The sequence below is a fragment of the Marmota flaviventris genome, chromosome 8 (genome assembly GCF_047511675.1).
Source record: "Marmota flaviventris isolate mMarFla1 chromosome 8, mMarFla1.hap1, whole genome shotgun sequence".
NCBI lineage: Eukaryota > Metazoa > Chordata > Mammalia > Rodentia > Sciuridae > Marmota > Marmota flaviventris.
Genome location: NC_092505.1, coordinates 65294946 through 65367034, shown reverse-complemented (window position 1 = coordinate 65367034; position 72089 = coordinate 65294946). Strand labels below are relative to the sequence as shown.

Genomic DNA, 72089 nt, shown 5'->3' with positions numbered 1-72089 from the left:
TTAGAGGACCCAAAAAATTCCACTAAAAAACTTCCTGAATTAGTAGATGAATTCAGAAAAGTAACAGGACATAAAATCAATACCAATTAATGAAATGCATTTCTATACATCAGTGATGAATCCTCTGAAAGAGAAATTAGGAAAACTTCCCCATTTACAATAGCCTCAAAAAAATAAAATAAAATACTTGGGATTCAATTTAACAAAAGAGGTGAAAGATCTCTACAATGAAAACTACAGAACACTAAAGAAAGACATTGAAGAAGATCTTTGAAGATGAAAGATCTCCCATGCTCCTTTATAGACAGAATTAATGTTGTCAAAATGACCATACTACTCAAAGCTCTATACAGATTCAATGTGATTCCAATTAAAATCTCAACTTACTTCCTTATAGATATAGAAAAAGCAATCATTGAATTCATTTGGAAAAATAAGAGACCCAGAATAGCCAAAGCTGAGTAAATATGATTGTGTATATATGCCACATTTTTTTTATCCATTCATCCACTGAAAGGCATCTAGGTTGGTTCCACAGTTTAGCTATTGTGATTGAGCTTCTATAAACATTGATGTGGCTTTGTCCCTATAGTATGCTGTTTTTAAATCCTTTGGGTATAGTCTGAGGATAGGGACAGCTGGGTCAAATGGTGGTTCCATTCCAGATTTCCAAGGAATCTCCCTACTGCTTTCCATATTGGCTGCACCAATTTTCAGTCCCACCAACAATGTATGAGTGCACCTTTTTCCCCACATCCTTGGCAACACTTATTGTTGTTTATATGCATAATAGCTGCCTTTCTGACTGGAGTAAAATGATATCTTAGAGTATTTTTGATTTGCATTTCTCTAATTGCTAGAGATGATTAGCATTTTTTCATATATTTGTTGATTGATTGTATATCCTCTTCTGAGAAGTGTCTGTTCAGGTCCTTAGTCCATTTGTTGATTGGGTTATTTGTTTTTTCGGTGCTTAGCTTTCTGAGTTCTTTATATACCCTAGAGATTAGTGCTCTATCAGATGTGTGAGGGGTAAAGATTTGCTACCAAGATGTAGACTGTCTATTCACCTCACAGATTGTTTCTTTTGCTGAGAAAAAAAAATTAAGTTTGATTCTATCCCATTTATTGATTCTTGTTTTTAATTCTTGTGCTATAGGAGTCTAATTAAGGCAGTTGGGGCCTAATCCCACATGATGAAATTAGGGCCTACTTTTTCTTCTATTAGATGTAGAGTCTCTGGTTTAATTCCTAGGTCCTTGATCTATTTTGAGTTAAATTTTATGCATGGTGAGAGATATGGGTTTAATTTCACTTTGTTGCATATGGATTTCCAGTTTTCCTAGCACCATTTGTTGAAGAGGCTATCTTTTCTCCAATGCATGTTCTTGGCACCTTTGTCTAATAGAAGGTAATTGTAATTTTGTGGGTTAACTCTGTGTCCTCTATTCTGCATCATTGCTCTACCAGTCTGTTTTGGTGCCAATACCATGCTGTTTTTGTTACTATTGCTCTGTAGTATATTTTAAGTTCTGGTATAGTGATGCCTCCTGCTTCACTCTTCCTGCTAAGAATTACTTTAGCTATTCTGGGACTCTTATTTTTCCAGATGAATTTCATTATTGCTTTTTCTATTTCTATGAGGAATGCCTTTGGGATTTTAATTGGAATTGCATTAAATCTGTGTAGTGCTTTTGGTAGTATGTTCATTTTTATAATATTAATTCTGTCTATCTAAGAGCAAGTTATATCTTTCCATCTTCTAAGGTCTTTTTGATTTCTCGTTAGGGTTCTGTAGTTTTCATTGTATAGATCTTTCACCTCTTTTGTTAAGTTGACTCCCAAGTATCACTTTCTTTTTTTTTTGAGGTTATTGTGAATGGGGTAGTTTTCCTCATTTCCTTCTTAAAGGCTTTGTCACTGATATACAAAAATGCCTTTGAGCTCATTTAAGTTCTTCTTTTCCTATGTGTATCCCTTTGATTTCTTTCCTCTGTCTAATTGCTCTGGCCAGAGTCTAAAGAACTATGTTGAATAGAAGTGGTGAAAGAGGGCATCCCTGTCTTGTTCCAGTTTTTAGAGGCAATGCCTTCAATTTTTCTCCATTTAGAATGATGTTGGCCTGAAGCTTAGCATACATAGCCTTTATGATGTTGAGATATGTTCCTGTTATCCCTAGTTTTTCTAATGTTTTGAATATAAAGGGGTGCTGTATTTTGTCAAATGCTTTTTCTGCATCTATTGAGATGATTATATGATTCTTATCTTTAAGTCTATTAATGTGATGAATTACACTTATTGATTTCCTTATGTTGAACTCAACTTGCATCCCTGGGATGAATCCCACTTGATCATGGTGCACAATCTTTTTGATATGTTTTTGTATTCAGTTTGCCAGAATTTTATTGAGAATTTTTTGCATTTATGTTTTCTTTCTTTGATGTGTCTTTGCCTTGTTTTGGAATCAGAATGATGTTGGCCTCGTAGAATGAGTTTGGAAGTGCTGCATTTTTTTTCTATTTCTTGAAATAAATTGAAGAGTATTGGTATAAGTTCTTCTTTGAAGGTCTTGGAGAACTTGGCTGTGTATTCGTCCGGTCCTGAGTTTTTCTTGGTTGGTAGACTTTTGATGTCGTCCACTATTTCGTCACTTATAATTGATCTGTTTAAATTGAGTACATCATCCTGATTCAATTTGGGCAAATTATAAGATTCTAGAAATTTGTCAATGCATTCAATATTTTCTATTTTATCAGAGTATAAGTTTTCAAAATAATTTATAATTATCTTCTGTATTTCTGTAGTGTCTATTGTGATATTTCCTTTTTCATCCCATATGTTAGTGATTTGAGTTTTCTCTTTCTCTTCATTAGCATGACTGAGGGTCTGTCAATTTTATTTATTTTTTCAAAGTACCAACTTTTTGTTCTGTCAATTTTTTCAGTTGTTTCTTTTGTTTCGATTTCATTGATTTCACCTCTAATTTTAATTATTTCTTTCCTTCTACTGCTTTTTGCTGTTGATTTTTTCTTCTTTTTCTAGGGCTTTGAGATATAGTGTGAGGTCATTTATTTGTTGACTTTGTCTTCTTTTAAGGAATAAACTCCATGTAATAAATTTTCCTCTTAGTACTGCTTTCATAGTGTCCCAGATATTTTGATATGTTGTGTCTAAGTTCTCATTTACCTCTAAGAATTTTTTAATCTCCTCCTTGATGTCTTCTGTAACCCATTGTTCATTCAATAGCATATTCTTTGGTCTCCAGATGATGAAGAAATTTTTATGTTTTATTTTGTCATTGATTTCCAATTTCATTCCATCATGATCTGATAAAATGCATGGTAGTATCTCTATTTTTTTGTATTTGCTAAGAGTTGCTTTGTGTCATAGTACATGGTCTATTTTAGAGAAGGATCCATGTGCTGCTGAGAAGAAAGTGTATCCACTTGATACAGGTTGAAATATTCTATATATGTCAGTTAAGTCTAAGTTATTGTGTTATTGAGTTCTATAGTTTCTTTATTCAACTTTTGTTTGGAAGATCTATCCAGTGGTGAGAGAAGTGTGTTAAAGTCACCCAAGATTATTGTGTTGTGGTCAATTTGACTCTTGAACTTGAGAAGAGTTTGTTTGATGAACATAGCTGCACCATTGTTTGGGGCATAAATATTTACGCCCCTTGTTGGTATATGGTTCCCTTGAGCAGGATGTAATGTCCATCTTTATTCCGTTTGATTAACCTTGGCTTGAAGTCTACTTTATTTAATATGAGTATGGAAACCCCTGCTTGATTCCTCAGTCCATGAGTGGTATGATTTTTCCCAATATTTCACCTTTAGTCTATGTATGTCTTTTTCTATCAGATGAGTCTCCTGGAGGCAGCACATTGTTGGGTCTTTTTTTTTTTTAATCTAATCTGCTAGACTATGTCTTTTGATTGGTGAATTTAAGCCATTAACATTCAGGGTTACTATTGAGATATGGTTTGTATTTCCAGCTATATTTGTTTATTTTAGTTATTTTACTTGAATTGGTTTTTCTCTTTGATTAGTTTTTCCTAATCCCTCTGTTGATTTTTATTGCTATTTTTCATTTCCTTTTCATGAAATATTTTGCCAAGAATGTTTTTTAGTGTCAGTTTTCTAGCTATAAATTCTTTTAACTTTTGTTTATCATTGAAGGTTTTTATTTCATCTTCAAATCTAAGGATACAAGATTCTTGGTTGGCACCCAGTATCTTTCAGAGCTTGATATATGTTGTTCCAGGATCTTCTAGTTTTCACGGTCTGTGTTGAAAAATCTACTGTTATCCTAATTGGTTTTCCCTTATATGTAATCTGATTCCTTTCTCTTGTGGCTTTTAAAATTCTCTCCTTATTCTGTATGTTGGGCATTTTCATTATAATGTGCCTTGGTGTGGGTCTGTTATGATTTTGTACATTTGGCATCCTGTAGGCTTCTTGAATTTGTATTTCCAATTCATTCTTCATGTTTGGAAGTTTTCTGATATTATTTTATTGAATAGATTGTTCATTCCTTTGGTTTGAACCTCTATGCCTTTCTCTATCCCAATAACTCTTAAATTTGATCTTTTTATGCTATTCCATATTTCTTGAATGTTCTGCTCATGGTTTCTTATCATTTTTGCTGTGTGGTCTATGTTCTTTTCAAGATGATTTATTTGATCTTCATTGTCTGATATCCAGTCTTCTAAGTGGTCTACTCTGTTGGTGATGCTTTCATTTGAGTTTTTAATTTGGTTTATTATTTCTTTCATTTCAAGGATTTCTGTTTGTTTGTTGTTGGTTTTTTTATATATATAACCTCTATCTCTCTGTTGAGGTGATCTTTTGCTTTTTGGATTTGTTTATGTAGCTCATTGTCGAAGTGATCTTTCCCTGCCTGTATTTGTCCTTTTATGTTTTCTTTGAGATCCCATAACATTTTAACCATGTATATCCTGAAATATTTCTCTGTAACTCTTTTCTGCTGTAGCTGCCAATTCTTCTAATGATGTGTTGTCTTGATTTGTTTGTGGTACTTTCTTCTCTTGTCTTTTCATGTTGCTCATGTGTCTTCCTTTCCAGCTCTGTGGATCTGGTGTGTTATTGTTTTTATCCTATAGATTTGTAGTGCTCTTGTAGGGTTCCCAGATCTCTCCTTTGTGGGTAAGGACAATGTTAACAGATCCCAATAACAACAATACATCACCTATGAACAAATTGTTGTTATTAAGACATTTACTATTTAGTCTCAATGTCCAGAAATATTGGATTCAATTATTATTTAAAATATAATCAGTAGTTTCATAAAAAGGTTTACAGTTTCTGGTGGTAGACAATGAACTGGGTGTTAGGATAGGACAATATGTTGAGGGGAGAAGATGTGAGGATATATAGTTAATATATCTTAGGAAATGTGAAGGAGAAATTTAGTGAAGAGAGTTAGTAGCAGGAGAATAGATAGGAGGTAATTTGAGATAGGCAATTATGTGGGAAGATAGTCGAATACATAAAACAAACACATATGTTTTTAGAAAAATACCAAATGTTAAAATATAATTTGGAGGGTGAAGGAAGAAGAAAGAGAAAAAAAGGGAAAAATGAAAATAAAAAAGAAGAGAAAAAAGAAAAGAGAAAGAAAAAAGGAGCGTATGCAATTCCTCTATATTATATTATTCAGGTGATTCAGTCCTCAAAGTCCTATTTTATGCAAAGTTCTTGGTTTTACATATGTTGGAATGTGAGTGCCAGAGGATAGAAGGGTAGAAGAGAAAGAAGAAGAGAAAAAAAAATACTGTTAGAGATTTCTTTCTTCCTCTTCGCATCCAGTAAGTGGGTTGTCTCATCCAGTAGGTGTCTCTGCCCTCAGGATGGTATAGGTAACCAGGATGTGAAGACTGGACCTGGTGTGGAGCATATGGAAGCGGGGAGTGCCACCCACCAGTCCCAGCAGGGAAATAGTGCCTCACGGGTCTTTTTTTGTGACCACTCAATTGACTTGTGGCCCTGGTATCATCTCCCCCTTTTGCCTGAAGATTTCCCAAATCCTGATCTCTCTATTATGCTCCAGATTTAGTCCCCTCCCCTCTCTTATTTATCAGGTCCCAACTGCGGAACCTCTCATCCTCAGGCTCACACCAGGTGGGTGGTGCCCTGTTCACACTGCACTCCTGTCCAACTGAGAGCTATTCTTGTGTTGGTGGCCACTGTGCCAAGTTAACGCTGTTGGGGAGGGAGGAGGAATTGGAAATCAGGTACCTGCTCAAAAAGAGATCCAATCTGGTAGCCACACCCAACACAAAATGGCGAGGAAATTTTTCCAAGATGGAGTTGGTCTGCTTCCAGTGCCAGGGTGTCTGGTTGTTGGGAAAACCATAAACGACAGCCGCACCCCAGAGAAAAACCCCAACATGGCACCTAATGACCTTCTCTTCCTACTTTCCCTTCTTTTCACTGGCACGAAAAGTTCCCGACAGCGCCAGTTCTCCCGCCAGTGCCAATATTCAAATCCCGGGGGCGGGAAACCTTAGTCCCAATAAGAATTAACTTCTTGGGCTCCGGAACTGACATATGGAAGAACTTGCCAATAAACGGGTGACCCATCACTTACCTAAGCCCTGCCACCTCTCCTTAGATCTATATAAGCCCACAGCCTTTTGTTAATAAAGCGGAACCTCTCCAGTGATTTGTGTCGTGTGGTGTCTTCCATTCGTAGTGCGGTGCGGTGTCTTACACTGGTGATGTAGGGGGAGTTGGGTTATGGCCTTGTGCTGTGGGTAGGTAGCAGCCGAGTAACCTGCATGAGAGTGGCGTATAGTCTGGAGTTCTGCAGAGGTGCTGATAGGTGTTTCTGCTAAGCCACTTGTGAGCTGTTCTTGAGCTAGAACTGCGGGCTTTGGGTCCGGAGTCTGGAGACTTACGCAAGCCCAGAGGCTTTGATTTCTGTGCGGGTGGTCACAGCGCTGGTAATTTCTGCGAAAATCCACTGGCCCCTGGAGATCCGATCTGGGAACTTCCTCCACCTAATATGGCGGGAATGTTGAGCCAAGATGACAGGGGTCTGTTTTCAGCACCGGGTGTCTGGTGAGGTTGGGGGAGCTGGGCCATGGCGTTGTGCTGTGGGTAGGTAGCAGCTGAGGGACCTGCGAAGGGAGCAGAGCGAAGTCTTGGCTGTCTGCAGATGTGTTGGTAGGTGATTCTGCTAAGGCACTCGCCAAGTCTTGGGTGAACTGGAACTTTGGGCTTTGGATCCTACTCGAACACTGAGGCCCTGAGCCCTGTGCGGGGTCACAGTGCTGGTGATTTCTGCAGAGAGTAGCTGTTTAGGGGTACCTCTAACACTCTCAGAGATGCAGTGTTCCAACTAGGTGAGATCTGGATCACAAAGCAACACAGAATGCTACCTCCCTCTGGTCTGCCATCTTGAAAACCTCCCATAATTTTTTTAAAACATTCTACAAGCTAGATACAGAAGGAATGTACCTCAACATAATAAAGATCATGTATGAAAAGCCCACAGATAACATTATAGCTAATGGTGAAAAACTAAAACCTTTTCCACTGAGATCAAGAAGACAAGATATGTTCACACTCACAACTTCTATTCAACATAGTATTGAAAGTTCTAGCCAAAGAAATTAAGCATGAAAAATAAATAAAAAGAATCCAAATCAGAAAGGAAGAAGTAAAATTGTCCCTGTTTTCAGATTACATGATTTTATAAAGAGAAAACACTAGAGATTCAACATACAGACAAAAGCTGTTAGAACTAATAAATGAAGCTAGTAAAATTACAGGATACAAAATCAATAGGCTTCTTCCACCTTCTAAGCAGAAATTCTGAGTCATATTTGCACCCAAACAAAACTCACAGAGAACATCTCTTTAAATAAAACAAGGGATCTATGGTGGCAAATTTGCAGATTGAAGAAAAGCATCCGCGGCTACAATGGATGGGAAGGAATAAAAAGGCACCATTATCTCATGGGTTGGATGGTGTTCTCCCCAGTATTCATGGTTAAAATCTTAACCACTAATATCTTAAAATGTAACCTTATTTGGACATAGAATTATTATAGAAATAATCAAGTTAAGAAAGATGAGATCATGAAAGTGGGCTTTATTCCAATATGGCTGGCAATAAAAATGGGAAATTTAGAAACAAACATGCGTACAGGGAGAATATTATGTGAACATAAAGGTGACCTTCTTCAAGACACAGAGAGAAACATGGAATGGATCCTTTTCTCCTAGCTCTCAGAAGGAAGAGACCCTGCCAACACCTTGATTTGGGGCTCCTAGTGAAGGATATGGTTACCTCCCTGTCCTCCACACATGCCTTAAATTATCCTGCCACCAAAACTCCTCCCATCTCCTGGCCCCTATCCCTGACCATCAAAAGGGCCTGCCAAAAGTAACTAAGTCCTCCCAGGGCCTGGCTCTACAAAGGTTATATATAAAGCCTAGAACCTAGTGGCCAGCAGCCATTTTATCCCTGAAAATGAGCCACATCAGGTGTTTGTCTGATTGACCCCACCACTGAATAAGGAGGAGATTATTGATGTGAGATCTGCTCTCCGTCTCCATCATTTGTGAGCCATGTGCTTATACCTAGCCTCTAGAAATATGAGACAATAAACTTCTGTTGTCTAAGCCATTCAGTTCTGTAGTAGTTTATTACATCAGTTCTAGCAAATATACCATCTCACATAGGAGATCCACTAAACTGCTCTGTAGTTAGAGTAATCACAGCACACTAATGGAAACTGGTCCACAGTCCCTGTCTTTACTCCTTTGGGGAAGCCTGGTTATTGGACTGCTTTCACTCACACTCACAGGAAGTCCTGTGGCTAGTATAGGGTTCAGCTGACATTTATACAAGACATGCTAGTAAAATCCATAGCATCCACGAAGCACTGGTAGATGTTTACATTTTAATTTATCTAATCCTCAAATACACCATTTGAGTACTATTGAGCACCTATAAATTATCATCTGCCCCATATTAAATAGCTAGGAAAAGGAAGAGATAAGAATCAAATCCAATCTAACTCTAGGATGTACTCTTAATTACTAAACTCCTCAATCTTTCTCACCAGCTGCTTAAGGAAACCAATACCATGAAAAGAAGGACTCACATACAGAGAGAGAGAGAGAGAGAGAGAGAGAGAGAGAGCGCAACTGATCCCTGAGAGTGCTAGTATAGGAAATAGATAAAAATTATTATTCTATTTAGGACTTCTATTTCTGGATATTAACTGTGTATTTTGGAAGACAGTCTACTAGAAACCCCCAAAATGAGAGATAGAATACCAAAATGTTGGCTTTAAAGCTTAATTGAGCTCACATGAAATTAAGGAGAATTTATGGAATCCAAACTGAAAGGAAACAAGAATATGGACAGTAAAAATGGAGGTAATTCAAAGAACATCCTGAAAGTGGTAGATGGAATCTATAAACGTGAATTTTAATAGCCTTAAAGGAAAAAGAAGAGCCTCGGACCCATACAGGGTAAGGAATTGAATCTAAGATACATGTCTCTCTCTCTCTCTCTCTCTCTCTCTCTCTCTCTCTCTCTCTCTCTCTCACACACACACACACACACACACACACACACACACATGCCAGAATAAACTTTAAATAAATCCAAGTATCAGGAAAGGAAGATGAAGTTATTTGTCATAAATTAAAATCTGGGGGAGGAGAAAAGCTCTGGAAAAGGTCTCTACCATGAATACATCACTATAACACTGGTTTAAGAGTTGAATTTTTACTATCTATGTTATCTAAGAAACTCTAAGTTAAGTGATCCCAAATTGGTAGCACTTGGTAGGAAGAGTCTTTTAAAAGAACCTTCCCTCGCTCCATTTACCATGTGATTCTCACAGATATAGAGAGCCAAACATAAGATCACAATATTTATTTAAAATCCAAAATTTATTTAAAAAACTAAAAAAGACAAATATCCATAGTGGGAGGTGATAGAAAGTGAAATAAACCTGTCAAAAGATTTAAGTATTATAACTTGCAAATGAATTTGGACAATACATATTTAATAAGTTTATAAAATAACCAAGTTTAATATGTTTGAAGAAATTCAAAATGCTATTCAAACATGAAAAAATATTTTAAAGGAACTAAATAAAACTTATAGAATCAAATTTAATATTTATTTATTTAAAACTTATTTAAAAATAATGAACAACTCAAACAGTAGATTAGACAAAGGTGAAGAGACATTGGTGGTCTCTAGGGAGATCTGAATTAAAAAAAAAAAAAGCCTGCTACACAGAAACACAAGGTATAGAAATTATTTAAAAGATATTTAATCATGGAACAGTGAATGTGAAAACTTTAGCAGATTTCAAAAAGAGAGAGAAAAACAGGTAAAAATGGTGAAATTTAATATTACAAGGGATTATAACTACATATTTTCCAGTACTAACTAAAAAAAAAAAAACTAAAAATAAATCTTCAGATGCAGTTGCACAAAAAAATTTAAACAAAAAAATAAAGAGGATCTAGCTTAATGGCAGAGTACTTGCTAAACATGCTCAAAGCCCTGGGATCCATCCGCAGCACTAAGAGAAAGAAAAAATAAAGAGAAAAAGGAAGATAAAGAGAGAAATCCATCTAAAAAGTATATATGTATTTTTTATAAATAAAAAATTGAAAACCTGTTTTGTAGACAAACAAAAACTTGACCTTATTAATTCAGACCTTTGCTACATGAACTTCTGACCAATATGCTTGAAAACGAGAGAGAAAATGGAAAATGAACTCAAAAGGAAAGTCTAACATTGAGGGAGAAATATTGTATCAAAAAAATGGCAAATGATTGGGTAAAGCTTTTTAAATGATTGGGTAAAGCTGATATTTGGTTAGGTAATGTCAAGTTGGTCTACAGAACGGTTTTAATTGATGATAAATTTTCAATATTACATAACAATAACTCCAAAAATGAAGGAATAATTGGAGTTAAAATGTTGTCAGGTCATTTAACTGTGTAAGTAAGAATAGTATCAATTAAACTTTGATTTTATGTATGAATGTTAAGTTTTGAGTGATAACATCAAAGGAACAGAAGATGAATGAGTAATTTCGAGCACAAGAAAAATTGAATTTTATAGGCTCTGTACATCCAAAAGGAAGCAAGAAATGAACAAAGAAAATATATTAAAAAATTCTGAATAAATATATAGAATATTAATACTTAAATATTTTAGCATATAAACATAACAATATCAAAATTGTCATATTTGATTTTTAAAACTCAGTTATGTGATGCTTAACAAAAAACTCATCTAAATCTTTGGAACATGTAAAGATAGAGCTTAAAAGGGTAAAAAAGAGATTAAAAGACAAACAGTAATCAAGAGAAAGCTCATCCTATAAACAATGCCACTCCAGAGATAATGAGCATACTTCAGAGTCAATGAGCACACCCAAAATCCAGACAGTGATTCTTACACCATTTCCCACCAAAAGGAACTAGGGCTCTGAGAGAAATGAATTAGGCTAGATCAGAGGCAATGAAGGTACAGGAGAAGCCTATGACATTTTTACTGTTCAAAAAAAGCAACCAAAAAATTCCAGGGAGCCAGGAGTAGTGGTGCATGTCTGTAATCCCAGGGGCTCAGGAGGTGAGACAGCAAGTTCAAAGTCAGCCTCAGCAATGTCAAGGTGCTAAGCAACTCAGTGAGACTCTGTCTCTAAATAAAATACAAAATAGGACTGGGGATGTGGCTCAGTGGTTGAGTGCCCCTGAGGTCAATCCCCAGTACCAAAAACAAAACAAACTAACAAATTTGAGGGGAAAATGGGCAAAGGACTTGAAGAGACATTTCTCAAAGAAGACATACAAAGAGTCAATAAACAAAAGGTTTTTACATCACTAATCACTAGGGAAATGCAAATCAAAAGAACAAATTACCACTTCACACCTAAGTGTTTTTAAAGATGGAGAAATTGAAAAACTTATACACTGTTAGAGGGAAGGAAAAATGGTGCAATCACAATGGAAAGAGATGGATTGGTTTCCCCCAAAAATTTAAAATACAATAATAATGTAATCCAGTCATTCCACCTCTGGGTTCATACTCAAAATATTTGAAAGCAGAGATAGGAACAGATATTGGTATATGTATGTTTATAGCAGCATCCATACCTGAGCCAAAAAAAGGAAGTCTGACACATGCTATCACACTGATAAAACTAAAAGATAATTATGAAATAAAAGTGAAATATAAGGATAAATACTGCACAATTCCACTTATATGAGGTAACAATAGTAGCCAAATCTATAGAGTTAAAAAGTAGAATGTTGGTCACCAAGGGCAGGGAAGAGAAAGCAATACGAATTGTTTATTGGTACAGAATTTCTGTTCAGGAAGTTGAAAAATATTTTAGATGGATAATGGTCATGATTATACAACAATGAGAAAATACTTAATTTCATTACATCCTGCAGTTAAAATAATCAATTTTATGTTATGTACATTTATGACAATAAATTTAATTACCAGACATTCAAAGAAACCAAAAAGTAGAATCCACACTAAGGCAAAAACTGGCAAGGGTTTAAGAATCAGCAGACAAGGGCATTAAACTATCTTTATGAATTTAGTCCATATGTTCCAAAAGCTAAATCAAGATATAGAAGACTTAAAGTAAGATCCAAATCTAATTTCTAAAAATAAAAACTACAGCAATGAAAATCAGTTTATATATTGCAGAAGAAAAGGTTACTGAACTTGATAACAGTAGAAACAAAGAGGAGGTCAGCACATTAAAAACCCAAAAAAGAAAATTATTTTGACCATCTTGATAGACAAAGAAAAAGCTTTGATGAATTTTAACATCCATCCCTGTTTTTTAAAAAACTTTCAGAAAAGTAAGAATAGAAGGAAACCTTATCAATCCAATAAAGGGCATGTACAAAAAATGTGGCTCAAGCGGTAGCGCGCTCGCCTGGCATACATGCGGCCCTGGTTCGATCCTCAGCACCACATACAAACAAAGATGTTGTGTCCGCCGAGAACTAAAATAAATAAATAAATAAATATTTTAAAAAAAAAATTTCAGATAAATTACTATTTAATGGTAAAAGTCTTAATGCTTTCCCTCTACAACCATAATTAAGACAAATAAGTACACTTTTGCTACTTCTAAACAACCTAATTCTAGAGGTTTTATCCCGTGCATTAGGTAAATAAAACAAGTAAGTCATTTGGATAGAAAAGTGAGTCTTCACTCTCAGATGTCAGGGTCTTTTATGTAGAAAATCTGATAGTGGCTACAAAAAAGCTGTTAGAACCAATAATTGTATTTAACAAAGTTGCAGGATATAAGGTCAATACAAAATTTAATATTATTTTTATGTCATATCAGGGAAAAGTTAGAAACTGATGTTTTTAAGACATGCCATTTAGAATAGCATCGGGGCTAGGGATGTGGCTCAATCGGTAACGCACTCACCTGGCGTGCACAGGGAGCTGGGTTCCATCCTCGGTACCACATAAAAATAAAATAAAGATGTAGAATAGCATCAAAAGGTATAAAATGCAATATTTAGGGATAAAGCTGACAAAAGATGTGCAAGGACTGTACACAGAAAAGTACAAAACATTACAGGGGAAAAGTGAAAGGCCTAGATAAATGGGAGGTCTGCTATACTCATGGACTGGATGACTCGATGTTGCTGAGGAATCCATTTCCTCAAATTGATGTATGCTTTAACACAATTCAGTTAAAGCCCAATCAGACTTTTTTGCAGAAATTGACAAATTTATTTCAAAATTCATATCGAAACTCGAACTATTTAGTATAACCGAAACTACTTTGAAAAATATTGAACTTGGAGGGCTAATATTACTACTTTCAAGTCTTATAAAGCTATATAACAATGTGATGCAGACATCAAAATAGACAAATCTTTCAATAAAACAAAGCAGAGCATCTACAAATAGGCCTATATGGGTAGTGATGAATGATTTTCCACAAAAATTGAAAGGTAATTTAGTGATGCTGGGATATACGCATGCAAAAAAAAAATGAACTTTAATCCATATCTCACAAAACATACAAAAATACTTTAAAGTAAATCATAAATACAAGTGTATAACCTAAAACTATAAAACTTCTGGAATAAAGTTGAGGATAAACTACAAATTAATGCATAGTTACAGAAAGCAGATCTTTGTTACCTAGGGAGCAGGGAATGGGGGCAACAAGAATAGTTTGGGCTTATAGTTATAAATGAGACATAAGAAAACTTTTTGGAGTGATGAAAAAGTATATTGACTATACTGATGTGTTCTCAAGTGAAAAGTTATGTGTAAACTTAATAATGCATATACTATCAACCTTAATAAAGCTGTTTATAGATGTCCATAAATAAAACATAACTACTAATAGAGGTATGTTATAATGAGTTACTAATGGATAACTTTGAAAGCATTAGAGAGGGTAGGGTGGAGGGAAAAGAATTTACAATTCAGTAAAACATATAAAAGAAAAAAATAAAGTACAATGAAGGGGCAGGAGAAAGCATAGTGAGACATATAAAATAAGACTGTGAAAATATGACCAAATTTGTAAGTAGTCACAAGAAATATGTGTGGTTTAAACTCCCATATAAAGTTCTCAAAGTATTTAATAAAAGTTGGTTGCATCTTTTTTATTAAAAAAGTGGTAGTTTCTTTATAAAAGTACAACTACAATAAAATTCACTGAAGAGTTGAAAATAGCATACTATAGTCATGTAAATGTGCTGTTCAGATTTCCCATCAATAAAAATCTTAGCAGTCCATTTCAAGCAGTGAGTGCAGTTAACTGACAGTCCCCAGTTGCTGACACCTTCAGGAGCCATTTCAGCTTCTGAGCCAGGCTATGTTCTTCCTGGACAGCCCCCAGCTGATGCCTATGAGGAGTAGATCAACTCCTCATATGAAACACTGCTGCCGGTTGGTTTGGTCAAGACTTGGACAATACTTATATTGTGGTCTGAGGTTCTTCTTTCTCAAATGTGCTCCTCCCCTCTTTCCTTTCACAGGCTTCATTCAGATCTGCACATGGTGGTCTGAAGGCTTGCCATCCCTATCCTCCTTGCCCTTCAATCTTTCAGAGGTAAAACCTCCTCTCCCAATTAATTCTTATTACTCCTAATTCCATCTCAGCCTCTGCTTCCTTAATTAATCCTTATCTTTCTTGTTCAGCAGATTTAGAGTGGATTTGATAAATCTCTATTTTTAAAAAATTCTCCACAATTCTATCATTCAACCATGCTTCACCTCCACAGTGAGCAATTTTCATAAGTTGGTTCCTGTACAATAAAATTGAACTTTAATAAACTATCCTGGAATCTTTACTATGGTGCATTTTCTATTCCTGTTTTGACATTGTCAACTTTCGTTTTATTTTTCAATATTTAAACAGTCTTCTACCTAAATATGAGCCTAATCCCAAATACAGATGGATAAAAATTAATAAATGTCAAGATCAGGGTAATGTTATCTATTGTGCATAATGCTTATTATGGTTTGGATATAAGATGTTCTCCAAAAGCTCACGTGTGAGACAATGCAAGAAGGTTCAGAGGAAAAATGATTGGGTTGTAAGAGCCTTAACCTAGTCAGTGTTTAATCCCCTGGTAGGGATTAATTTAGTGGTAACTGAAGTGGTAGTGTGCATCTGAGGAGGGGGGAATTGGGGCGTGGCCTTGGGGTATATATTTGTATCTGGCAAGCGGGAGTCTCTCTCTGCTTCCTGATCACCATGATGTGTGCTGCTCCCTTCTGCCACACACTCCGCCATGATGTTCAGCCTCATCTCAAGCTCGCAGAAATGGAATCAGCACTCTATGGACTAAGACCTCTGAAACCGTGAGTCCTCTAATAAACATTCCCTCCTCTATAGTTGTTTTGGTCAGATCCTTTAGTCACAACAGTGAAAAAGCTGACTAAAACACTGCTCGACAATATTTCTAAGCAAAAACAATGGACTAGAGTTTTCTTTGGTGAAGTCAAAATGGTTTGATGAAAGTATCATGTGTCCAGTGTCCTTAAATAGATTACAAATCCCTTTAATGATAAAGCCTAAAATAACTAAATGTCTGAAGGGAGGAAAACATATTAACAACCAAATAATTGTCTTAAATGACTCAGATGAAACAACTGATTTTGTTTTAATTTCTATCATATCATGATGAAAAATCTTTTAATGTTTGTCCTGCTATGGAGCAAACAGGCTTATTCTTCATAATTTTTATAGCTAAAATATTGTTCATGATATTAAAAATAATCAATATACATATTCCAAACATTTTGCTCCACGGAAAAATAGGAGGATTGTGTAATTTTTTTTGTTGTTATTTTTGTAGTGTTGGGGATTGAACCCAGAGCCTTTTGCATGTGAGGAAAACACTCTACCAACCTGAGCTATATCCCCAGCCCAAGGGTCATGCATTCTATGACCATTCTCTTAGCATACTGATTCCCCAAGTCCTCCATAGCATATTTAGCTGATTATATCATCTATAGACATTTGTTATTTGATAAATATATCAGAATAAAATGCACAGCATAAAAATACATAATGCCAATTTATAATGTCTACAAAATTTAGGCATTAGGTATCAACACTTATCTAGAGATACAATATGTTCAAAAGAATACAAAGTTTTCACGTGTGTTTTCTCCTTTGCAAACATGAAAAAATACAAATTTATTATTAAAAGGTATGATTATTATTATAATTTTATGTCATATTAGACCACTGGTTAATGAAAAGAAAAAAATGGAACTGAGGAATTGAGAATTTCTCTTATCACAATAAGAGTATTAGGAATGGCACAAACACTGTTGAAAGGAAAGTAAGTTCATACAATTTGACATAAAAACGAACACCAATTGATCCACCAATTGCATTCAAGAAAATTATTTCACAGACACACTTAAACAAATGCAAAGAGATATATCCAGATAAAACATTTGACATTATATTGTTTATACCACAAACAAAACTTAAAACAATCTAAATGTTCACTGCTAGGGCAGGGACTAATTAAATTATCATATAGTGGAATTTATGTAGTCATTACAAAAGAATGAGGTAGCTTTGCTTCTGCTGATAAGAAAAGATCTCTAAGTTTGCATTATTAGCTTTTTATAAGAATATAACAGCATTACAGTATGTTCCCATTTGTATCTTGACAAGAAATGTGTAAATATATATATATATATATATATGTATATACATATAGTACAAAAACATATGTAAAATGGCATATAAATGCATACAACCACCACAGGCATATACACATGTCATATGTACATAGAAATTTCTAGAAGAATACATAAAAAACTATTGATGATTCTTCCTTCTGGAAAATTATTTCTTGAGGAAACATTTCACTATTCATTGTATTGCACCATTCAAATGTTATCATGAGCATGCACTTTCTTTGTGATAATAATGTCAGTTCTTCAAAAAATAGCAGCTGAGTCTAAAATTCCAATTGCAGAAAGATAGACATGCAAATTCATTAGAAAACCTCTGTCCTCCAAGAACCTTAGAAAGACTAATTTTAAAATAGGTCTTCTATTCAAGAACTGTAAGAAAAGCCAAACAGTAGTTGGACTGTATCTTGATTTGTTTTTCCTGGTGTTAGAGTCCAATAATTTATAAAGTATGGAGGCCCGTGCCATCAACTTCACTTTGTGACACCTGAGGTATCTCCACCTTGTTTATAGTATCATAAAGTGGATTATTCTTCTCTGTGTAGCTGGCATAGGGCTGCATTTCATCCTAAGAAAGAAGTCAAAGTCAAAATCAGTTCAGAAAGGCCAAAAATCATTATAGAAATTACCTGCATTTTTTCTAACAGATGCCCACAGCTTTAGTGCATATCAATAGTGCTTATATTTGTGTCTCTGAGCTTACATGAACATTGGAGCAAGGTCTTGCTCTAATACCCTATCAAAAAGTATTTGTTGATTACTTACATCTGTGTGTGAGGTGATAGCTGTGTGGAAGAAGAAATAGACACTGGAGTGACATAAGAAGTGTTTTTCTTTTTTTATTAAAGTATTATACATGGTAGTTGGAGTTATAATAAGTACTTCTCAAAGGAGAGAGTTAAAGACTTAGTAAGCTACTGCATACAAGAAATTAAGGAGCAAGATAGGTTTTACAGGAAATGATAATTGTCTTGAAAAAGGGAAGTCAAGAATTACAGATGGTTCCATGGGAAAGGAAACAACAACTCAGTTTCTTCAAAGTCCACAGGAGGCAAATATTATATGATTAGGATATAGTTTATGAGATGAAAATGTGGATTTGGGTGATGCATAAATAGTGCTTGATAGATAATTAACAAAAATAAGTACACCTAAATATAAGCATTGTAAAATCAGAGTTGTTTTAGTTTTGATGGAAACTCAACAGATGTAAATTACAAATGATGTTGCTAAATTTTCAGAGTATGCACCTTAAAAGCTTGTAAATATTCTTTTCTGTCTTATCTTACCTCCTCAACAACTGTAGTAGCTTCTGGTTTTTTCAATTTACATTTTCTATAAAGATGAAATAAGCTGAAATGAATGCAGAAAATGTCATTGTTTAGATTGAAAAATGCAAAAGCCAAAAAGTATACCAAAGTTCATTTTGATAGAAACCAAAATAAATTGGGAATGAACTACCAGAAATGAATGAAGAATACTGCTTGTGCTTAATACACTCAATCGAGAAAATTCTGAATTTTAGAAAAGGAAGTAAAATTATGCAACAGAAACTTGAAGCAATAGAATATATGTGGCACATTTTTGGGTACATTAAAGGAACTATTATGATTATTTTCATAAATAAAAAAAATTAATATGCACTGTGTCTCCCAAGATCCTGCCCTAAATAGCCTAATTCCCCATGCTTGCATGCCTGAGTACTCTTCAAAGTATACATATCTAACACCTCCAAGAGACTCTTTTTGACTATGAGAGAAAGGCTATTAATATTCTAAGTTACCCAGTCTGTCAATTCTGTATGTCTGACTCTTTTCTGGTCCAATAAAGCTAAGACCAGAAAAACATTCATCAGTCAATACCTGTAACCGCTGATTTTCAAACAACAAATGAATCCCCCAATGACCAAAATAACAGGGATGAAGATGTATAGATAATACAGTTTTTCTGTTCCTTTGGCACCTGCAACATAGACAGAAAAATGTATGATTCAAATGTGGCAAATTCAGATAATGGAGTATTATTCAGTGATTAAAAAATATATTAGCTACTAAGCCATGAAAACACATGAAGAAAACTTAAGTGTATATTGTTATGGTTTGCATATGAGGTATTCCCCCAAAAGCTCCTATGTTAATATAAAAATATTCAAAGGTGAAATGATCAGATTATGAGAGCTGTAACCTAATCGGTGCATTCTAATTTGAACAGATGAACTCGGAGATAACTGAGGCAGGTGGGGAATGCCTGGGGAAGGTGGATTCCTGGGGGTGAGCCCTTGAGGACTCTATCCTATCCCCCTGGATTCCTCCCTTGCTTCCTCTCTTTTCTCTTCTCTTTCTCCTCCTTCCCTGCCCTCCCCCCACCCTCGGCTTCCTGGCTGCCATGAACTCAGCAGCTTTCCTCCTTGCTGCCCTTCCATCATGATGCTTCACTTGACTGTGGGCCCAGAGGAATGCAACCCCCAAGCATGGACTACGTCTCTGAAACCATGAGCAAAAATAAACTTTTGCACCTCTAAGTCGGTCCTGTCAGGTATTTTGGTCACAAGGATAAAAAGGCTGACTAACACACATACTATTAAGTGAAACAAGCCAAACTGAAAGTCTACTTATTATATGATTCCAACTATATGGTATTCTAGAAAAGGCAAATCTTAGAAGACTGATTTAGTTTTTTTTCTTTTTTTTCACTGCTGTGACCAAAAGACCTTACAAGAACAATCAGAAGAGGAAAAGTTTATTTGGGTGCTCAAGGTTTCAGAGGTCTCAGTCCATAGACAGACAACTGCATTGCTCTGGTCTGAACAAGAGACAGTACATCATGGTGGAAGGGTGTAGAGGAGGGAAGCAGATGGGAATATTGCAACCAGGAAGGAGAACGAGAGATTCCCCTCATCATGGACCAAATATACCCAGAGGCATGCCCCAATGACCCACCTCCTCCAGCCATACCCTACTTGCCTACAGTTACCACCCAGTTAATACCTATTTAGGAATTAATGTATTGATTAAGTCAGGGTCTCATAATCCAAATACCTCACCTCCAAGCTTTCTTGCATTGTCTTACACATGAGCTTTTGGGGGACACCTCATATCTAAACTATAACAGAATCAATAAAAAGATCAGTGATTGCCAGGAATAGAAGGCAAAGAGGAAGCACAGAGGATTTTTATAGCAGTCAGACTATACATGGAAATATACATTTGTCCAAACTCATAAAACGTACACCATCAAGAGTGAACCCTAATATGAACTGTGGACTTTGGGTAGTATGCCAATGTAGGTTCATGGATGGTAATAAATATAATACGTGGTTTGGGATGCCTATAGTAGGGGGGATTGTGCCTGGGTGGACCAGGGGTTATATGAAAATTTTATGTATTTCCACCCAAATTTTCTCTGAACCTAAAGTGCTCTAAAAAATAAAATCAATTCAAGTATACAATATGTATGTCGTTCAATGATGTCTCAAAGTACATGAAATTCATTTTTTAAATTTTATTTTAAACACTTCTGACCCATTGATAGTTCAAATAATTATTATAATTAAATTGTTTTATCAGCTTAGACTTTAGAGCTTCCAGAAAGACATAATCTTAGTGAAGATTTGCTGCCTTAAGGTTCACAAATAATGAATTCCTAGAAAGATACAAAATGTAGATATCACTGTTATAGTAAGAGCAGAGTGCTTCTCACCTTCAGCATTCAGGAAAAAATGGTTCATTATAAAACAGGAAGGTAATTGGGAAAAGAACCCTAATTCTAAAGTCACCTTTCTTCTCAGGCATTGAAACTAAGATGAAGGTAAAGCAGCAACCTTAAATTATCTGTTAGCTTCTGGCCACAGTATAACTCAGTCAAACTGCACAAGTCAAAAAATAAATTGCCAGATCAAGAAGCATTGTTTTCAGTCTGGAGATTCCTTAGAAAACTTGAAATGGAACCACCATTTGACTCAGCTATCCTAGTCCCAAAGGACTTAAAATCAGCATACTACAGTGATGCAGCCACATCAATGTTTATAGCAGCTCAATTCACAAGGGCTAAACTAAGGAACCAAACTAGGTGCTTTTCAACAGATGTATGGATAAAGAAAATGTAGTATATATACACAATGGAATATTATGCAGCCTTAAAGAATAATGAAATTATGGCATTTGCAGGTAAATGGATGTAGTTGGAGTATACCGTGCTAAGCGAAATAAGCCAATCCCCAAAAAACCAAAGGCCAAATATTTTCTCTGATATGTGGATGCTGATCCATACTGGGGGACGGGGGAGGAGGTGCTAGGTTAAGAATGGAGGAACTTTGGATTGAACAGAGGGAAGTGAGGGGAGGGGAGAAGGTTTGGGGGTGGGGAGGGTGGTGGAACGGGATGGATATTATTAGCCTATGTACATGTATAACTGCACGAACAGTGTGACTCTGCATCATGTACAGCCAGAGGTGTAAGAAATTGTGCTCCATTTGTGTACAATTAGTTGAAATGCATTCTGCTGTCATGTATAACTAATTAAAACAACAACAACAAAAAAAAAAAAAACGAAGCACTATTTGCAAAACTGTGCTCCTGTGTTTCATGAATGTGGCTTGAGGGCAGCAGAAGGAGGAGGAAGTAGAGGCTGAGCAGGCTGGGGTCCAGTCCCTTCAACTTCCTTCAATAATTCACGTTTTTAAAAGTTGAACTTCTCAGTATTTTATTTGAAAAAGAATACTTGGCTTTTATTGTTAAAACAATAACATTGTTTTTGAAATTCTCTTTTCCAAACTAATGATCTATCTCTTACTGGATGTGCAAGGAAGGCAGACTAGATCTTTGCACTATATGGAAGTTTGGACTAGATGGTCCCTTCGATTTTACATTCTATAAATATGGCATCTTGTCATAACACTGGACGGTGGATTTCATGTACCACCAAGACACAATTACTCTTCTCAATAAATACTGCTAGATTCTTTTAAAACAAAACAGGAATGAATATTGAAAAATTGTGATTTAAACACAGACTTTGCTCTTCTCCCTTTTTAAAACTTACTAAAATATCAGTAAGAAAAGGTTTAAAATATAGACTTCCAAAGACAAAGAGAACAGGAATGAAGACAAGAACAGATGAAAGATTACAACCTGTTTTTGAGTAAAAAGAAAATAAATGGAAGAATTGCAAATGATTTAAACAGTGAAATAAGTGAAAATTTTAGTGCCCACAAACCTCCAGAAAGAATAGAAAGCATCAAATATTCTAAAATCACTAGAGGACTTTAAAATGGTCTTTCCATGAATAAATGATAAATATTTGAGTTGAGAGATATGCTAATTACTGTGAAAGATCATTTCACAATGTAGAGATGTATCAATTTATCACTTTATATCCCATAAATATATAAAATTATTATGTCAATTACAAATAAAATAGAGCTTTAAAAAGAGATAAATGTGTAAAAGCAATAGAAAAAGTAGTACCTGGCAGGGGACTAAAGTGTAGGGCTAAAAGTTGGGAGTATCTCTGAAAGTCTGTGTTAGAGCAGATAAACTGCAGCCAGGCACAGCGGTGCATACCTGTAATCCCAGACACTCAGGAGGCTGAGACAGGAGGATCAGGAGTTCAAAACCAGCCTCGCACAGCGAGGCGCTAAGCAACTCAGTGAGACCCTGTCTCTAAATAAAATACAAAATAGGGCTGGGAATGTGGCTCAGTGGGCCAAGTGTCCCTGAGTTCAGTGCCCAGTACCCCTCTCAAAAAAAAAGAAAAAGAACAGGTAAGCTGCCAAGTGCCCTGCCACACCCTTCCCCAACAGTAAAAGGGGCGTCTGGTCTCAGAAGGTGATCTAGACCTTCTGAGACCTGGTCTCAGAAGGTGATCTAGAGTCAAGGATCCAGACATCATGGAGGGTGGAGATGAGGTGCCAGACTGCAGAGCAATACTAGAGGGAGGGCTGGGCTCTGAAAAGTGCCTTCAGAAAATAACTCTCCAGTCTCCTGCCTCAGAGGGAAAGCCTGACCGTCAGTGGTCTGGGAAGGGAGAATGAAATACTTCTATTAAATACATGTGTGTTCTTTTAAAAATATACTACTCAACCCGATTTATGATCAGCATAGAAGTGAGCTTTAAAAGTAGAATAAACTATATTCTAAAATATTGCTTTTTACAACAATGTATGTGATATTCTTCTAGACCTATCTTTTTATTTTGGAAACCAGAGATTAAAGTGGAGGCTAAAGTGGAGTATCTATAAATGAAATTTCTCTGTACATTCTTTTTTCCTTTCTGACATAATGCCTCTAAAAGAATGGGGGGGGGACTAGAATTACTAACCAGGAAGCAGATCTATGGATTGATTCCTGTTGCCAGTCAGGTGGGAGACCAAGCAGGTCACGGTGGACACATTGCCATCTGGATAATGGCACCTACTCCTGGTCGTCACTGTGCCATTGTCCTGGTATTCTTTCCCAGTGACACAATCCCCCTCTGGGGCCCAAAAAATCTGTGCAGCTGGCCTTCCTGCAATTGCTTTGCACTCCACAGTTCTATTCTTCCCCGGAGACAGGGTCACTTCAGGGGGCACTGCAGAGATGGAAGGGAAATCATGCTTCAGTCTCAACATACGGTTATGGGATTACAGAGACATCTGTTTCAGTCACAAATCCAGTAACCCAAAATATCACAGTAGACGACATTCTTTACCTAACACTTGGAGGTGATATGTAAGTTCAAAATTTCCATCAGTTGTTCCCATCTGACATGTGTAATCCCCTTCATGTGAGATGGACACTGGATGGATCTGAAGTTCAGGATTCTGGTCAGGTCTGGAGGCCCAGGAGATTCTCCCATCAGTACAGTTGTTTTTCCCGGTCTCATTTGTTTCTCTGTTGAGGGAAATGGTGCACGAAGGCTTGTCTCTGAGGTGTATTTTCCATGATGTTAGTATCAACACTGATGTTGGTGGAATATGAGGGCAACAGAGCACAGCCTTTGTACCCATCTGCACAGCCAGCCAAGTGTTATCTGGACATACACAAGGAGAATGAGAAAAGAAAGCCTTGATAAAGAACTTTGTGTTTTCGATTTTTCATGGTACTATCTTGACAATGGTACTCATAAATTACTAAAGAGTCTCCATTTATGAAACACCTAACTGTCAACCATTTTATACAAGATAACCCTGCCTCACGGAAGATTACATAAAGTTGTACTAGAACCTTGCTTTCCTGGTGATCTTATTCCAGATTTACACAATAACTTTCACAAAAATATATAATGTATCAAACCAAATCCAAATGTTGACCAATTTATTCTAATTTATTCATTAATGTAGAAAGAATATTCATTATGAGAATATTGGAATTAGATCAGAATTTTGGTATATAGAAACAGACAAAAAAGAGAATTATAGATTAAATGACAAAAGCAGTGTCCTAAATCTAATGTTTTGGTGATGAGCAATGTTGGATTTATCATATAATTTATGATGGAATAATTGGTCATATGGTTGTCTCCCCTTGAGTTTTGATAAGTAAAAAATATCAGTAACTTCAAATCTAAATGCCAATCCTTAACTGTTGACACAGATGTGAAAAGTATATGGTAGTTTCATTAAAAGTAACTCAAATGGAATTCAGGTTGAACTAGCTAGAAACTTTATGTTTTCGGGCAATAAAAAGGTCAGGGGAATTAACAGAATTTAGAATAATCTGCTGTTTCATCAAATTAGTAATTACATGAAAATTAAAAATGATGATGTCTAGTGATAAGAGATGTCTAAAAATATTTATTTCTGATGAAAAAACAGTGTGGCATATAAATTAAGAAACAAAGAAAAAAATTGTTTTTGGATTGCCAAGGTGTTATATTGTCAAATACAGCCTTTAGATAATTTTCGCTTTCTTGCAGTTCAGTTAAACATACACTTCCAGAGAGTGCAGCTGGCCTGCCTGCAATTGCTTTTAAGTAAATTTTGATCACAGATTTGGTTTCTGTATGTTCAATCTAGTTATCAGATTTAATACAAAAGTAGATTCTTTTGTACCTCTTTTAAAGGAAAAAATTAAGCTCTGTGACCTTCAAGCAATTTTTAACACAGACCCTCACACTTCTCATAAACCAACATGAGCTGTCCATGACTGAGAGTGGTTTGCCGAGAGATGGTTACTCAACCAATGCATCTGCCATAGCTCATCTCTAACAAAGGTGAGGTCAGTGTCATCATCACTTTAACATGGGCAGAAGCAGCTATGGTGGGACAAACTTTTTATGTGAATGAACCTTGGTTGTGCTAAACTCTGTACTCAACAACATCTCTCCTTTCCATTATAGGGTCACTTGTCTCTTCTGGGTATTCATGGTCAGCTAAAGATCACATAACTAGATGAAGAAAGAGAGAGGACTTGAACTTAGGGCTGAGAGGAAGTTCAACCCATGTTCTTTCCACCACTCCAACTTGACAAAGTTGTAGAGGCAAGTAAGACTGAGCCTTGTTTGGGGAAGCAAGCAGTGGTTGGATCATCGGGGTACCTCACACCACAGCACTGAGATCACCATATTCTATAGTTAGACATGAGGCTGGCCACTGTCAGGCCATCAGCCACTGTAACTAACAAAGTTCAACCCCTCAATGCTGGCCCTCAATAAGGAAGCACATTACCTTCTGTAGGAGATAATGTCCGATTTCCATCCACGCATGAACTACTTGAATCTAGAAAATATTTAGAGAGGCATAAATTAAATGAATTTTATATTCTCAAATATGTGGATCTATTATCTCTCAAAAAAGTCTCATTTACAGGAAAGACAATCAGTTAACCATCACTAAAATTACACAGAAATCATTGCAAAATAGAAATTAGAAGTGTGCCACGTAGGGGTAAAATCATGGTACTATCTTGACAGTGATACTCATAAGTTATTAAAGAGTCTCCATTTATGAAATACCTAACTTTGTCAACCATTTTATACAAGATAACCCTGCCTCCCTTCTTCTACTCCCAGCCCCCTTCTCAGCCCCTGGGGGACTGATCCAGTGTAGGCATTTCACATGAACTGATCTGGTTAAACTCTCTTCCCCATGTGCCACTCCGTACTTAAAGTTGGTCCAATGACAGGCACCTCACCCAAATGGACAAAGCAGAGCCCCTTTCCTCAAGGATTTTAGAATCAGAATTGACAAGTGTCAATCCATCCCTCTTCTTTCCCTATTGTTCCCTACTTTGGAAGAAAATAAAGGAAAAATATGCAGAATCAAAAGGAGGAACCTAGATTAGAGTCCTTATAGCCTTCAGCTTTCTAGTTCAATAGTTCCTGAGACCCACATGCTTTTCTTCCTTTGGGTTCTATAGAATTGCTTAAAGTCAATTTAGACCTCATGAACTTCAAATTCAGTTTCTGAAAGATTGCTAAATTGCATTTTATTTTATTTTTGTGTGTATGTATTGCAAATGTTTATCTTCTATTCCATTCCTCATTTTTCAATTTCATGATAGTGGTTTTTTTAATTGATTTTTTTAATACACAAAGCGGAATGCATTACAATTCTCATTACACATATAGAGCACAATTTTTCATATCTTTGTATATAAAGTATGTTCACACCAATTCATGTCTTTATACATGTACTTTGTTGTGTTTTTTTTAAAAAAAAAAAAGCATTTTATTTTAAAAGCAATTACACAGAGGACAGGTTGGAAGAATTAAGACTATTTTTTTAAGTCCTCATATTACCCATGAAATACTATTGTATTGGTTGAAAGTGAACTTGGACCAACTGTAAATATATTACAACCCCTGCAAGTAAAAAAGCACAACTGATATGCTAAAAAAGAAAAAAAATCATACAAAATAATTAAAATCCATGAAAGGCATAAAAATAAATATAAGGAACAAAGAATATGGACAACAAATAGAAAATAGTAATAGCTATGATAGATATTAATTCAAATATATCAGTAATCATTTTGAATATCAATAGTCTGAATGTACCAATTAAAGGACATTTTATCAGGATGGATTAAAAAGCAAGATGAACCTGTATGTTGTCCATAAGAAATGCCCCATAAATATAAAGACACATATAGTTTAAAATGAAGAGAGAAAGGTATATCATGTGCTAGCCCTAATCAGAAGAAAACAGTAATCGCTATATTAACTTGGGGCAGAAAAGAGATAAGACCAAGGAATGTCATCGAAGACAAAGAGAACTACATAATGATAAATGGGTCAATTCTACAAAATGACATGACAATCCTTAACATGTATGTGCCTAAGAAAAAAGCATCAAAACATATGACACAAAAATTGATATAACTTCAAGAGAAATATATGATCCACTATTATTGTTGGAGACTTCAACACCTCTGTATGAGAAATAGATTCAGCAGGCATAAAATGGGCAGAATTTAGCTTAACTTAACAAAATTGTCTACCAACTGGACATAATGGACCTCTAAAGAACATTATGAATAACTCTATGCCCACATTCACATCAAGCTCATCTAACAGATGCCCCAAAAATAAACCACATTATGAAGCCATAGGACATATAGTAGCAAATATAAAAGAATAGAAATCATACAATGTCTGCTCTCAGCACAGTGAAATTAAAATAGAAATCATTAACAGAGAGGTAACTGGAAAATCCCACAATTTTAGAGATTATACCACACATACTAAATAATGCATGGATGAAAACAGAAATCTCACAAATTTAAAAATATTCTGAAGTAAATGAAAATAAACTTTTCCAAATTTGGGGGAAATAACAAAAGTTGTGTTTACACAGAATTTGTAGCATTGAATGCCTATATTAGAGATAAAAGATGTAAAATCAGCCAAACTCCAACTTTAGGATACTATAAATAAAAGGTGAAATTAAATTCAAAGAAGCAGAAGGCAGCAGCAAGGCAAAGTGGTGCATGCCTGTAATCTCAGCGGCTCCAGAGGCTGAGGCAGGCGGATCATAAGTTCAAAGCCAGCTTCAGCAAAAGTGAAGCTCTAAGCAACTCAGTGAGACCCTGTCTCTAAATAAAATACAAAATAGGGCAGGGGATGTGGCTCAGTGGTTGAATGCCCCTGAGTTCAACCCCCGGTAAACCGCCCCCCCCAAAAAAAAGAAGCAGAAGAAAATACATAATAAAATTAGAGCAAAATCAATGAAATTGGGAAAACAATTAATAGAAAAAATTAACAAACCATAGATTTGTTAATAGATTGTTCTATGAAAAGAACAATAAAATTGATAAGCCCCTTGCCATACTAGTTAACGAAAAGAAAGCATGCAAGGTATAATATATGAATGAAAGAGGGGGCATTATTACAGATTATATGGACATTAACAGAAAAATAAAAGAACATTATGAATAACTCCATGTCCACAAATTGGATAACTTGGATGAAAGACAATTTTGTAGAACTCATACAAGAAAAAATAGGCAATCTTAATAGGCTTATATAAATTAAACAAGTTGAATCAATAATTAGTAACCTTATAAACCAAAAAAAAAAAAAAAAAAATCAGGCCAAGAAATGTTCACTGGTGAATTCTGCCTAATAGTTAAGGAAGAAATTATTCTGGTTCTGTGCAATCTCTTTTAGAAGATATAAAATGCTCTACAAATTTTAGAAAATGAAATCCAAGAATGTAAAAAGGATTATACTCCATGACCAAGTGGGATTAGTCCCACATATATAAGGCTAGTTCAACATCCAAATATCAATTAAATCAATTTAAAAAATCATCACATCACTAAAAAAGAAAAAAATCACATAATCATATTAATATAGGTAGAAAAATCACTTGACTAAATTAAATCCAACACTAATTCATGATTTAAAAAAAAAAAAAAGCAATCCCAGTGGCTCCTGAGGCTGAGACAGGAGGATCACGAGTTCAAACCCATAATCAGCAACAGTGAGGTGCTTAGCAACTAAGTGAGACCCTGTCTCTAAATAAAATACAAAATAAGGTGGGGATGCGGCTCAGTGGTTGAGTGCCCCTGAGTTCCTGGTACCAATAAATAAGCCAATAATAATTAATGGTGAGAAAACAGAGCTTTCCTACTAAGATCAGGAACAAGGTAAGGACAATCACTTTCATTATTGCTTTTCAACTGGATGTTCTCACGAATGCAATTTAGATAAGAAAAGGGATTACAGAAAATACAGATATGAACACAGATACAAAATTACTTTCATAGTTTATGTCCACATGAAAACCTAAACACAGATATTAATAGCAGCTTTATTCCTTCCCCCTCCTTCTTTGGTAGTCCTGGGGAATGAACCCAGGGAATGGCTCAAGCAAGGCACTGAACTACAACTCCAGCCCTTGAGAGCAGCTTCATTCCTAATTTTCAAAACTTGGAAGCATCAAGATATTCTTTAGTAGGTGAAAGGATAATCGAATGAAAGAAAATAGAATATTACTCATTACTTAAAAGAAATGAAATAGCAAGTCATGAAAAGACATGGAAGACATTTAAATGCATATTATTAAATGGAAAAAAAATCCAGTCTGAAAAGGGAACATACTGTATCATTCCAACAACATGGCATTCTAAAAAATGCAAAACTATAAAAACAGTAAAAGATCGTGAGTTGCTAGGGGTAAGAGGTAAGATGAATAAATGAAGCAAAAAAGATTTTTAGGATAGTGAAACTACTCTATGCAATACTATACTGGTAGAAAAATGTAATTAAGCATTAATCCAGATCCATAGAATATAAACACAAGATTGAACACATAACAAACTAGGACTCTGTGTAGTGATGATGTGTCAAATGTGTAGATTTATCAGCTGTAACAAATGTACTATTCAAGTGGGGGAATGTCAATAATGGGGGAGACTTGGTATGTGTGGGGGCAAATCACTCCCACCCCTTAAGACTTGGTTGTTTAAAAGTGCTCTAGGATAATACTCTTAGGTTTCATTCATACTCCATTTTTAAAACATGGGATATTAAAAGTAGTATCAGAAACATGAGGATTTAACACACATAACATTAGAATGTGTATCCACACAAACACAAAACAAAATACAAACAAAAACTCCTGACACTGAAAATAATGTTAAAAAAAAGAAAAAACTCCTTTTCCGTTTAAGTCAAAAATCATCAGCAGATGTAAGAATGTTTTGTGATTTTACTACTAGTGAAAACTCTCAGTAACTTTGAGCAACAGAAGTTTCCTTTTCCATGTCATCACTGTCATACGCCTGAGCAAACACATAACCACCCACGCAGCAGACATTGCATAGCCATGACTATGCAAACCCAGACTCCATGAAGCTTCCTCCAGCGAGAGGAAAGGCTCTCAGAAACAGCGCGTGACTTTCTTGTGATGTTCAACAGTTTTCGTCTGTTGTAAAAGGCTGTACTGTGTGTGCTATACTTTAAAAAAAAAAAAATCTAGAAATAGTATTTCTGAAATTTCATCATTCCCAATAACAACTCCAGATTCAGTAACTGTTACTAACCAAATAGAGTATGGATTATGCCAAACTAAAATAGTTAATATCATTGTTAACATTTATTTATTATTACTAAAGTTTAGAGATAGTAAGCAAAAAAAAAAAAGTCCTGTGCTTTCATTCATTTGCAGGTCTTCTGATGGAATACAAACAACACAATTAGGTAACTGATGAAACTGTGGACTAAAAAATAATAATAATAACGCTACGATTCCATAAGATAACTATATAACCCAAGAGAGATTATAGTTTCGTTTTTACACTTCTTTTAATATTTCTTTACAGGTCTGGGAGCCTCTAAACTAGTAGTAAGCTAAGTAGAATTCATTCTTATTGCTTATTATGATCTTTACAAATTGTCATCTTTATTATTATTTAATATTTAATAAATTTACTACTTCTGACATACAGGATGCAAATAAATATATGTTGAAATCTATGAAAACATCCTGACATTATATGAGGAAAATAAATAAATAAATAAGATTATTTCTTTCTTCATTTAGTGGTTCTAGCATTCAAATTTCAAAACTGTTTTCTTGCAAACTTCAGTTAAAAACTTCTGTATGAACAAACCTTCTGTATGACCAAAATGAAATTGAGTAATTAAATAATGCTATCAAGCAAAAATCTGGAGAATTTTTCACATTTATTTCCCCACCCCACCCCCCAAAAAAGAAAGAATGGTACAGAAAACACACAAACAATAAAAAAGAAATAGACAATTCAATTGAAAGAAAATTGGACAAAAGATATGAATAGACTGATAAAAGAAGAAATAATATGTTGAAGGTTACTTAGCTAATAACATAATTCTACTCTTCAGATACAGCACAGAGATAAAAATAAAATAGCCACATGGTTTATAAAAAGAAAATATGAGACATGTTTAAGGAAAGTAATAAGTTCTAAAATACAAGAACTGAATAATAATCAATGGGTGAATAAAATTACAAAAGCAAAAGAGAATCCTGGTAAATAATAAATTTCATCCTAGTTTCCAAGATAATATAATCATAACATCTGTATCAACTGGTAGATCACAGTGCTGACAAGAGCCATCTTGCTGTACCTTTATATATATATATATATATATTTTTTCCTTTTCTTGAAGTATTTTCTGTCATTTAACCTAAAACTTGTTAATGGAAACAGACTTGTTCCCTGACCTAAGGCAGATGTTGTACAAATATGTATCCGTAATCACAAAGAATAACGTGTTCAGTGAATTTATTGATATTGAATATATATGCACATTCATATATCTAAGGATATGTATGCTAAAATATTAATTCCAGCATGGTCTTTCGTTTTTAAAAAACTGAAACTAATCAGAAAGTCAACCTGTAGGGAGCTATTTAAACATGAAGTATGTACAAAGGCTTTGAAGAAAGCAAAATAATAAAGTTGCCATTTTTGCAATGTTTATTAATGCAAACATAGTACAAAGTACTTCATATACATCATTTGACTTAATCCTCACAGCAACAGTAGATCAGAGATTTTAGATAAAAAACCATTCCCAATTTTATTTTTAATTGGCAGCTACTACACATTTTTAAAAATATTGCCTGAGCCAACTAAAAGTATCCATAGCCATATCTATCCGACGGGCTGCCAGATTGTTTCTCTGATGTGGAAATTAGGGGAAAGACCAAACCTAGAGTTTTGAAAATTTTTATACACAGAGTTCTGTTGGAAGCAGTACAGTTAGCAAAAACAACGAAGAAAAGTAGACAGTAAATGCAGAGCCATGAAGCCAGGGTAAGAGAATTCATGACAGGAAAAATCAAGATCAAATCGTGGGGAAAGTCTTAAAGTAAGATCTAAGGAGTTGTATGATTCTGTACTAAGAATGTCAACAGATGACCTTTAAGATCTGTAAGAGAGCATTTTCAGTAGAAAGGTAGCAGTGGAAACCAGACGGAAAGGGGCTGAGTAGAGGCAATCCAGTCAACAAATATAGACCCAGGCTTTCAAGAATTCTGACTTAGAAAGAGGGCGAAATGGGACAGTGGCTTCATCTGTTCATGTCAGATTTAAAAGAGAGACAGACCAACGCCTAGAGCGGTAAGGACTGGGGAGGCATTTGAGAACCAGGGAGCGAGGCTTGTTTGTAGATAGGAAGAGGGAGAGGTAGAATTTCAGAGGTGAAGGAGGAGGCTAACTGGGAAAACAATCCTAGAGCTACTGGAGGGCCATGAGACATGAAGGGTTGCTTGTGAAAAGACAGATATTTCATCTCTGAGAAGAACAAAAAGAGTAAGAATGATCACAGACACTTGAGACATTTTGAAGAAGTTCAGGTTAACAAACATTATTGGAGTAGCTACTCAGTGTCAAGTAGCTGTGTAAAGTTCTGGGCATGACAGAATCCGTGAGGCAAGCTCCCAGCTCTGAGGAGCCCTACCAACCGGGAACATAAAAAAAAAAAAAGTCTACATTGAATGATGGGTCAATCAGGAGGTGAGCAGCCATCTAATGGGTAAGAGGGATGGCAGGGATAGTTTGAGTTTAAAAAAAAAACAGTGCTTCTAATCCTTGCTCCTATCGGAACCACCTGCAAAGATTCATGAAGTCTACCTGCTTAGACCCTAGAAAAATCTGAGTACATAGGTTTGAGATAGCACCCCAGGATCTTTAATATTTTAGGCTTTATAGAAGATTCTGTCCAGCAACTATCTTAAAATTACTGGCTTAGAACAACCACTTGGGAACATCTAGGATGGAGTCAATTAAGGATAGATAGAATGATTTTTCTTGGAGACTGAAAATAACTAGAGTCCATTATTTGGAATCCACAAATATTTACCAGTTGGACATTTTTTTCAAAAAATTGTCAATACAACAAAATGAATTGTATAATCAAAATATTCCCTTAGTATATAATGGATAAACCTCTGGGGCAAAGGAGCATTCCATGGTAAAGTAAGAAAATGTCAAGAAAACAAGAAAAATCACTAACCACCTTAAAACAGTATGAACACACACAGATTGGAAAGACACTTTTACTGAGTCACTAAATTTTCTCAAATAATTTCCTTCAAGCACAATCAGGTTTCCCCTGTGTTGACAGAAAAAAAAATAAATGTTGCTTTCCCCTTTTAGCTAGGATCCTTTCCCCTTTCTTTGCTACCTAACTTCTAGAATGAGTGGTCTGTGCCCACAGCCTCAATATCCTTCCCACGCACTCCCTCAACAAGAGCAGCAATCTGGCTGCTCCCACACTTTCTACTCAAAATGCAATTTCGAAGGTCACCAGCATTGTAGAGTCAAACTTTTGGCCCCTCTGCAACTCTTGTGCTCTGCTTGGCAGATTTTGGAACCATGAAAGTTGTTCGAATTAAAATGAGGTTGTTTGTATGAAGGCTTAGTGTGTATATGTTTTGGTGTTGGAGATTGAACCTGGGGCCTTATGCATGTAAGGCAAGCACTCTACCAGCTGAGCTATATCCCCAGCCCAAAGGCTTAGTTTTTAAAAGCAGAATAAAATAAATAGAGGAGGAAATCCCATATTTAAGTCTGATAAGAACAATTATAAATATGGCATAAAGGCTATTATAACCGTACACAAACAATACTTCTTCGAGGACATCTGGCCAACAACTGTCTTTCTTAGACTGCCCCCACCCCTGTTACTGACCCTCACAGACAAGAATTATTGTTTCAAAATACCTTACAATACCCCTCAATTTGCCTTTAAAAACTTCTCCTTGCCTCAACCTCTTTGATACACACATGATTTACTATGACACATGTGTCCCTATTGCAATGTACTCTTGAATCCACTTATGAATGCTTGGAGAAGGCATCAACAACAAATCACTTTCTTCTCCTCCACGACACCAATATGTTTGCCTCTCTCTATCTCCTTCCCTGTCTTCACCAATTACTCCCATATCTTCTCTGCAAGCTGTGTTTTCCTCAGGTATGCAAGTATGCTTTCAACCTCTCCCCAAAGTTTCACCTGCTCCTCTTTCTCTTTACATCTTCTGTCATCCTTCTCTCTAACCCCCAGAACTTCAAGTTGACCTCTCCACACTTGATCTCCTTGTTTCTGTCCCTCTGGTCATGGCTTAGCTTCCTCTATGCTTCATGCAAGCTGTTTGACCTGCCTGGAATGTTCATCTCACAACTCTAGCTCTTTCTGTTTGTCTTAAATATCTTTCTCAGGGAAGCCTTCTAACCCCTAGACCAGCTCCAACTCATAAGTGAGGTGTTTCTTCATCAACCTATATTTTCCCTTTCACACTCTTCATTATTAAGGTATTTGCAACAATATATTTAATCTCTATCTTCCCTACTAGATTCTAAGCTCCATGAGAGTGGGATGTTGTGTCTCTCTTGATCAAGTATCCCCAACATGAAGCATAGTGACTGACACATGACAGACACTCCTTTATTTATTGGCTGACAGTATAAATGACCCACATTTTAGCTATAACGTACTTTTCCTAAACAAGAATCGCAAAGCTCTAGCTGCTATTCCTTCTGAATCATTTCAAGTGATCACATCAAAATGTCCTAGATTTCCCCCCACACACTTGCTGCATCTCTTTCCCCTCTATTTTTTGGTACTAAGAAGGTGTTCCAAACTCAGCTCATCCACCATAAAGTTAAGTGATAGATATCATTAACAATTTCTCAAACATGCCTGGGCTTTATTTTCCTACATATAAAACGAAATAATTTTATTTGGATATTTCTAAAGTTCTTCCTTTCTGAAACCTCTACACTTCTTAATAGTGTTGTACATCTTCTTCATTTCACAAATCAGTAAATTACTATCTAAGGAGGCTAAGCAATTCCTTAAAGATGAAAATAACCACACAAAATGGGCATGTTATAATTGTTGGATACAATAGAGAGAGAAAGGTTGAAAGCAGCCAGAAAAAAAAATAACACATTATATTCAGGAAAACAATGGTGTATATGGCCAACTGACTTCTCATCCAAGATAGTAAAACATTTTTAAGGTACTGAAAGAAAAAAAAAGTTCAGCCCCAAATTCTCCATCCAACCAAAATATGCTTCAAGAATGAAAGCAAATACTTTTTTATATAAAAGAAAACTAAAAGAACTCCTTGCCAGAAAACTTACACTTCTAGAAATGACAAAAGAAATTTTTCAACCTAAAGGGAAATAATACTATACTAGATAGAGGCTGGGAAAATCAAAAAGGACTGAAGAGTACTGGAAACCCCAACTATGGTAGATGTGGACATGCTCCAGGATCTCCCTCAAGCAATGACTCCACGGCTGTTACTGGGAGCACTGGTAGAATACAGCATTCCATCTCCAGCATCTTCAGCAATATTACCTCAGTTTTTCTGCCCAAAGTCAGATCTTTCCTAGAACAGTCCTCATCCAATAACCAGAAGACTGAAAGTACAAAGGACCAGCCAATTTGACAACAAAGGTTCTCTTTAAGGCCATTATATCTCTAAAGCCCCCCATAGGGTTAGGAGGGGGTAACAGCTGGTTGAGATCCCAGGAAGACTTTTCCCTCTACCAGTAAATATTCTGCACATGAAACTACATCAGTCTGATTCCAAGATAACCTGCAACAACACCACTAACTCAAAGTACTTGAGATTTTTGAAGAAAATTATATTTTTAGAAATGGAAAAACTTCCAGTCCTGGGACTCTTCTATAGTGCTTCCCTTAAACACAGATTAGATTTTGTTCTCAGAATGGGGTCTAGGTTTTTAGATATGCAAGGCCTATAAATTCTATTGTGGAAAAGTTGGAAATTGTTTTCTTGGTGTTGATGCCTGAATAATATTTGGGAGAAAAGGCAAAAATATATTAATGACTATTACATTTTAATCACTGTATAGATGAATATTTTGATACATTATAAAATCATATTACCTCTGTTTGATTTTATTAACAAGCACTATTTATTAAAATACTCATAATCTTATTGGGAAGAAGTTTATACAATAAACACTTTAAAATTCTCACATCTCCTTATTGCCATCCCCCACTACCACCAGAGATTGAACTTAGAGGCACTTTATCACTGAGCCACATTCCCAGCCCTATTTTGTATTTTATTTAGAGATGGTCTCACTGAGTTGTTTAGTGCCTCGCTTTTGCTGAGGCTGGCTTTGAATTCTCAATCCTCCTGCCTCTACCTTCCTGGGACTTCAGGCATGGGCCACCATGCTTGGCCTCCTTATTGCTATTCTTAACTTATTAGTCTTCCCACACTCAACTTCTCAACTCATTCTTCAATTTCAGCAAAAGTATCTTTCCTCCCATTTAAGGTTATCTACACAATTCATAGCTCATCATATGTGTCTTCCTATCTCTTCTTAGATCTTGCCCTCTGTTATAAAGAGGAATGAGATAATTAGGCTCCTTAGGATCCAATCCAGAAATCTCTAGTGCTTATTCTGTTATGTGTATTTTGATGGGTAGTCTTTTTGTGGAATTATCCTCTTCATAAATTGTCCACAAACCCTGGATTTTGCTACATTTCCAAGTACATACAAGAATTTCCCTCCTTAGTGTTCTCCCTCCCTAAACTGAGCTGAATACCTTCCTCTACAAACTCCCTTCTCAGCCAACGATGTGGATCATTGAATACTGGAGTAGAATCTTTTGGCTCCTGTTTCAAAATAATTTTTTTACTTAGTGCTACCAACATTCAATGGGACTCTGCTGCTATACTATTCTCCCAAAATATTACCTTATTACATTATTTTACTGTTCACAAAATAATAGATGACCCCTCCTTGTCTAATGCACAGTTCTAAGATTTCTCTACTCAGTTACCAAAGACCCCTGAAACCCAGCCTTATTTCCTATTATCATACAGCACACGATATCTGTGCCATCAAACTAGATTTCTTTCTCCCCCGAAAACCCTTGACTTTGCTCACATTACATGGCCCCCCCTCCCAATTTCCTTCTCTGCTTTCTGGTTAGTAGACAAGATTTAATAAGAAAATACCTGAGGGGGAAACTAAAAATAATTTAAATCATCCACCACTGAGTCAAGTTCCCAACCTTGTAACTGGTCTCCCTTCCTTCAACTCCTCATCTCTTAGACTACTTCTTCCTCCTTTTACCCCTTTCATCTTCTAGGTTTGGGGTATGTGTTTGAATTATATATTCCTGCTCCAGTTAAAATCATTCCACCTTTTACAAAGTTACTGACTTTCCCAAACCTATCAGTCAAGGCCCAATTCCAGATACTTCTCCTCCATGAAGACTTCAGCAAGGCAACCCACCATCATTTCAACTTTCTTCAGATTGTTCCTGGGCTCCAAGACAAAAAAAAAAAATGTCAAGATGTACTAATTTTAAATCTTTCCCAAAGACTTCATCTCAGCTTTGAATACACTCCATGCTCTTAATAAGGTCTTCCAATATATTTATTAATTGCTTAAACAATTATAGGAAAATATACCTATAAATTATTTTAATATGTAAATTCACAACTATCACAAACTAAAAAAGAAAGGGCTAAAATTAAAGAAAGACAAATCTTTTCTTTTTTTTTTTCACAACTGCTTTTAATCTTTCTCCATCTTTTGCAATTCTGCTAAAATTACCCCATAGCTCAGTCTTGATTTTTATCTACTTCCTCTGTTGCCTGCTTGCCCTCTAGTGGAAGGTGATGATAAATGAGTAAAAATTATCCCCCCAAAATAAAGATGAGGGTTCCTATTCAGCAACTCATTTTGGTGAAATTAATAACTTTTGTAAAAGGTACAATGCTTTTAATTGAAATTGGAAAATAAAATTTGAACACATACAAAAAATCTAGAATACAAGACTCAGAAGATAGGAGCAGCAGAGAATATGGAGCAGTGGGGAGGATGACTTGGTACAAGGTTTGGAACTTGGCTTTGGAATGGACAATCAAAATTACCTTTAGTTTCATCCTCAGGTATTTTGTTATTAAATTTTGTCTACTAACCTCCACATTGCTTAAAGTTATAAGCAAATAAGTAGATAAAAGTAAACAGTTAAGCATGGTTAACTTGAAGCCAGGAGCTCTCTTGCTCCTTGGTGAATGTGTTGTGGGCACAGTGAGTTGCTTCTATTAGGCAGTATTGACAACAAAGCAATATCAGTAAGAAACATAAAGCCATCACCACAAGTGGTTTTCTTCTCACTCTCCTAAATCATTTCTTGGGGAATTTATCACACCAAATCACTGCACATAATTGGATTTTTTAATATCTTGATTCCTAAACATTTTGACAACTTTATAATGATACAAGAACAGACTTCAGAGATTTGATGTATGCAATATCTCCTTGTTGTGCACAGAAATCATTTTAAATTTTACACCATTAAACATTCAAATTTCAAATTATTATACTTTCATCTTGTTATGCTTTTCCCTTTCCCAAGAGTAATAGTTCGAATCACCATAAACAGTACCTCAACTATCTGGCTTCCCCTGACCACATTGGGCACTGCACAGCCTTTTAGAAGAGCTTTCTAAAACAAGATTCCAACTGTGGAAAGATTCAGATCACTTTTTTTTAAGTGAATAACAGTCCATAGTGAGTTTATAACAAATTTTTGGCTCTCCCTTTTTTCAGTGGTATTTAAATAGTGGTGGAGTGAGAAACAGAGAGTAGCACAAGGGTTAAACATTGAAGAAAATCACTCTTTCAAATGTCTCCTGATGTTTACTGACATATGTTATAACTGAGTATGAACACATACTAGTTGTTCTAACCTTGAACAAATCATGTCATCTCTCTAAGCCTCAGTTTCTATCTTTGTAAAATGAAGAGATGTCTTCCATGTGTACTTTACTGGGTTACTGTACAGATCAAAAGAGAAAAAAATATGTGAAAATTCTCAGAAAGGTACAGTAGTGGAGGATGGTTATTTTGTGTGTACCCACCAGTAAGATAAACCTGTGATATTTCTTTTTTTGCTGAAAGATAGATAAAAATGACTTTAGAGTTATTCCAATGAGGGGAAAAATACCTTTTCTCTTTCAATTATAAAATTTATAAAATTTAAAACTAACTACATTGTTCCTTTGCCACTGTTCCATCTACTAAAAGTGAAACCTGCAAACTCCCTATCACATCAACTCCTAACAACCCTCTGTAGTGAAACAGGACACCCCCGCAGTAGCCCCCATGTTCTCTTCAACTCCTACAGGAACCTAAGATGAGGAGTGTGTCCTCTAATTCAGAAAGTGTTTCCTACAGCCCACACACCTTTAAGAAAAATACAGACACACATCACAGGTGTTCCAGCAAAACTGCATGCATATATTATATTTCAAAAGTACCTAGTCATAAAAACCAGTAGAAAGCAATAAACTTTCCTAATCTATGCTATCAACAATGTGGACTTAAATGGGATAAGATAATTATTTATTTTTTTTTCCTAAAGAAGCAAAGAAGATAAAGAGAACCCAGACAACTTCGATTGCTGCTAGTATGTGTTTAATTTTTGCCTGCCCTGTCAGAAAAAGGGGAATGAGGGATAAGGAAGGGGCAGTAAGGCAAATCATAGAAATATACATATTGTGGTAGGATAAAGTAAAATAAACAAGACAAAACAGAAAGTAAAGATGATAAAATCAAATAAACTTGTGGGTAATGTCTTACATCTATGGCTACAATGGGCTTGCATTGTCCCATAAGAAAGGCAAAGAAAACCCCAGAGGAGCTAAGTCCAGGTCTCTCACCAGTCATTCTCCCAAAGAGAACTCAGACTCACCCGACACGAAGAAGGAGGTCAACATCAAGAGTAGCCCTAGGTCATGAGTTCTGCAAGGGAAGAGCATTTCTGTTTTGTTTTCTGCCCTTCACTCAGTACTTTTCCTCCTGACAGGTAGAGGAGCAGCTGTGAGCATGGCGAGGCTCCCTCCAGTCGACTTCTTGGTGCTGGTTCCTCTTAGTCCAGCAGCAGCAGGGGACTTCTTTCCTCCAAGCCCTTTCCCCTACTGGATGTGTTTTAGCCTGATTAGTAACTTGGAAGAGAAGAAACTCTTCTCTGGAACTTGACACAGCATTGGATTTCCTGTACAAGGCGCTGAAGCAAAGACAGAGGAAGCAGATTGATTGAGTTATCTTTCAGCTCATTGGTTCCCCTCTCACTTCTGCTGCTCACAGATAAACTTTACAGTAAGACATTGAACATGCCCAAGAAAAACGGATTTGTCTAAACTTACATTAAAAAGTAAGACAGGATATTTCTCTGTTTGGGGTTCATGGCTATACATTTCCCAGTCATGATACCTTTTAGAAGCTTTCTCCAGGTTGAAGTGTACAGCCTTAGTATTCAGATCTGGAAGAAATATTTCTGCTTGAAAAATCCTGGATAAAATTGCTGTCTAGGAAGGAAATCTGCATACAAGTCTGGAAGTGTCATAAATAGGTTGGTTTTCCATTGTTATTCTAACAAATAACCACAAACTTAGTGGCTTAACACAATGCAAACTTAGTATCTTACCAGGCAGGATGTCAGAAGTTTGGAATGAGTCTTATAGGACTAAAACCAAGGCGTGAGCAGAGCTACAGCTTTTCTGGAGGCTTATGGAGAGAATCTCTTCTGTGTCCTTTCCAGCTACTAAAGGATGTCTGCATTCTTTGGCTTGTGGCCACATCATTCTAACCTTTCTGTCACTGTCATATCTCCTTCTCTGATCACGACTCCCCTGCCTCCCTCTTATAAAGACCCTTCGTGTTTGTATTGAATCCATCAGATAATTCAGGATAATCTCTCTGTCTCACAATCCTTGATCACATCTGCAAAGTCCATTTTGCCCTATAAGGTGACATATTTTCATGAAGTAGACGCGGGGGGAGCATCATTTTATGTCACAGTTCAGTACTCATTGGCAATTACTTTCATCTTTGAAGAGTTACACTGTTATTTTAACAAAATTAATAAACACTCATCTTTTAGTTGACACCCATCTGGAATTCCAACTTTCCAGGAAAACTCTGCCTAATGTTGCCAGTTAGTCTGCATTTAGATACATCTGAGAGAGAGAAAAAAAAAATCTTCTGTGTGTTAAGAATTTCCTAACCCATGGCAAAACCCTCCAGGAAGGGGAAGAAAACATTGCAAACAGGAAAAAGATTAAACACAATGCATTTTTTTTTCTAAGTTAGCAATTCCATCTTCCTTCTTTCCAAACATTAAACTATATATATTTTCCCCTCCCCCTTCTCTGGCTTTCTTCCCAGTGAATTGATTTGGCTCAGACAGTAAAACAAGGTCTCTAACGGCATGGAAGACTGAGAGAATGAGTTATGACCTTGAGTGGATTATAGCAGTCTTCTCCTCTGTCCAATGTTTAACCAGGTGTCAGAAAAATAAGTGAGAAAATGTCATTTAAAATAAAACACTCTTGATTTCCACCACATATAGCAGATCAGACCATGGATAACAGACAGACCTAGAGTTGTCTCTGCTATGCAATTAATAGTCCAATGTCATGAGGCACATTTCTTAATCAAGTCTATAGCCTTTTTTTCCACTTAATATTAAATTGACAGGAACTTTTTTGTAAGTCATCAAAAATTCTTGATGATCATTTATTTTAATGTTTGCTCAGTGACACAACCAAAACTCACCACAGAAGGGCTAAATGATCTTCTGCCTAAAGTTTCAAAGTGATTTGGTAACACAGTTGAAAGTGAAATATTTCACGTTTGCTAGTTCGAGAAGAACACTCCCATGTGCTCATCTGAGATCAGACTACAGCCTGCTATCAGCAGTTCAGGAGTTAGTTGAGTGGTATCAAAAATGACAGATTCACCAAGTTGATTTGGCAGAATGAGATTGTTTTTCTTTCTATTCCCTATCTCTTCCACCTTCAAACCCCTACCTTTACTTCGGATAGAGAGCAAGTGTTCAAAATAATAAAGGGACCAAGGATTAGTTAGCAAAATTATCCACCTAAAGTATCCCCCAAAACTCAGTATAATAAGAGAAATATATGGATGTCTGGTAAATGCATTTTTCTGAAAAAATCTAAAGACCCCAAATTCTTCTTGGCTGTGCCCCGTGAGCACAGGGACCCAGAAAACAGCAGAAGAGCAAGAGAAAAGTTTTGGTCAAGCCAGAAACTCCAACCTTTTACTCTACCAGTCTTTTCTTCAATAATACCTACTAAGAATCAGGGCATGTGAAAAGGGAAAAAAATGATGTGATGCCAATTAATGGTTGTGGCAGCTAAAACAAAAAAGATTTAGTAAGTTTTAGAGCTCAATTAAGTTACAATGTCCCCAAACTTTCACTGCTGATTAACTCAAAATTGGTTCATCTGCCTACAAATGCTATTGAAGTAAATTTCTTCTGATCAGGTGTACTTCTCTGTCTCCAAGTCAGATTCAGACTTAGCCACCATCATTTAAGGTAGGACACTGCAGTCTTGCCCGGGGACTCCTCCCATTATGAAGAAACTGAACACGGAGCTTTTATATATACTGCAGTCTCTTTGGCCCCTTGTTCCTTGGGCTCTTTATTATGCAGGATCACTGCCTAATCATTCACCTTCTATTTGAGTATTAACCACCTGGAATTTCATTACCTGCCTGCTCCCAGGCACATAGCTGAATTTTCTGGATATGCATCCTTGCAAAAATAGTCCAGTACCTGCTTCTTTGGCATCTTTACTTTCGGCAAGCTCTCTAGTTCAGCTATCTGGTCTGATGTCCCCTTTCAAACACATACACAAACACACCAGCTAATCACTTAGTCCCATTTCCTTCAATCTACCCTGTGCTACCACTACCCAAGTCTAACTTAGAAATTTCATAAAGGTAAAAGAACAATGCCTAATGGTATGAAGAATTTCAAGAAACCCAAACTCCACAACATTTCACTCTTTATTTCCTCCCTGCCCCCGTGGCACAATTAGAGATCCAAATCTAACCATTACTGCAGAACACTGTAAAATCAAATCTCTGCACTCCTAGACATATCCATTTTCTATTTTCCAATTCACCTCTCTACAATTTTTATCAACCCAAGTTCTCAAAAATTGTCTGAAGTCCTGGATCTTCCTCCATGCACAATTAAATGTATTGATTGGTAACTTAAAAGAACCTCACAAAATGCACATATCTATTTTTACATCCACTGTTGTACTGATATTTATCTTGAAATTTTCACTACACAAAAATTATCCTTAGAAATTTAGAAAAAAAATATAGCCACCTGAAATCTACTGATTATTTTTTTCATTATGATTTTATAGACTGTACAAAAAGGAAAGTTTAGGAGCAGATATTCGCTACACCCAACAGAGAAATTAGTAACCATATTTTGTTTGATGCCTAGTATGAATTTTAGATTTCACTGGTCATATTCAGAGTAAATATTTGCCTTAAACTGAACACACAGGCCTTGTTCTAAACAATTTAAAATATTGCCTCATTTAGTACTTTCAACAACCCTATGTAGCAAATATTATTATCCCCATTTTGCAGTTTAAGAAATTAAAGCCTTAAAAATTAAGTAGATTTTACCAGATGATAAATACAGATGATCAATGATGGAGATAGGACTCAAGCCCAAGAAATCTCACAGCAAAATCTATTTCTTAACTATATGGCTAATTATACTTTCTTTAACGCCCTGCCTTTTAATTCTGTCTTGTCTCTGATACATCTTCCATAAATAGATCTATTCATCTATTCCCTCACTTTTTTTTTCCAAATTGGACACACTGACTTCATAGTTGTCTCTTTTGTTCCAATAAACAAAACTTATGGTTGGTCATTTATCATCTATTTACATTAAGATTATTCTTTGCTGCCCTCTGCAGATAATTTGGTGAAATCAAATTTAGTAATAGATGCACTTTTAGATTTTCATCACAAAATATGCTAATACGCCTAAACATTGCACATTTAATATAAAACTTTGGGAAATTAGTTAAACATAACAAATGGCTATCTAGTGAATAGGATGTGTGTTATAACCTGAAGAAATGTTATTGAAAAGAATAATAATGAATCTTCTGAATTGCATGGAGGATGGCTTAATAAAAACAATAGTGTAAAGAAATGGATAGACAGATTGGTGGATGGATGATAGATTCCATCCTCACTTGAGGAATATTTGGGTACCCTGAGAAACAACCTCTGAGATGGAGTCTAACGTGAAGAATGATCATTTGGCAGAAATGTCAGTTCATCACTTATGGAAATGAAGGGACAGAAACTGGTAGGCAGGGAGAGAAGTCAAACTGTAAAGTAAGTCTGCACCTGACTCAGATACCCCATACAGACTCTGGAGCTTGAACTACCCTCTAAATATGTCCTCTATTGGCCTCCAACGATCAGGCCTTTAGAGTGCCACATCCATGGGTCACTGGAGATAGCCACTGGAAGGACTTAGTTGGGAGAAGCAATCCATGAGGGGGCTGAACTGCAGACACCATCAACACAGGAGTAACAAAGTGTCTCTTTGCAAGGAATCAGATGACACCTCACAGGGTCTGCCACTGGCCTTTACAACATTTAAATACTGGAAAATCTTCTACCCTAATTCTGGTCTCAAGTACAGTGGTATTCCACTCAATCAGTTGTCCATTACCCAAAAAAACAAATTTATGGGAAATCTTGTTGAAAATATAAACTTGAAGTAGTTCTGCATTAAGATTCTTCCTATTTGAGGTAGTTATGTTATTTGCTTTTATGACTGGCCACTGGGAAGTCCAGAAAAATACAGAAATAATTTTTTAAAAAATGAAAAATCCCAGTTATATAGTTGGCTAAAAATTACCATCAAGGCATTATGAAAAGATGCCAGTATTATCTGATCTCCAAACACCCTAATGACTAAAGTTAAGAAAGATCAGAACATTTTTAAAAGGAGTATTCCAGATGGAGCTAAGGGGGATTACCTTACATGTCTCAGGCAAAATTCAATTAATAAATAAATGAGTTCTGAATAACTTCTAGAGAAATCATAAGAAGCAAAAAAATTATGCATTTCAGTATAGAAGCTGGCATTTGCCTGCAATTTCATTCAGACCTCTTTGGGCCTTTCTCAGGTGAATGACAAGTGTTCAGTTGGACTGTCATGGTATTATATCAGTGGCTTAAAATTTGTGTCCCCAAATTACATGTTTGACCATGTTGTTTATATTTTATAAAACAATGTAATATTTTCAGTGAATAACTGAAAAGCAGTTTATTGGCTGAATTCCAATATGTTAAATTACAGATGTCACAATTTCTAATTTTGAGAGCAGTTCTTAAGACTGTGGCTCCTAAGTTTGAACTTCCTGGGTTCGAACTTTAGATCCTCCACTTAGTTTTTGGTTATTGTATTTTCTTTAAGTTCTACAAAATCTATTTAAGTAAAAAAAAAAAATCTCGTGTCATTTTATAATTTCCAGTTCTCTACCAGACTTTTTTCTTTGGTATCCTAGAACATAAAATGCATACTTTAAATTTTCTATGGATAAGTCTCTATTGGTTCTTTCTGTGAAATCTGGTCTTCTCTTGTGTCAGGCATTGATTGTGTTTTGTTTATGCTACGTTAACATCTAAGTCATGTTTCTATGATTATTTTCCTGCTATTGATCTTTCTTTGTTGTGCACTTTAATTCATTCATGCATTAATATATACTACTGCCTGTAATTTTGGAGTGGTTTAATACGATTTGAAAGTGTTTCTAGGGGAATTTTATTAAAAATACTGTTATGATTATCTCAGCTTGGGAAAAGAAGAAGTAAGGATTATGAGACCGCTGAAAATGTTTAGATGTTGAATGTTCTGCATCAAGAAAAGGAAGTAGATAAGATCTCTTTTTGTCTTGGGGTTCTATATTTTACTTGGCTGAACATAATAAAGCAACTAAACCTATGATAAGTGGTGGTGTCCTGTGTCTAACGAATTTGTCCTAACAGTAAATAAACCTATTATGACTTAACTTCCACTGGTGAGTTAGCAGCCTTGGTAAAAATGAACTAGGCATGAGCTAGCACAAAAGTTGATCTATAAATCCTGATTCTTCAAAAGAAGTATCTCAAAACCAATGACAGAGAGACCAAAGCAGTGATGCCCTAGCCTTCAAAAGCAAATCACCTTCATAACATCTGTCTTCAGACACATCCATCCAGAAGGAGGACACCCATGCATGGAAATGTCTTGGGAGATACTTTTTGAGAGAAGGGATGTGGATTTAGCTCACGGTTCTTAAGATCCAAATCCATCCAGCATTAGTTTCTGATGAGGCCTCAAGGCCCAGAGCATCACGTGGAGGGAACATGTGCATGAGAGAGAGAGGTCACTTGACAAGAGAGGAAGAAACAGAATGAGTTGAAAAAGCTGAACTTTCAAGTTAACTAATCCAGTCCCACAGACCTAACTCACTTCTGTGAAATGGGCATGCATGTCTTCCAAGGGTGGGCCTGATTCTTCCCACTAGACCCCACCTCTCAAAGATTCCACCACCTTGCAGAACATGAAATTCTGGGGGACAAACCATGACCAAATCACAGCAAGGTGTATTAAATATCCCCTTTAAAATAATGCATTTTATGACTGCTTAAATTTGGTTTACTCACATGATCTAATCAAGAAAAGAGGGCTAAACTATTATCACAGCTGAAAGAGTTAAGCTTTCCAGAAATATGTCCCTTGGTGTTTAACCTTATGTTTCCCTTGGGCCCTTTTAGAAGAAAAAAAACTCATTGGCATTGGGATATGAGAATTAATGAATAAGACTAAATACACAGATAAGAATCAGTTCTGAGGAAGTGACATGCTGAAATACTTCCTGAGCATTTTTTTGCCTTGTTTACAGTTTTTAATTCCACTGTCATCCTTCTTCCAAAAGTATTTCTATTCAAATATAAATATTAGGTAACTCAAATTTGCTCAGCATACACAAATTTGTATCTCTATCAAATGGGATTAAACAATGACTCTTAAGAAGACATTGAAAATGCTTCTACAAAGCAGAGAGGTATAATATAAAATTAATTTTCTACAAAAAGACACAATGATTGAGGGATTGAAATGTCTATTAAAATGGGTATTATTATAAAAGTAATATTTGCTTGTCAAACATAATAGAAACAGTATAAAATTATGTAAAGGAAAAAGTAAAAACATTCTCTCCAGGACACCAATCTCCATCTGCCTTCCCTTTTGCACTTTCCACTTGTGGTGGAAAAAAAAAATGCTACCTCCCCTCAAGATGCCCATGTCCTAATCCCTAGAATCTATAAGTACATTGCCTTAGATGGCAAGAAGAATTTTGAAGACATGATTAGTTTTAGGATCTTGAAATTGAGATAATCCTGGATTATCTTGGTGGGTTCAATGTACTCATAAGGGTCCTTGAAAGGGAAAGAGGGAGGCAGGAGAGGCAGAAGCTGAGAAAGACAGAAGATGCTACACTTTTGGCTTTGAAGATTGAAGATGGGAGTGTGAACCAAGGTATGCAGGCCCTCTCAAAGCTGAAGAGACAAGGAAGCAGATTCTCATCAAGATCTTGATTCACGGGGCTGCGGTTGTGGCTCAGCAGTAGAGAGCTCACCTAGCACGTGCGAGGCGCTGGGTTCGATCCTCAGCACCACATAAAAAATAAATAAATAAAATAAAGATTTAAAAAAAAAAAAGATATTTCAGGAGGAGCACAGCCCTGCTGACACCTTGATTTGCCCTACTAAAAACCATTTTGGACTTTTGACCTCCATAACTTTTTTGAGACAATAAATTTGTATTGTTTCAAGGCATTTAGTTTGTGATATTTTGTTACAGTAGCAAGAGGATATTTGTATATCACTTAGTCTCTCCTGCATTTATATTATTTTCCACAGAATGTATAAAAGCCTGCCACAGTTTTCTTTAATTATTCTTCCCTCTTTATTAGGCTCACTTCTGAAATTTGTAAAGCCTAGGTGAAAGCAAAGATGAAGGGTCACATATCCCATGTTTTAGATATTTTGAAGTGTAAGTCATGATAACAAATGTTAAATAAAATATGTTCTATCCTACTACTTCATCATATATAACTTCCAAACAATTTTTTACACAAAACCTGTGATTTGTATAAGACAAAATGTTATATAAGAAAAATATCAAAGATGGCCAAATTCAGTTACAATTGCATGTCTGGGTGTTCTCTTGATAGGTCAACTATGTTTGGAAGAGTCATAAAACATATAATTCATAAGCCTCTGTAAAATTATGCCACAAATTGGGGGGGGGGGGTCTTTATGATTCTATTTTCCTCTTGGTGAATTGATTATTTATATATTTTGTCTAATCTTTTCTCTTTTTTATTTAGATTATGTGATGGTTGACTTTAGGCTAATGGATGCCCAGATGGCTGGTAAAGCATTATTTCTGGGTGTGTCTGTGAGGGTGTTTCTAGGAGAGGCTGGCATTTGAATTGAGAAACTCAGTAAAGAAGAACATTCCCACCAATGTGGCTGGCTATCATCCAGTCCATTGAAGGAAGGCCTGAATAGAGCAAAAAGGCTGAGGAAGGGTGAATTCATTCATATTCTGTCTGTGTCTATCTGTCTGTCTGTCTCTCTCCCTTTTCCCTCCCTCCTCAAGCAGGGACATCCATTCTCTCCCACGTTTGGATGTGTTTGGACCAGTGTTCCTGGTTTTCAGACCTTCTCAGGACTGGAACTACACCAATAGCTTTCCTGGGCCTTCAGCCTGGATTTGGCAGATAATGGGACTTCTCAGTCTCTGAAACTGCATAAGACAAAACCTTCATAATAAATACCTTTCTGTATATCTGGATAAATCCTATTAGTTCTGTTTCTCTAGAGAATCCTAATACAGGCTAACTGTGTATATTTTTGATAATATACTTAAGTTTCTTATATTTTAGATATGTATCCCCTCAGCTGCCTTCTGGCTTACACCCACACCATCTTTTTGCTTATAATAATTTTGGAAGAGAAAAAATAAAAGGCTACATGTTTTAAAATATGGGTTATAGGTATATTTCTACTAGAGTTATTTGATGGAATACTTATATCAAACTATTGTTTGTTAAGTTTAAACCTTGCAATTCTATTGTTTTATTTGTTTTTTTTGTTGTTGTTTGTTTGTTTGTTTGCTTGCTTGCTTTTAATAATGTGAGAGTCCTATAACTTTTTTGGTCAGTTTGAACTACTTACAGTTCTTATGTTACTGCTATTATAGGTCTCATTTCATAGTAGCTCTCTTGCTTCATATTCCCAGTTTCCTATTGACCATACTTTTAAAATTTACTTACCCTTCTCTACTACTATACATGAATTCAATTTTCTTATTATATTTTAAGACATCAATATACTGTTTTTGTCCTTATTGTGAGTTATCTCGTTCCCCACGACTAAAACACTCAGGGTCGCTCCAGGTGAAGTGGGCTGCATGAAATAATCACACCAGAGACAGAGATACCTTTTTCTTTGGGTCCTGTGGTGACTCCTTTGACCCTAGGGGTACGTGGAGAGAGAGAGAGAGAGAGAGAGAGAGAGAGAGAGAGAGAGAGAGAGAGAACACGTGCTGAACACTTTTATTGGGGGAGAAGAGAGTCAAAGGAGGCAAGGGGTCAGGTTTGGGGCAGGGGTTGAGTCTAGCTTCATGATGTCTGCTGTCAGCAGATTGACTGACTCTAGGAAGGGCACACCCAAAGGCAGAGCAAGAGAAGGGGACATATAAAGGGAATTTCCATGGAACATTCTATCCCAAACAGGGCAAAGAGGTAGGATTACAAAGGAATAGGTGAGTGTAGCTCAATCCCAGGGGTATGCCTACTCAGAAGACTGGCCTTGATTTCCAAGTGGAGGAAAAGATCCAGTCATGAGTCATGGCACTACCAAGCCAGACCACAGTGATCTTTCAGATCCCTGTGGTACATCAGGAATGGAAGGCGTGGTAACTCAATATGGCTCCCCACAGTGGATAGCTCAACTTTAAAAGATTCATTCTTATACTTACTTTTTCTTACAAAGTTTTAAGGTTTATCAATATCTAAGTCTTCTCTCCACCACAACACCAAGATATATTCCTTATACATTCTCAGGTCTTATATACTTCCACTCCATACCCACCCCAGGATGCTAACAAAATGTGGTGTGTGAACAGGCACTGATTCACAAACAACTTGACATCTGTTTGTTGATTTGCACTCCTACTGGAGCTCCTTTTCTCATATAGATGGCAAACAAGCCATTCATGGATGGCACTTTGAGTAGCATCAGTCCAGACTGGAGTTTCAGTTCTGGATCTTAGAATAGACTTTGTGTGTCATTGCTCAGGTAAACAATGACCTTTGCTAAATTATTTATTCACCTATATGTCACAGGTTTCACTTCTCCTTCTTAGATTTATTTCTCTCCTTGCCTGAATATGTTTTTCAAAAATGCTATTAAAAATTATTGTTGTTCAGCAAATTTACTCTGGCCTTATATGCTGTGGCTCTTCATTTTTACATGTTTAATAGCGTAAATCTAAAATTCTAAGTTTGCATTCACTTTCTTCCAACTTTAAAAATATTAATTTGGTCTTGTCGTGCTTGTATCCAGTGGTAAAATACAGAAAATGTAATCGGACTCTTATTGTTGCTTTGTAGATTAAACTGCATGAATCCTCTGAAAACTTTTAGCATTTGCTTTTTTACTTTGACCCTACAATTTGATATGTTTAAATGTTGGGTTTGTATTATATAGTCTTTTGTATGAATCCTTCCAAACCAAAGTCTTTTTTTAATTCTAGAAATTTTTAGTAATTATTTTAAATATTCCCTCCTTTCATTTATTTTAACTGATTCTTATAATATTTACATTAAAATTTCTTTTTTACCACCACAGTTCTTGACCCTTGAATTTTTCATATATTTTTCTCTTCCTAATTCTTTCTTGAAATATTCTACAACTTAACCATCTAGCTCACTATTTTGTTCTTGGCCTAACCCATCCTTTGAGATTAATTATTAAACCCATCTTTACTTCAACAATATATTTTATATCCAACATGTCCATCTGCTGCTTCTTTGAAGCTTCCTGTCTTTGTCATTTGTCATTTATTCCTTTATCTCTTTGAAGATATTTATTGTTTTGTTTTAAATTCTTTGTCCACCAGGTTTATTTTCTCTGATTACTTCTAGAATAGTTTGTTGTTGTGTCTTTCACTTGAAACACTTGGGGGTTCATAATATGAGTTTGTGAGGTCCTACTATCATGTAAAATCACCTACCTTGTCAAATAACAGATATTAAGAGTAAAGAGTACTATTCTAGGCTCTTGTGAAATAATCTAGGCAGTTGAGGGAGCATTACAGCATGAAGACCATATAAATTTAACTACTCTCTTGCCTTCCATTTTTCAGATTCTGTCCATCAGACAACCCCCTATTACCTCTACTTCAGGCATTATATCTTTCTAGAGAATAACCACCAAAAAAACTTTTGTAATTTATTGTCCAACTCATGGAAGAAGATGTGTAAGGAGGTTGGAGAAAATATTCAATGACCTAGCTACACTGACTTCTAACTAAATACCCAAGAGCTCATTTAGTCAGTTGAGGACTTGCTGTTCATACCAACTAAAATCACTGCACTTGGGCTAGGGTTGTGGCTCAGTGGTAGACCGCTCACCCAGCTCGTGTGAGGCCCTGGGTTTGATCCTTAGCACCACATGAAAATAAATAAATAAAATTAAGGTATTGTATCCAACTACAACTAAAAGATAAATATATTTTTTTAAAAATTCATTGCACTGCTCTATAGAAACCCAATACTTCATTATAGGTAGCTGAAGGAGAAACTTTGATAACTTCCTCAACCTAAAGAATTCTGGTTTTACCATGTTCTACTAATGACTATGGCAGGTCTGTCCAATTTTCTCAAAAAATTTCCAGAGATAATTTTTAATTAAAGCAGAATTTGGAGTTTTTATTTAAAACAGAACTTTCTTATAGGTATATGACCTCACAATAAGGGTAGATGAGAAACTTCTTATTTTTAAGTTTTTTACTTTTTAATATACGTGCAGAAAGAGTTAACATAGAGAGCCTATAACTAGTATCTTTAAAAAGACTTGCTTATATAATTAGCCCTGGGATAACATCTGAGAACATGACTGGTAAATCATTCTCTCCATTGATAGAAAATGTTCTTTAAATGAGAAGAGTATCTTGTTGCACCTAAACTGTCTATATGAACAATGTTTTTTATATTTATGTTAGTCAGTTTTCCATCACTATAACAAATACCTAGTATAATCACCTTATAAAGAAAAAAGGATTATTTGGGCTCACAACTTTGGAGGTTTCAGTCCATGATCAGTTGTTTCTGTGATTTTGAGGCCTATGGTAAGGCAGTAAATCATGGGCTGAGCATGTAGCAAAGCAAAACCATTTACCTTGTGACTAGGAAGTAAAAAGACAGAGGGGGGAGGAATAGAAGCCAGGGACCAACCATCCTCTTCAAGGGCACAACCTAGTGACCTAAAAATTTCCCACTATGCCCCACCTTCTAAAGTTTACACAACCTCTAAATAATGCCTCTCTGGAGACCACCCAAGCCTTTAACACATGGGCACTTGGGGGACATTTTAGATTCAAACTATGGTAATAGTGAACACTGACTCCTTTCTGAAAACCTAAGATTTCAGTGAATACCTGCTGGGAGCCATTAGCCAAGTAGGTATGACAATTTCCTTGCCAGCGTACCCCATGATCTGGTCAAACAACAATTAGCGGAAGGACATATACAACCTTCCATATCTCCCCATAATACTCCCATTTTTGTCATCAAAAAGAAATCTGGTAAATGGAGATTATTGCAAGATTTAAGAGCCATTAATAATGAGATGGTTATTATGGGACCTGCTCAATCAGGGATTCCTCAATTGTCTGCTTTGCCAAAAACCTGGCATGTTTTAGCTATAGATATTAAAGATTGTTTTTTTTTCAATTCCAATTCATCCCGAGGATAGTCCACGTTTTGCATTTACTATCCCTGCATTAAATCATGAAGGTCCTGATCAGAGATATGAATGGAAAGTACTCCCTCAAGGGATGGCTAACAGTCCAACTATGTGTCAAATATATGTTAACAAAGCAATCCAGCCACTTAGAAATCAAAATCCTGAACTACAAATATTTCACTATATGGATGATGTATTATTGGCACATAAAGATAAAAACATATTGCTGGAATGTTATGCCACACTTACAAACTTATTAAAAAATTATAATCTAGAGATAGCAATAGATAAAGTACAATTAAATTTTCCAATTAATTATTTAAGAGTTCTATTATCCTCAACCATGGTCCGTCCACCAAAAATTCAAATACGAGTAGATCAACTCAAATCACTTAACGACTTTCAAAAGTTATTGGGAGACATAAATTGGATAAGGCCTTATCTAGGTATACCAACAGGAGAGTTGGGACCTTTATTTGATATTCTAAAAGGTCCATCAGATCCAAATTCACCCCACATGTTAACTCCTAAAGCAAGAAAGGCATTAAAAATTCACAATAGCAAGACTGTGGAACCAACCCAGATGCCCTTCAATAGACGAATGGATTAAAAAAAATGTGGCATTTATACACAATGGAGTATTACTCTGCATTAAAAAATGACAAAATCATAGAATTTGCAGGGAAATGGATGGCACTAGAGCAGATTATGCTAAGTGAAGCTAGCCAATCCCTAAAAAACAAATGCCAAATGTCTTCTTTGATATAAGGAGAGTAACTAAGAGCAGAGTAGGGACGAAGAGCATGAGAAGAAGATTAACATTAAACAGAGATGAGAGGTGGGAGGGAAAGGGAGAGAAAAGGGAAATTGCATGGAAATGGAAGGAGACCCTCAGGGTTATACAAAAGAACATACAAGAGGAAATGAGGGGAAAGGGAAAAATAATACAAGGGGGAGAAATGAAGGTCAGTAGAGGGGGTAGAGAGAGAAGAGGGGAGGGGAGGGGAGGGGAGGGGGGATAGTAGAGGATACGAAAGGTAGCAGAACACGACAGTCACTAGTATGGCAATATGTAAATCAATGGATGTGTAATTGATGTGATTCGGCAATCTGTATATGGGCTAAAAATGGGAGTTCATAACCCACTTGAAGCAAAGTGTGAAAGATGATATATCAAGAACTATGTAATGTTTTGAACAACCAACAATAAAAAAAATAATAAAAAAAAAGAAAGGCATTAAAAATTATTGAAACATATATGGAAAATATACATTTGGATAGAATTGATATAAGTTTGCCTTTATTATTTATTGTACTACCAACAAAAAATATTCCTACAGGAGTATTTTGGCAAGAAGGTCCATTATTGTGGATACATTTATCTTATTCTCCTAACACTATTCTTACTAGGTATCCTGAGGCTGTAGGACAATTAATACTCAAAGGAATAAAAGCAGCGAAGGGAGTGTTTGGAATTTCTCCCAATAAAATTATTACTCCATATACTATGGATCAAATTGATGAGTTAGCTAATGAGTTAAATACTTGGGCAATAATCATGTGTAAATCTAATGTTACATTTGATAATCATTTACCATCTAATCCTTTGTTGTCTTTTTGGTCTAAGCATCCTGTAGTTTTTCCTAAAATGACAAGAAAAACACCTATCATGAATGCTCCAAATATATTCACTGATGGGTCTAATAATGGTACAGCAGCAGTAGTTACCCCAGATCGAACTTTTACATTTTTAGTACCCAAACAATCAGCTCAAAAGGTAGAGCTTAATGCAGTTTTACAAGCTTTTGTGATGTTTAAAGATTCTGTATTTAATTTATTTTCTGATAGTCAGTATGTAGTTAATGCTATAGTATCTCTTGAAGATGCTGGTAGGATTTCCCCTTCTTCTACTGTTTTCTCTTTGTTTTCCACTATACAAAGTCTAATCTGGGACAGAAAACATCCATTCTTTATAGGACATACTAGGGCACATACAGGATTGCCTGGAGCCCTTAGTTTAGGCAATGATTTAGCAGATAAAACTACACATGACATACATATTTTCTCTACATTTGAAGAAGCTACAAATTTTTATAAAAGGTTTCATGTTAATGCTAATACTTTACAAAAGCGTTTTAAAATAACTAAGGAACAAGCCAGACATATAATAAAACAATGTCAAAATTGTGTGACATTTTTACCACAAGTTAATCTTGGAGTCAATCTTAGAGGACTGATACCTAACCATATTTGGCAGATGGACGTCACACACTTGCCAGAATTTGGAAAATTAAAATATTTATATGTTACAGTCGATACTTCTTCTGGATTTTTGATGGGCTCCCTTCATGCCGGAGAAAAAACTAAAGATGTTATATCTCATTGCTTACAAAATTTTGCCACTGTGGGCGTTCCTAAACAGTTAAAAACCGATAATGGTCCTGGCTATACCTCTACCTCTTTTAAACAATTTTGCTCATCATTTGGTATTACTCATATAACAGGTATCCCATACAATCCACAGGGACAAGGCATAGTTGAAAGAGCTCATCAAACTATTAAAACATACTTATTAAAGCAAAAAGAGGGAATTGGAAGGGGGTATATATCCCCCAAAGATAAACTTAAAATAACGCTTTTTATAAACTTTTTAAATTTGGATTCATCAGGACTTAGTGCTGCGGAAAGACATATGTATCCAAAAAATGTACATAAGCCTAAGGTACTTTGGAAAGATATTCTAACAGGACAATGGAAAGGTCCTGACCCAGTGATTGTCTGGAGTCGGGGGTCTGTTTGTGTGTTTCCACAGGGAGAACAGCAGCCGATTTGGATTCCAGAGAGATTAACTAAAACAATTTCTACAGATCGAAAAGAAGATGATTTGACTCAAATCCATAACAGCTGATATCCAGAACTCCAGCTTGGCCATTCTTACATCTGCGACAGTGATTAACCAGGATGCTTTTTTCAATATCTATTTTATTATTGCTTTTTCCCACATCATAAAGTTCTATTTTATTTTTTGAGCTCATACAAACCTAGGTTAATGTTTTTCTGATCAGTTTTATTTTTTGACTGTGGAGTTTTTAAACATTGCAATGGAGATTTCACCCAGGTAAAGCTACAAGGCCTTTACTATTTTCTTATGTGTTGTACGTTTGTGTACACTCTTGTATTTTGTGTTGTATGTATGTGCGTATGTCCATATTTCTTATATGAGGAGCGCTCATGAAAAAATGGATCCGAATTATTATTATTATTTTTTTTATTCACGTGATTTAAATGGTTTAATTTAAATTAGGTAAACAGCTGTTAAGGATTGTTTTTAAAGGTGGTTAACAGATCTGTTTGTTTACTAATTTAAATTAGGTAAACAGCTGTTAAGGATTGTTTTTAAAGTAGGTTAACAGATCTATTTGTTTACTTTCACCTTTCCTTTTCATTATATTTAATAATTCTTTTCAGGATAATGTCTTTTTAGCATCATTGCCAGAATTCCTATCTTCATCCCAGTGCCGGTGAAGACAAAGATAAAACCAAACTACAGCTTCTATGATAGCTATCACAGTAAACTGTATAAACTGATGCATCAATGAATATAACTCAACAAGTAATGCTCAATCAAGGAGTCAACTTACTTTGGGAGGAAACGGATTTTGGGAGGAAATGGACATATTGATAGATTCCTCTGCTTTGAACTGCTTGCAGAACTTGCCTGGACTATGTAACTATCGTTTGGTGCAGCGAATTGTGGTAATGCTGGCATATCTTTGCTGATGGTGTCACTAGTGATGCAATTTTTATTTCCTTGCCAGCGCACCCCATGTTAATTGTGGCAGTGCTGACATATCCTTGCTGATGGTGTCACCAGTGATGCAATTTTTCCCAAGGAGCCGTCAATTGGCTTGGTGTCGTGGCATTTCTGTATCCTCCTCCCTTCTGCTAGTGATGGTCTAAAATTTGGGGGCCAATGGCTGTATGCTGGACCGGTAGTCAGTGACGGGTATGATCCAATTGCAGTGGTATCAACCTAAGACAGGAGGCTGACGCCTAAAGGTCAGTTTTCCGATGACGGGTAAGAACCATATGTTGAATTGGACAACCTACCAGGCACGGTCCTTAAGCCACATTGCTTGTTGTTTAATTAATCAGAAGGGGGGAGATGCTGGGAGCCATTAGCCAAGTAGGTATGACAATTTCCTTGCCAGCGTACCCCATGTTGCTTAGTGGAAGGACTCATGGAAATAGGACATTTTGCAGTGACATTGCATGTAGGTGATCTTGCTCAAGGACCAGGGTGGATTAGGGTGTTCCCGGTTTAGGATAATCAGGTTTAGGGCGTTCCCGGTTTAGGTTCCAGGTTTAAGGTTTAAGATTATTCCTGCTGGGAATAGGGCGTATCCTGCTGCCTGAGTTCCCCTTGAGTTCTCACGGGATTCAGACAGTATTTTTTGGGAGACAGAAGCCCAGTGGAGGTGGATTTGGGCAGAGAATGTGGATTTCCCCAGAACGTGATTGTAGACGGCTGGTGTGAGTTCCGGAATAAAGAGTTGCTGTTTGAATCTACAAGCTGTGTGGTGGCTCATGATTTTGTGCCCAGCCAGACTGCGGCAAATACCATCAGTCACACAGACACTAGGTGATTACATGGCCAACCCTTCCCAAAAACCCTGAACTCCTATGTTCAGATAAGCTTTCCTGGTGGCCAGCATTTCACCCATTACACCACTGCTAGCAGAATTAAGGGAATTCTGTATAGATTCACTGGGAGAGAACTCTGGAGGCTGGTGCCTGGCCTCTACAGACCTCATCTGCTTTGTACCCTTGGCTATGAGAGTATACCATAGCCAAGAGCACAGTTACATGCTGAATCTTGTGAATACTAGTATTTCACCTTTGGGAGCTAGGTCTAGGGACTCCTGACCCACTACCTGAGAATAAGTAAAAAACTGGAATATATATCAGTATATTTGCCTGTGGAACATTGTCTCAGTTATCAGGGTGTCAAAGAGCATATTGTTCATGTGCAAGAAGGCAGTGAGATGTGAATTAGAGGTGTACGCAAAGTATCTCCCATCAGAATAGCCTTGCCTACTAAGTAACATATACTTAAATGTTAATTAATCAGTCATAACAGCAAGATCCATGCTTTTTTCAACAAAATCCTGAGTTTGTTACTAATATAAAAACATGAATTGAATATAGCAAAACATTCCAATATATTTTAATAGCACTAATATGACAGAGCCAAATACACAATTACCAATGAGAAAAATTAATATTACTTAGGGCAACGGTTTTCTCTATATTGATAAAAACAACTTTGAGGTAAGTAAATTTGTACTCCTCCTTCCGAACCCAAATCATTCTAGGAACTCACCTCCCACACGAGTACTGTCTGATACTTTAATCTTCAGATCTGTTTAGAGAAATTTGTTGGTACAGCAGACACAACCTCAAGAGAAAGCTCAAAAAGCTTTTCCGAAGAAGAAAAGAAACTCTCTGAAGTTGGAGACATTCTCTAAAGGTACTTTAATGACATATGAGTGAAATTCAATGATTTAATAAGCTTCCAAAGAAGATTATGGTAGATATGACTGTGCTCTTTCTTGAATGATAGTTATATAATAAATCCCAAGAATAGTAACCTATACCAAATTGACAAATAAGATGGAAAATTCATGTATCATGTTGTATGTGTATGTCACAAATTGTATCAATGTGTAGGTAATCTTTAATATAAATTTTTTAAATGAAATGTGTAACTTAGGAAAGTGTAATTAAAGGCATTTTAAATTTAAATCATTTTTTCAGACAGTAGTTATTACAAACCAGGCAATTTAAATTATATATGGAAGATTTTCATGTGTCAGTGTCCTTTACATAATGCCTCTTCCTTCTTCCTTTCTCCAATATTTTCTTCTTTCTACAAGAGTTTGAGGTCCCAATTTCAACATGAACAGGTAAATCCCATGTTTAAGCCCCAGTGCCCAGATCAAAGCTGGTATATAGCATGCATTCAATATTAATTATTGTTAAAACATGTGAAAAAGTGATGGTAGGAAAAAGTCTTGTGTAAATCAAATGCCAAGACTTAATCCATTACTTCTCTCTATATCTAGCAGTAAGTTTTCCTAGTGTCGCTGCCCTTACTTCTGCTCTTGATTCTGTCTGGGTATTCCAAGCATGATTAGGCTAGAATGAGAGTTAACCTATGTGTATACTTTGCATGATGGCTCTCTCATGTCCAAGATTCTGCCCACCTATCTAGGTTTACAATGATTACCTTCTTCCTGTCTTAGATGGATTCTCTAAGCTTGACACCATTGAGACTTTGACATAAAATGAGATCACTCTGGACCCAATGGCCATTCATTATAGAGGTATACATCATGAAAGGAATAACTGAGATGGCACTGATCTAGTGGTAAGACCTCAACACTGTTTTATCTTCCTCCTATTCTTGGTAGCTCAATCTGACAAGAGTTTAACTATGGCATTTAGGTAAGATTAATTTTAGTGATAAAACTTGACTCATGAGCTATGGGTTAAGGTATGTAAGGTCTGTCCAACTCATCATAGATTTTTAAAAATGGGGTAACTTTGTGGTGAACTGCCTCCTCAGTTCTCAAAATAGAAGGCAGTTATTCTGAGAAGGACCATAAATGAAACCTAAATGGAAAGGAATAAGCCGTGTGATTAACTAGGAAAGCATTCTTGGCAGGAGTGTGAGGAGTTAAGAATAGGAGTGTGTATAGCTTGTTTGAAAACAGCAAGGATAACAGTGTGCCTTGCATAGAGTAGAGAAGAGGGACAATAATAATAGATGAAGTCAGATGAATAAAAGTGGGAACAGGAAAAGAAAACCATGCAGGCCTTTTAGGTTAGTGTAAGAACTTTGGCCTTCCTTTGAGTGAGAAAAGAAGATATGGGGGATTTTAGCTTACATTTTGACAAAATAATGATTACTGATGTACTGGGAATATACTGAAGGGGGCAAAGGGCAAAGATGGGTGATCAGTTCAGAGGCTCTTGCAATAAACTAGGCAGGAAATAATGGGAGCTTGCATCAGGATGATGATCATTATTATCCAAAGTACATGTATGAAGACATGAATTGGTGTGAATATACTATATATACAACCAGAGATATGAAAAATTGTGCTCTATATATGTAAAAAGAATTGTAATACATTCTGCTGTTATAAATAAAAAATAAAAATTTTAAAAAAAAGGATGGTAGCAATGGGATGTATCAAAAAGTATCAAATTCAGGATACATTTTGAAAGTAAAAACAGAATTGCTAACAGATTGAATGTAGAGCTTAAGTGGGAAAAAAATCAAAAATTTTGTTCCCAAGTTGTTTGGCTGTGTCCTTTGGGAGACTGTGATTACCAATTATTGTGATAAGAATGACTACAAAAAGACCAGTTCAGGAGAGAATGAGAGAATATCAGGATTCCTGTTTGGGATATTATAAGTTGGAGGTGTGTATATTTAAAAACAGCATAGTTTTTTAATCTGTATTCCTCCCTTCAGCTCCAGGATTAAACCTTATTCTGAATCTTACCCAAGACCAAGCCCTGATCTAGGAGGCTAGATTCTGACTCCCACTCTACAGTTCTTGACTAAAGTCCTACTTTATAAGCACAGACCACCAGGAACCAGGATGCTTCCAACAATAGGATCAGAGTATCGCCAGAACTCAGAGTCCTACTGCAACATCCCATTCACCAGACTTGATTCCCTTTGATGCTGATTTTGGCTTGATTTTCCTGGACTCTGAGAATACTCTGTATTCTCTATGATTTCCATTGCAGCTGTAAAATGGAGTTAGTTCTCGCAATCCCTCCAAATTCTAGGCCTTTCCCCTCACTAGTAGGTCTTGCTGCTATCCATGTTTCATCTTTCACCTACAATGGAAATTAAGGAAGAGTTTGATCACATGTGCCCAACAAAACATATCATGTAAACTATCTTTCTGAAGTTTTATATGCCTTAAAAGAATGGAGTGAAAGAGGGGAAAAGATGATTAAATAAATTTTCAAGTTATTTTCCTAGTCGTATTTATTTCCAGTGGATTATTTGATTTGCCAACCTTTGCATGGTGATTTAGTTTGTAAAGATTGTCCTAAGTTGCAAAAACTGTCCTGCCAAATGATTTCAAAATGATTTGTCCTATCAAGTGAATTCCAAAATGACTTAGGATTCAGACCCATGAAAGATTACAAAATGAGTACCATGACATCTATTAATCCCTGAATGCCCCCAAAACAGTTCTGAGAATTGCCAAACGTCCTTTATTCTCTGGTTGATTTCCAAAACTGATGCTCCAACGTTTTTTTTTAGAAGGCATTTTAAAGCAATATATGGATCCCAGGTTTCTGGATGTACACAATAAAGTGGGTTTTTTGTTGTTGTTGTTGTTTGTTTGTTTTATGGGGGAGTGAGTCTAGGAAATAGAGGGGAGGCCTAGAGCCTAATGCAAAAATCAATAAAAAATTAGCCAGCCAACATTAGTCCAGCTGCTATTCTGGCTATCAGGAACTCCTTGGTTCTGTTCATTAATTTTCGTATTGTGTTTATTCAAGAATTGCACTGTTTAGTTACCAAACAACTCGGGAAACGGCTGAGAGATGTGAGTTACCACTCCACTGCTATTTTCTGCTGGTGTTTTATAAGATCTTTGGTTTTTACACAGGAATATCTTTCAGTTAGTCAGTTCATCAAATTGAAACCTGTTATCTCCCATTCCACCACTGATCAGTTTAAATTGCTTTAAGAAGAAACTTGTGAAATAAAATGTTGTTATGGAACTTCCATACAACAATTGTTTCACATTTATTTTGTAAGAAATCTCTAAAACTTTAATGACATTTCCTGCACCTCTAGAGAAAAGCAGAGATAACACTCCCTCTCCTGAAAATGAGGTGCTATTCCAACCACATTTCTCACCAGTTGTTTAAAAAAAAAAAAAAAGTGTTTTTCTTAGTTATGCGAATGTATGACAATGGTCAACTGTTCCTTAAACAATAAAAAAAAAAACTGTGAAAATAAAAGGGCTTTGGAATCCACCAGAGTCTCACTCCGCATTACGCCCTCAATTGCGAACCAAGGACTGTAACCAGGGTCCAGTTTATGCCCGAGTAAACGTTGCTGTTTCACTTCATAAGGCTTACCTTAAAACTGACTTGTTTTTCTTACTTCCTTTTTCTTCTTGCCCCTCCCCATCCCAAAGAGCAGAGTGGCAGGCGGGAACAAGACTAACATTTTTCCTGTCCAAGGGTAACCTATCATATTCTTCTCTACCCCAAGTGTCAGGCCGGCAATACTAAAGAACTCCAAACCCGGGAACTGAAGCAACGGCTCTCTCAAGAACTCCGATGAGCACTAATCTACTGACAATATTTGGACCCCACCCCTCTTTTTAAAGCTCTGTGTTCCCCCTGACAGAATCACAGCCTCTGGGACAGGAATTCCGTGTTTTTCCTTTGCTAGCAAATCAGTTAAACTCTTTTCCTTTTTCTAAAACCATTGTTCTCCTTATTGGATTGCCAATGGAGACAAGGACCTTCGTATCAGGACCACGTAGCAAAATAGGTCTTTGACCTCTGGAAACCGTTAAGCACCCTCCTGTAGTAAGGTACTAGTCCGCGGCACAGTCGTTAAAGCAAGGGTGTTTCAGGAACCCAGCAGGCTTGATCCACAGTTCACTGCCCGCAGGAGCGGGAAAGGCCAGCGGAGCCTACAATTCCCAGCAGGCGCCGCGGCAGCGGCCTTCACGCACGCGCTGCCCAGACCCGGGGAAAAGGACTCCGCCGCGGGGCTTCTGGGAAAGAAAAATGGCTGCGCCCTGCCTACGGCTTGGAATGAAGCAGCTCTTTAAGATGCCGGCGGCAATGGGGCACCAAGGCCGAGCTTACAGCACGTCCCAGACTTTTGCTGAGGTACTACGGCTGCCGAAGAAGCAGCTGACCAAGCTAGTGTACCCACTGCAGGAACTCGAGCAGCACCTTGTTCCGGACTCAATGCCCGACCTTCACCTGAGGGTCTTCGACCCTAGCCTGGAGGATATCTCGAGAGCGGAGAGTGTTTTCGCTTCCTCCGCCCGGAACCGTATTGAGTACATCAGTTCCGCTGTGCGGCTAGATCACGCTCCGGACCTCTCCCGACCTGAGGTGAGAGCTGCTGCTGCTCTGGTTCACGGTCCCCAAGATATGAAACCTCAGACCACCCGAGCACCGCCTGCCGCAGGTCTTGAAGGAGGCTTGCGGGGTGGGGGGTTACCACCACTGGTTTCTCGTCACCCAGGAGAGAGGTTTTCTGGTTTTGTGTGGGCGCATGTTTTAGATAACCGTATATATAGTTTTGCTGGGGATGTGACTCAGTGGTAGAATGCTTGCCTGGTGTACTTGAGGCCTCTGAATTGAATCCCCAGCACCAAAAATAAAGACGAAAACACACACATATAGTTTTAATTATTATGATGACGGATACTGAAGACTTTAAGAGGTTTTGAAACATGAACTAAGCGTTCAAAAAGAAAATTCTGTCCTTTTATTTTTTTTTCCTTTTTAATTGAAACGTAAAAGCTTGCTGAGACAAATTAGAAGTTAGGGAAGGAGACATGATATAGATTCATAAATGAGATGATCCTTATCAATATGTAATTTTCACCCTATCTAAATTTCTCATCATCTGCAGGAATAATTATTATCTGTAGATAGCAATAACGAGAGACTTTTAAACTTTCATTAGTGAAATTTCGGAGTGTGCATTTTCTCCTTGTTCTACAATTTAATAATGTATTTTGTTTTGAGTTTGCTGAAAGGCGGTTCAGATCGCCTTTGCCATGTAAATGGAACACTGCCCTGAAATTTTTATTCTAAATTATGTAGAACTGCTATAATTAATGGACTTTTGTGTACTATTGTTTTTTCTTATCATTCATTTTGAAGGACTAACAGTTTTGTAGACTGTGTGGCATCTCTGACCTCTGTCTACTGAATGCCTCCCAGTCATACTGATAACCAAAAATGCCCTTGAAGATTTCCAGAGTGTCCTCCAAGGAGCAGTTCTGACCTCATTTAGAACTGTTTGGAGGTGTCTACTCTTAAGCAAAGCCACGTGTAGTGATGGTGATTCTCAAGAATATTTGTTGCTTTTCACATTACAGAGGAGAAAATCTTTTTAAAAAATTTGTAGTTGTAGATGAACAGAATGCCTTTTGTTGTTGTTGTTTATTTTTATGTCTAACTCAGTGCCTCACATATGCTAGACAAGCGCTCTGCCACTGAGCTACAGCCCCAGCCTTAAAATCTTAATTGGAAATAAAAAGATCAAGGAAAAAAAAAAAAAAACTCTGAAATACCATGGAGTTACAGTATACTGTGGTAGTTTTGAGAAAATGTGCTTCCAAGCATGTAGTTGTATTTTTGAGCCAGTTCTGTTGAAATAACTTTTTTTTTTTTTTTTTTTTTGGTTACTCCAGAAAGCTTTGTAAATATGTAATGCTTAATAAAACATGCAGGTATTCTTGGGCTGGGGATATAGTTCAGTTGGTAGAGTGCTTGCCTTTTACACAAGGCCCTAGATTTGATCCCCAGTAGCACCAAAAAACAGCAGCAACAACAACAACAAAAACATGTTGGTATTCTTGAGTAGTGTAATTTAAGGCACAGATTCTGGATCTAAATGCCCCGATTTCAAATCCCAGCTCCTTCACTCTCACTGTTTAATTTGGGGCCAGTTATATTTTCTCATTTCTAAAATGGGGATGATAATATTACCCATTTCATAGGGTTGTTATGAAAAATAAATAAGAAAATAATGTTGAATGCTTACAGTACTTAGCACTTTAAAATTATTCATAAATATTAGCTGTGTGTTAGAATGTGAGGTTTGACCACATAGAAGCCATTTTTTTTATGTGCCTTGACAAAACTGAACAATTTGGTTCTGTGGGGAATGTGGCATTTAATAAATAAACTAGTACTCAGTTCTCTTCTTTTTTCTTGTGTAAGGTATGTTTTATAGGCAGAAGCAATGTTGGAAAATCGTCCCTAATAAAGGCTTTATTTTCATTGGCCCCGGAGGTTGAAGTTAGAGTCTCCAAAAAACCGGTATGTTGATATTTTTAAATACCAGTAGACTGTCTCACAAATTGACTAAGATGAGTAATAAATATTGGATGATAAATAATTGGTAAGTGCCTTGAGAAAAGATGTTTTTCAAAAGCTTCCTTTTTCCCTATTTTCCAAAGAATTAACAAAGTCTTTTATTAGAATTGTATTATTTCCTTCTAAATAATGATCATCTAGTTCCATATATGTTTGAGGGGAAACAGCTTCAATGTTTTGTTGCTTTTTTCTTCCAGTAATCTTTTATACCTTGCTAATTTTCTCACTCTCTGAAACATACACATTCTTACACATTTACCTGTCCCGCATATTGTGTTTACCCAAGACCAAACCATGTACTTCTTATCCCTTCTGTCATTTTCCAGTTCCTTCTGTTCTTTAAGGAGGCAGACTCTACCGATATCTAAGATGACATTATATTCTCAAATCACCCTCACTTCCCATTACCATATCATTTGTCCTTGGCAAAACCACTGACTCCAATGCTCACTACTCCCTGATCCTTTCATTAAGCTTTTCCATGAGGCTTCACTAATCTTTTGTTCCTCACTTCTTGAAGTAGTTGATTCTCTGGATTTATCACTAAAGATTCCTTTCTTAACCTTCCCATCCTCACTCCTACCCTGTCTTACCATATAAACCAGCTAAACTATAACTTCTAGGTAGAGGTGTATGTATGTAAGAGGACAATGGATGAAATTTATTCTTGACATTGTCAATCTCAGTCTTGTCAAGTCACATAATTCTAAAATCGTCTTCTGATGGACAAATAAGCCTATTGGAAGTTTAATCACCATTTATTAAAAAAAAACCTTTGATAATATTTTTTCTAAGATCAAAACAGTTAACTAAATTGTCTTTTCTTTTCATGATTAATAAATGTCTCATGGACACAAAATCATAAATAAACCACATATTACCTTTACATCAATTTTAGTTTTAAAATTATAGTACATGATTTAATGAGAGCACTAAAACTCACATAATAAAACATGAAAAACAACTATAGGAGAGCAATAATTTAGGGGTAAGAAACTTATCAGGTTTTGGATCTAGATGTTACAAAAACCTGTTATGACTATGGCAATCACACAATTTAGAACAGACTGATGTTTTCCATGGAGAGTGAAATAGGCAAGACTCAACAACATTTTGACTGTATTTTTCCATATTTCTTATACAGAATCTAAAGCTCTTAATAAGGATTCTATTTTAAGACAATGAATTGGAAGGAGAAAGTAGTATAAGCCAACCTTATATCCAGCCACTTCCCTTCTGTTTTCTTTTCCTCTGTCATCGTCAGAATCCTTGGGGATCATATACGGGGCTTTTAATAAATGTTTGACACAGTTGAATAGAAAACATTCCAACACATGAAATACATAAAAGACATATTTTAAGTCAGCTTTTATTTTTTCATTTATCAGGGTCATACAAAGAAAATGAATTTTTTCAAAGTTGGAAAGTATTTTACAGTGGTGGACATGCCAGGTTATGGCTATAGAGCACCAGAAGATTTTGTTGACATGGTAGAGGCCTATCTAAAAGAACGAAGGAAGTAAGGAAATTTATTTTCTTATAGTAGTTAACACATTTAATCCCCAAATACATTTTTTATCAGTGGAATATTCTGCACATGATGAACATTTCACTTTTATGAAGTGACTTAATTTAGAAGGTCCATTTTATTCTCATAATATTCTATGATATAATATTTAGGAAAAAGGTATGTTTGTTTGGCTTCTGCCTGTAGGTGTCTGTAATCTTAACTTCAAGTATTTTCCTAAATTGAAACTCTAGAATACTTCAGTAGTGTTCATTTTTTTAAAAACCAAACTCTTAATTTCTAAAAATGAAAATAATTGGTTAATGTGTTATTTACCAGATTTAAATAAACTATAGTAAATTCAGATTATTTTTTAAATACCTCAGCTTTATCCTCTGAAAATGTTATCTTTACTTTCATGTCTCTGTTGGTAGTGAAATGACAGTTCTGTTTCAGGAATTGCACAATATAGAGAAAACTATTAAATTTCTGAAATGTAAAAATTTGTCTAGAACTGGGGGTGTAGCTCAGTGGTAAAGTGCTTGCTGAACATGCTAGAGGCTCTGGTTTTGATCTCTAGGCCCACCAATTTAAAAAATAAAGTTTGGTACCAATCTTGGTGTTATAGCTTTACATAGAAAGTAAGGTGAAATATTTACAAAAGAAAATGCAATATATCATGTATCTGGTTTCGATTTATCTGTTTGTCTTAATATTTAAAAAGTTAAACATTTCTATAATGTATAGTAAAATTGGATTTGTGTCTCCCCCCCCCCCAAAAAAAAAAAAAAAAAACAAACTTTAAGGTCTTAGAAGAAGGGACTTACTCATCAGAACAAAAATCCCAGTCAGACTTATGTTCAATACATGCTTATTGAAATAAATTAATATTTAACAAATTAAGTTATTGAAAGTAAGCAGCCTTGAGACCTATTAAACTATTAGGATAAACTTCCTGATTAATTTAGAATTCCTTTTGCCTAAACAAATTTTTAAATTTTGGATCAAAAATACTCAAAGGGAAATTTCTTAATATAGTAAGGATGGATAGGAAGAGAAATGAATGAATATATCTTATAGTGCCATTAATCTTTTCTTCTTTCTTATAGTTTGAAGAGAACATTTTTATTAGTGGATAGTGCCGTTGGAATTACAAAAACAGACAATATTGCCATAGAAATGTGTGAAGAATTTGCATTACCTTATGTGGTAAGTCTTTCTTTGGACTCATGTTTGCAGTTAGAAACATCAGTTCTGTTTGGCTATATATGTGTGCAAACATTTAAATGAATGAATAGGTCTTTCCCTCTCAAAATACAAAGGAAAGTGACTTTATGTTGGCACTTTATGTAGAGTGGCACTTTTGTTCATTTTTCTTTCTCTCAGTTTTAAGTTTTTAAAATTATAATTAAAGTAAAAGTGTTTTAAGCTGTTCATTTAGTGTTCCTAAGTGCTTTGCTTTTCCTTTTTTTTTTTTTAAATATGGAAATAAAACATGTTAATAGCTCTTTAACAGCAGCTTGGCAGATAATACTTACCAAATGTAATAGAAGTACAAACTGAAAAATTTGTGAACTTATTTTGGAATTTAAAAATCATTCCAAGAATATAGCAGACTCCAGCACACACAGTATGATTTTTGTACCCTTAAAGAAACAGAATTTCTTCTGGGAATATCTTACTAACACTGTTTCTGTCATCTCACCTAGAATAAAATACAGATTAGCAGGCTAGAATCCATATTGATTTTATTTCCTTATATTTCCAGATAAAATAGCATTCTTAAAGTTCCTTCATAAAGAAAAGTGAAGAACTTAATGACCTTAGTTTATTTTCCACCAAGTGTTAGAAAACGATTAAAATATAACAGTGGAGTTTAAATCAAATCATATTAGTAGCCACTTTTTTTATCTTCTTTAGGTTGTGAAAATCTTGGGGTTTGCGAAAATTCTGTAAATCAGAATAACTCATAAGGCATCAAAGGATGATAGTCTTACATAGTAAAAATGCCTAAATATTGTCAAATTGATTTTATTACGTAATAGCTTTCATAATTTTGTATCATAGGTACCAGTTTGTAAAATCATATTTTACTAAGCTTTAACTGAGGAAATGTGAATATATGTATATATTACACACACACATATATTCATATATATTTTTACATGTCCATGCATGTATGTATTTCAGCACATTTGCCTTTGTGAGGAAAGACTCCTATTTGAGTTGATTCATAGGTCATTAGAAACCATACACTTTTCTGAATTCTCACTCCTTTTGCCATTAGCATTTTTATTTGTAAAAGGCATAAATGATTCATCACGAAATTTAATTTTATAGAAATGCTTCCAAGAAAACCTGATGGATCAGTGTTTTACATCTTAATTGATTTTTAAGCATCCATGCTTTAATGTTTCTCCAGTATATAGCTGTATTTGGACAAGTAAAATTCTAACATTTAACTGGGTTGTAACTATAATAGATAAAATCTACAAATAGCCCAATTTCAAATTTTTCTTTTAGAATATCACTTATTAGGCTGGACCATTTTATAACTCAAAATGATCTTAAGTTTGCAGTTTTAATAAATCAACCTAATAATATTCATTTATATATCTTTTATCACAAGACATATTATAATCATATGAAACAGCTGATGGCAATTACAAATATGGCTCCAGGATCCTTCTTATTAATCTTAAGTCCATGGTATGGTGGCTCTGTGTAATTAAAACACTGTTAAGGGCTGGGGTTGTAGCTCAGTGGTTGAGAGCTTGCCTCACATGCATGAGGCACTGGATTCCATCCTCAGTACCACATAAAAAAATAAATAAATAAAACAAAGATATTGTGTCCATCTACAACTAAAAAAATGCTAAAAAACAAATAACACTGTTAAATCATAGACACATAGTGTGCACTTTATATGTTATACATATTAACAGATTTCATCTTCAGAGCAACTTCTTTCTGGGTTATTGTTTTTATTTTGTAGATGAGAAAATGGGTCTAGAAAGATTTAGAAATATGCATGGGTCACTTAGTTGTAACTGAAAATTTGTAGTTAAAATATGTATAACTGCATATTAAGAAATATTTTATTTCTAATTTTATTTTCCTATAGATGGTATTAACAAAAATTGACAAATCTTCCAAAGGACATCTTTTAAAACAAGTACTTCAGATCCAGAAATTTGTCAACACTCAAACACAAGGATGTTTTCCTCAATTGTTTCCTGTAAGGTAAGAGTTGAATTGTTCTAATAACTTTATATATTTAAAACCTTTAATATTAAGTGTTTCTTAAATTGAGGTATCACTTAAAATTTGAAAGACTATGTACTTAGCCATGATTTGTTGGTACAGTCTTTTAGTACTTATATATTTTTTTTTTCCTTTTATTCTTTCTCATCAGATCTTCCTTGAAGGCATTTCATTTTATTTCTGCCTCAGCCTAGCTCAACTCTAGACCATGGCAGAAATGAAAATTTGACTTTTTAAAAACAGCCACAATAAAGGTCTCTTTCTTAATTTCAAAGAGAAATAATTGTGTTTATAATAAAAAGCCCAGTCAGGCTAAGAGGGACTAAATTTTTCCTTTTACATTTTTCCTTTAAAAAGGATAGATAGGAAGAAAAAAATGGTTCATATGAGTTCAGATTAAACAGTGGTAGCAGACAGAATGGTTATTTCCTGAGCTGGTAATTTTTGAGATGTTATGATGTGGTTTCATGACAAAGCATGGGTTTGTACTTTCATGGTGTATCTTGGGTACAATAAGTAACATACTGTGGCAGAGATAGAGCACCACTCCTGTTGTTTCCTTTCTCTGACTTGTTTGTGGAAGGCACTATGCTAGTTGCTACAAGAAAATAATGAAACCAGATAAAACCTAGATGTCCATAAGCAGGCTTTTTAGGTCCTACCAATCTGGATCCGATTTAAATTATAATTATGAATATGCGTATCAGAACCCTTCTTCCTTCATTCCTACAAAATGCTGTTCTCTTTTGACTTACATTCAGTTATCTATCCAGTTCTTTTGTCTGTCCCACATACATAATGGAAATTTGTAGAGATTGGAGAGAAATCTTAATTCTTAGAGCTCTGGGCATTGTCATAAAAACAGCTATTTCTTTTAACTGTTTAATAAGAAGGAAGTGAGACTTCAGTTAAAAAGATCACTCAAACATAAGATTAGCACATCATGGCTAAACAAAATCATTTGTTGAAAAATATTGTTTTAGTTGACCATAAGTTGAGTTTGAACTACCACATAATGTGACTGGAAGAAAATTTGGGTCTTTTTTTAGGCTACATCAGTGGACTTACAATGTTCAAAACAAGGCAGTGATCAAGGAATAGTCCCATATTTCTGTGGGCTCTGTGCCACTAGACCATTCCTGTCAGATTGTGACTTGACATTAAGAACAATTAGGACGTCTGAAAACAGATGGTTTTGAAGGGAGGCTATTAAGCATTCAAAATACTTCATTGATCCTCATAGTAAACATGCCGATTTCACAGACAAGGTTGCAAATCAGAGAAATTGAGAATTGCAGTTATTTGCTAAATAGTGGTCAGACCACTCTGATCTTACATAGCATAGTTCCTGTACTTTTTGGTTATGGCTTTTAAAGCAGCTTATTTCATTTTCTGAGTCTTTTCTCTCTCCGGTAAAAATGTGATGCTAGAATGTGATTGCCATACAGATGAGGCATATAATAATGTTAAGTTTAATAATGCCAGTCGATAGTGGATGGCAGAGTCAGGCCTGTGACCCAGATTATCA

At 35.8% G+C, this 72089-nt stretch overlaps 2 protein-coding genes across 2 annotated transcripts in view; one reads left to right on the top strand and one right to left on the bottom strand.

Moving 5' to 3' along the window:
• Positions 1 to 16699: 16699 nt before the first annotated feature.
• On the bottom strand, positions 16700 to 40722 carry Cd200r1 (CD200 receptor 1). The gene is made up of 7 exons (XM_027936180.3): positions 40412 to 40722; positions 25884 to 25934; positions 23927 to 24247; positions 23558 to 23806; positions 19102 to 19201; positions 18529 to 18592; positions 16700 to 17807 (listed from the first exon to the last, which is right to left on the bottom strand). Exons 1-7 carry the CDS (start codon positions 40476 to 40478, stop codon positions 17682 to 17684), a joined length of 978 nt encoding a protein of 325 aa, XP_027791981.2. The 5' UTR covers positions 40479 to 40722; the 3' UTR covers positions 16700 to 17681.
• A 22724-nt stretch (positions 40723 to 63446) lies between these two features.
• The window catches only part of Gtpbp8 (GTP binding protein 8), a 10508-nt gene continuing 1865 nt past the window's right edge, over positions 63447 to 72089 (top strand). Inside the window, exons 1-5 of the mRNA XM_027936178.2 lie at positions 63447 to 63789; positions 65635 to 65733; positions 67179 to 67309; positions 68407 to 68506; positions 70422 to 70540. Coding sequence (XP_027791979.1) covers positions 63454 to 63789; positions 65635 to 65733; positions 67179 to 67309; positions 68407 to 68506; positions 70422 to 70540 — 785 coding nt within the window. The 5' untranslated portion in view covers positions 63447 to 63453. The remainder of the gene's footprint in view (positions 63790 to 65634; positions 65734 to 67178; positions 67310 to 68406; positions 68507 to 70421; positions 70541 to 72089) is intronic.

Excerpts from the sequence above, each read along its gene's own strand:
- Cd200r1 (XM_027936180.3), bottom strand. The coding sequence starts at position 40,478 with ATGCTCTTCCCTTGCAGAACTCATGACCTAGGGCTACTCTTGATGTTG. Across the intron at positions 23,807-23,926 it reads ATATCACCTCCAAGTGTTAG|TGCCCCCTGAAGTGACCCTG; the intron begins GTAAAGAATGTC and ends CCATCTCTGCAG. Across the intron at positions 19,202-23,557 it reads ATCCATAGATCTGCTTCCTG|GTGCCAAAGGAACAGAAAAA; the intron begins GTTAGTAATTCT and ends TCTATGTTGCAG.